General features: G+C 53.4%; 3 protein-coding genes across 4 annotated transcripts; 1 reads left to right on the top strand and 2 right to left on the bottom strand.

Annotated features, from left to right (window-relative positions):
- Positions 1-22232: 22232 nt before the first annotated feature.
- Positions 22233-30160, bottom strand: LOC133221869 (brother of CDO-like). The gene is made up of 4 exons (XM_061371083.1): positions 30101-30160; positions 22951-23280; positions 22568-22834; positions 22233-22416 (listed from the first exon to the last, which is right to left on the bottom strand). The coding sequence occupies exons 1-4, from the start codon at positions 30126-30128 to the stop codon at positions 22346-22348; spliced, it is 696 nt and encodes a 231-aa protein (XP_061227067.1). The 5' UTR covers positions 30129-30160; the 3' UTR covers positions 22233-22345.
- A 160-nt stretch (positions 30161-30320) lies between these two features.
- On the top strand, positions 30321-35891 carry LOC133221871 (tumor necrosis factor ligand superfamily member 10-like). 2 transcript variants are annotated; one of them, XM_061371085.1, is made up of 5 exons: positions 30321-30646; positions 33453-33599; positions 33872-33908; positions 34281-34388; positions 34641-35891. In XM_061371085.1, the coding sequence occupies exons 1-5, from the start codon at positions 30401-30403 to the stop codon at positions 35081-35083; spliced, it is 981 nt and encodes a 326-aa protein (XP_061227069.1). In that variant the 5' UTR covers positions 30321-30400; the 3' UTR covers positions 35084-35891. The 2 variants fall into 2 exon arrangements, with proteins under 2 accessions (XP_061227069.1, XP_061227070.1); XM_061371086.1 differs by lacking the exon at positions 33453-33599.
- Positions 35892-43562: 7671 nt separating this feature from the next.
- On the bottom strand, positions 43563-67798 carry LOC133221870 (H(+)/Cl(-) exchange transporter 5). The gene is made up of 13 exons (XM_061371084.1): positions 67775-67798; positions 65206-65355; positions 57259-57410; positions 55246-55345; positions 53166-53350; positions 52496-52618; positions 51834-52040; positions 50857-50937; positions 49211-49753; positions 48458-48644; positions 47002-47400; positions 44962-45178; positions 43563-43922 (listed from the first exon to the last, which is right to left on the bottom strand). The coding sequence occupies exons 2-13, from the start codon at positions 65336-65338 to the stop codon at positions 43832-43834; spliced, it is 2418 nt and encodes an 805-aa protein (XP_061227068.1). The 5' UTR covers positions 65339-65355; positions 67775-67798; the 3' UTR covers positions 43563-43831.
- Between the last annotated feature and the right edge of the window lie 1404 nt (positions 67799-69202).

The following is a 69202-nucleotide window of genomic DNA, read 5'->3' as shown; positions in this document are numbered from 1 at the left end:
TGCTTTCCCCCCAGTGCTCGCCTCTGCCCGCTCCAGCTTTTCCCTTGTGTCAGTAACAGAAGCCTGCGGAGCGACCTCTTTCCTTGCAGCACTTCCCAGCTGCTGCGCTTGCAGTCCTGCTGGCTCTTGGCAGCACATGTTGGCCAAGTAGGAAAAGCGCATCCCGATGCAATGAAACAGTGTGTGATGCAGTGGTTCCCATGTCAGCTGGCTTTTGAAGCCCGGTGCATGCTGCAGCCTGGTGCAGCAAATTGGAGGAATAAAGTGCGAGGCTTAGAGTTGCTAAGGCCAGAGATAAGGGCCGAGAGACTGTGATTCTCCTGCTCCTCCTGCGCACGCAAGCACTGGAGCGATGCAGTGAGAAGCTGGCAGTGTTTCCAGAAGCAGAACTGTAAATGGGCAGCACATGAGTGACTCCGCTCAATCCCCCACTTCCCCATCCTGCAGCGTTTGACCAACCGAGTGCGGTGGGTCTTGCAGCTGCCCCGAGCCATGGCCTTGTGTCCCCAGGGCTGCAGCAGAGGAAGGACAGGGAGGTGGGCCTGAGGCTGCAGATGTACTTGTGCAGGAATGCGCACACAGCTCTTGGTTTGTGTTTGGGGTTGGGAAATCACCTTGCACTCCTGGACACCCTGTGTGCGTCTGGCGGGCAAAGCTCCATAGTGCAACTGGAGCAAGCAGAGAACAACTTGATCTTGCTGGAAACCAGCTCTAAAGACTGTGTCTGGGAAGCTGTAGCATGAGCAAGCGCATGGCCTCTGCTTCCCTCCCTGACCTCATGTGCCCGGCTATTTCCTCCCTCGGGGTCTGTGGCTGTGAAGGCAGAGACAGAATGCATCGACAGAAGGTCCCACAAGTCAGAAAGGGAAGTCATGGGGAGGGGCCTGGAGCAGATTCTCTTGACTGACTAATGCTAAGTAACATGAAGCCCACCTTGACTTCTCATGAAGCCACAGAGCTGAGGTGGAGTTTAACTGTGAGAGGGTGAACATTTACAGAGTATTTGTTCCATTAAAGTTGGTGTTTGTGTAGGGACCTCAGGTGTTACCTCAGCTGAATCCACACAGATGGGCTTTTGAGGGAGATTCACATTAAGACATCAGGGACAATTTCTCCCCTGTGAGGGTGCTGAGGCGCTGGCACAGGGTGCCCAGAGAAGCTCTGGCTGCCCCATCCCTGGCAGTGTTCAAGGCCAGGTTGGACACAGGGGCTTGGAGCAAGCTGCTCTAGGGGAAGGTGTCCTTGCCTGTGGCAGGGGCTTGGAAGTGAAGGAGCTGTAAGGTTCCTCCCATCCCAAACCAGGCTGGTAGTTCGGTAACACTGCTGAGCTAAGTGAATGACTGTATAGATTCATAGAATCCTAGAACAGTTAGAGTTGGAAAGGACCTTAAGAGGTCCTTAAGTGATTTAGATTAGACATTAGGCACAACTTCTTCCCTGTGAGGGTGCAGAAGCGCTGGCACAGGGCTTCCAGAGAAGCTGTGGCTGCCCCATCCACTGCCCCAGCCAGGTTCAAGGCCAGTTTGGACACAGGGGCTTGGAGCAAGCTGCTCCAGTGGAAGGGGTCCCTGCCCGTGGCAGGGGCTTGGAACTGAAGGAGCTGTAAGGTTCCTCCCATCCCGAACCAGGCTGAGATTCCATGATTCATGAATCAATATCTTGTTGAGGAGAGGATGCTCTCAAAGGGAGGATTGAAGGGGAACTCCCAGGCTTTTCCAGAGCACACAGAGCATCTCCCAGTCTGAAATATAGGTAATATTGGACCAAGACCATAGAGCCAAAGGGAGGCTGAGCAACGCTGATGGGCTGCAGGCAAGGCTTGTCCAGGCAGACATCCACTCTCCATGCTGCTGTCTTGCTTCCATCCCTGACTGGTTTTGGAGATGGATGAGCTGTGCCCAGTGGAAGGCTCCCATCTCCATCACCCTCTGCATCCAGCTTGTCTTTACCCATCCCGTGAATTGCAGGGTGCATCCCAAGTTTGCAGGGCCTTGCTGGAAACCCAGGAGTTACTTGGCCTTTCCTTTATTTCCAGATTCCTCTCCCAAGTGGAAGGAGATGAAGATGCAGTGTGTCAGCCAGAGCACATCAGTCACGGACACCGTGGTAACTCACTGGCATTAGCTGCATTGTGGTTTAAGCCCAGCTGGTAACTCAGCACCACAAAGCTTCTCACTTATCCCCCCTTCCCCAACCTCCCTGTCTGGAGCTGCTGTGGAAAGAAGGACAAGAGCCAAGGCTTAGATGTGCCCATGGCAGCAATGTCACCTGCACCAATTGAGGACCCTGGAGAGGCTGAGCTTCAGGGAGAGCCCAGCACAGCCCCTCTTGTCCCAGCATCAGCCAAGGATAGAGAAGACATGGTGTCTCCCATGTCTGGAGACCATCAAGAGGTTCCAGAGGAGCTGATTTCCTTTTAACGGTTCATGTAACGGTCTTAGCAATATGCTGTAATCATAGATCCAGAGCCAGCACTATCCAGTCATACCCAGGGATGTTCAAAGGTCCTTCATTGTGGACAGTCTTGGCACCTGGCAAATGGCTTATTTTCAGGCTCTTCCAAGCCCTCAAAGACCTCCAGTTATTTCATACCCTAGACAAGATACTCGTTTGGATTAATTGAGCTTTGTGTTTGAACACTTGGTATCCACTTAGTCCTATAAAATTTAACAATCTAGCAGTCCAGTGAACACATTTTTCTTTAGTTTCAGTAGCAATTAGCAAATCATCAACATACAGTAGCAAAGTTCCTGTCTGAGTGGGTGTATTTCAGGATTCTAGTTCTTGAGCTGATTCATATCCAAATATCATCGGGCTATTTTTGAATCCTTGAGGTAATACTGACCAAGTTAACTGGGTTTTTCTTCCCATATTGGGGTTCTCCCATTCAAAAGCAAACAAATTCTGTCTTTCTTTGGCTAAGGACAGACAGAAAGATGCGCCCTTTAAGTCCAAGATGGTAAACCATTTTTGGTTATTGTTCAATTTGGTTAACAAAGCATAGGCATTAGCTACTACTGGATGAATATCCTCCACAATTTGGTTGACTGCTCTTAATCTTGAGCTAACCTATAATTTTTTCATCAGGTTTCTCTACTGGTAAGATAGGGGTGTTATATTCTGATTCACATTCAATTAACAATCCATATTCTAAAAATTTATAGATGATTTCTTTGATTCCCTTCTGATACTCTAATATTAACAGGTATTGTTTTATCCAAACTGGGTGGGTCCCCCTTTTTATTTCTACTTTAACAGGCAAAGCATTTTTCACCTCACCTGGAACTTCAGATGCCCATTCTCCTGGATATACCTGATTAAAGACTTCTTCTATTTCAGGGAGGTCCTCTCTTTTGCTTTCCTGTTGAATTAAACTCAGGACTTCAATTAATAGTTCATCCTTAATTCAATTCCATTTCTCCTTCCTTAAGCATTATAGTCACTTCCAAATGTTCTAGTAAATCTTACCCTAGTAAAGATTTTGGAGAATTCGGCCAGTCTGAAAAAATATGCATTCCTATTTGTTTTCCCAATTTGTATTCTAAAAGTTTCAGAAAGATCACTTTTTCTTGGCAGCCAGTAGCTCCCACAACTGTAACAAATGCTTTTCCCGATGGAGTCAAACTCTGATTTAGCATCGAATAGTTTGCTCCTGTATCCACTAAAATTTCCACCTCCTTTCCTCTGGTTCCTAGGTTTAATTTAACCAGTAAATTCGCTGGGGTAGATTCCCCAGGTCCCCATCAGTCTAGTTCCTATTCAGTCATTGGAGCCACCTGGGGATTCCTTTTAGGTCAATCTTGCTTCCAATGTCCAAATCCCCTACAGTACGCCCACTGACCTAGTCCCACAGGAAAAGAATTTACTCCTCCACCCCTGCCTGACATTCTTCTTCTACCTCTGCCTCATACTCTCATGTTAGTCCCTCTACCAGTTTCTGCTTGTCCCAAAGCTGCCACTGTAGCCGTGGCTATGGAACCACCCAGCTTTTTCTTCTCCACCTGTTCCCGATCTCTATACACTCTCCATGCTTCTTCTATCAACTTTCCTGGTTCACAATTATCTGGTTCTTTAAAATTCTGAAGCTTCTTTCTAATATCTTCTGATGATTGCCCTGAAAATGAATTGGTTATCTGGTGTTTCCCGTCCTCTGAGGAGGGATCTAATATAGTGAACTTTCACGTTGCTTCTCTCAACCTGTCCAAAAACTCAGGTGGTGTTTTGACTTGCCCTTGTTTTATGACAAACAGGCCTGACCAATTTATTGGTTTGGGAATTGCATTTTCCAGTCCAAATTTTATCCAATTTTGATGTATTCTCAGAGTGGCATAATCTGTAGGCTCATCATAATCCCAGTCTCGTTTTGTGGTGGGAATATGGTCTTCCACTCTGACTGCTAATGCTCCTGCAGTAACGTGAGCATTCACACGAGTGCAGGCAGTTTTTAACACCAGCTGTTTTTCCATTTCAGTTAGTGCATCCAGCATTACATCTATATCTCCCCAGTCAGGATCTTGGCTTTTAACAATCCACTGAAACCTTTTTGCCACTCCTATTGGATCATCTCGACAGTCTTTCACAGCTAACTTCCAAGCATCTAAAGGTCCCATTGAAAAATTCACCTTTATTCTTGTCTGACCCTCCGGTCCCATTGCCTGTCTTAAAGGTGCCTGTGTTACTGGTCCTGTTGTACTACGAATGCGTGCAGCAATTGAGGGCAACATTTTCAGGTTCTTCAGCTCTGTTGTCAGCAACAGCAAACTCCTCCTCCTCATTAGCATCAGAAGGATTCGCGGCAGGGGTTGCTCCTCATGGAGGTCCCGGTGATAGATAATCCTCCACCCTATCTTCCTCATTACTCTTTTTTCTTAACTTTAAACATCTTTCTCCAATATTACAGGCTGAATAACATCTCTCCACTTTAGGCCCCTGTTTTTCCCTGTCCTTTTCCAAAACTAAAATTAAGGGATCCAGAGGAGCTACATTAATCCCGCATTCTCTCTGCCACTCCAGGTGGTTTCTTAACGTGAAAAATGTATCTGCATACATTACTTCATTCCATGTCTCTGGGTCCCAATTAGGATCAGACACAAGGGCACGGACTTGTGGCCCCACTGTCCCTGTGCCTTATTTATTCCTCCCCCCTTTTTGGGGGGGGGGTTGTTTTTTAGTGGGTTTTTTTGTGGTTTTTTTTCTTTTTTGTTTTGGTTTTTTTTCCAAGTCACACACCTTACTCTGCAGCAGCTACAAATGCCTGCCTCTGCAACAGCACTTCTGCTTTAACCCTTTCTAACTCAGAATGTAAATCTGCTCCTTTAAGTTTCTATCTTATCTCACAATGTGCTCCACAGTTCCTGCACCCACCCCGGTCGCTTCACAGGAGCAGCCACAGCCTGAGGCTCTTTCTTATGAAACATAACAATCGTATATTACACAAAAAATTCAACATGATCCTGACAACAAAAATACGCACAACAGCATCTCTTGATGCAGCTATGTGCCCCACTGACCAAGCCCTGTCCCTCAACACACACACACATGCAAGGGATCCCGCAAGCACACTCCACACAACTACGATACTTAAAACACAATCAAAATCCTGACAATCATTAATAACACACTTGAACATACAGTACAGCATTCATCATATCATATTTCAATGCCAAAATCGTTATCGTGATAATCCAAGAAATTAGGTCAAATACCAGCAAGTCACAGAGTTCCAGACAAATACTAATACCAAAATCGTTACCGTGATAATTTGCAAAACATGGTCAAACACCGATGAGACACAAACAGATCCAGATGTATACCAATCGGGTACTAGCAGCCAGGTATATGTCTTCCTAAGAAAATCTTACGTTTTGATTTAAAGAAAGCCTCAGACAGAAGGTTAACCCAATCCAGACAGACAGATTCCCTCACAGGACATCTCCTGCGATTTACGGAATAATAACCAGAAAACAATATTCACAAAAGAATACCTTTTCAATGATGGTCCTTGTCTGCTCCTGCAGTGATCGGAGTGAGTCAAGGGGTCCCACTAGGAAAAATTCCCGAGGGCGCTAGGAAGCCCTGTCCTCAGAGGGTCCTCCTGCAGCTGAGCAGAGAGTGTCCGATCTGGGTCACCAAATTGGTTCATAGAACTCGTTAAGAACTCATCAACAAAGTTTAACTTGAAAAGCAGGTATTCTTTATTGCAGCGCTGGGAGACACATCTCCTCCTAATGTGTCCTGTCCAAGCATCAAACAGACCGTGATTATATTGTTGCTTAACATACATATTCATTACATTTCCGGTAAACGTCATACATATTCATTAGTTTTCTGAGAACTATTTCACATAATTGCACACCCATTTTCACATATGCAGTGGATAAACACTTACACCAGGTTAATTGGTTCAGTAACACATAAGTGAATGATTTCTTCCTGTCCTTCTACTTACCAGTTAACTGAGCTACAGCACATCCTGAACATCCGCTAGTTTTAGATACTCTTTATCTATGTGTCCTCTTCTGCTTACAATTAATATTGTATGAAGATCATAAGGTTCTAAACTGTGTCAGCTACAACAATTTATCTTATACAAGGATCCTTATTATGTTCTTTGGTTGGGCTTTTTAGGTTTGGAAAGTTCTGCTGTTATGTCAGCAACCACTAGTCCGGTTCTGGCTGATTCTTGTGAAATACTTACCTAAGATACTTTCCACTGCTGTTGTTACAAAGCCACCAAGCCTAACGTTACTTAGAACTCAATTTACTTATTTAAAAAGGATTATATTTCATTTTATACTTGCTTGTCTCGGTTTACCACTTCTTTGGGCAACCTGTGGCAATGCTCCTACCTTTCAAAGCAGAATCTCCTTCTGCTATCCCCCACCACTCTTTTTTGGCCGTACTAGCAGTTATGCTCTTGATCGGTGCTGCAAGGGGTTGCTCCTCCCTTGTGGTGCCTTTTGCCTCGTTAGCCCCCTGCAGCGCTATGAAGTGGTTCTGGGTGGGGACACTGAGGTCTGGAGGAAACTCCTTGCTCATATTTGTTCGCTTCCTCCTCTTACTGTGTTTTTTCTGGCACCAAGTCACCACCTCCCTGGATTAAGGTCCTCTTTCCTTTCTGATTGTGCTAGGGGAGACACTTGCAGTCCCTCCACAGCTTGGGCTTGGAGACAGCAGCTCAGCTCTCTCTCAGCTTTCCTAATGTCTCTTTTCTCTTGTCTGCCAACAAGACTGGTCACTACTGGTGGCCCCAGGGCTTTGTATTGTGGCAAGTGTTGCATAATTTCTTCATAGAATCGTAGAATCACAGAACCAGATCATTGATGATCTAGATGAGAGAGTCAAGTGCCCTCTCAGTAAGTTTGTGGACAACACCAAGTTGAGTGGGAGTGTTGATCTGCTATAGGCAGGAAGCTCTGCAGAGGGATCTGGACAGGCTGGATCAATGGGCTGTGGCCAGTGGTATGAGGATCAGCAAGGCACAGTCCCGTGTCCTGAACTTGGCTGGGAGCATCCTGGCCTGTATCAGCACCGGTGTGGCCAGCAGGAGCAGAGCAATGATTGCCCCCCTGTACTGGGCCGCGTCTCGAGCCCTGTGTTCAGACCTGGGCTCCTGCTACAGGAGAGTCGTTGAGGTGCTGCAGCGGGGCCAGAGAAGGGCAACGGAGCTGGTGAAGGGCCTGGAGCACAGGTGTGATGAGGAACGGCTGAGGGAACTGAGGGGGCTTAGTCTGGAGAAGAGAAGGCTGGGGCGGGGAACTTATTGCTCTCTACAGCTACCTGAGAGGAGGCTGGAGCCAGGAGTTTCCTGCTCTCCTCTCCCAGGGAATAAGGGATAGAAAAGGAGAAATGGCCTCAAGGTGAGGAGGGGAGGTATAGACTGGAGCTTAGGAAGCATTTCTTCAGGTGTAGTCAGGCACCGGAACAGGCTGTCCAGGGCAGTGCTGGAGTTGCCTTTCCTGGAAGTGTTCACATGCTGTGTAGACCAGGCCCTGAGTGCCATGGGTCAGTGGTGACCTTGGCACTGCTGGGGAACACTGGGACTTGATGATCTGAAAGGTCTTCTCCAACCTGGTTGACTCTGACTGCCTGCAGCAGCCCTGGTGTGCCAGTGGTCACTGACACTATGGTGCCACCATCACAAAGCCTCGCTGGTCACTGTGGAGATGCCGCAGTGGTTCTGTGGTGGAACCAGTCACGGGCGTGGGCATCTCCATGGCGACCGCCAGGGCTTTGTGACACGGTGTTGAGCGTGGGGTAGATGAGGAGCAGAGCCCTGGAGTACCTCAGTGCAGAGGAGCAGCCTCCCTCAGGAGGCAGCAATCCCCTGGAAGCCCCCGGCAGTTCAGCGTCCCAGGACGTGGAAGATGCCCGTGGGTAAAGAGGCGAACGCCCGTTCCCAGCCCGCTGAGGGCAGGCCCAGCGAGCAGAGAAGGCGGCAGGTGAGGGCCGGGGGCAGGAGGGAGAGGCCGGTGGTGGGACGGGGCCGCTCGGAGCTGCCTCGGTGACAGCGCCAGGCTTGCCCGCACTGCACGGGCCGCTGTGCCAAGGCAGCCGCCTCCATCACAGACCTTTTCCTCCTCCTGCCCGCAGGTATCCCACAGGCAGCCCGAGGAAGCGCCGCAGGGCAGCCGGAGCCAGGCCTCATCCCGCCATGGGATCACGCTGCCGCGGGTGCCCTACCCAGAGCGGTTTCGGCCTGTGGTCAGCCAGCAGGCACAGGTAGGGAGCCCCAGGGAGACGGGGCCAAACGTCTTCCCGACCCCGGGAGATGCTGACGGGCGGGCGGGAGGTGCAGGAGGGAGCAAGCTGAGCCCCCCGTGCGTGCCCCGCAGGCTGCCCGGGCATGCCGGGGGTGCTCTGGGCAGTGGCCGTGGGCTGCGGGTGGCCAGCCCTCTCCCGAGCCGGCTCTGGGAGCAGGTGGCAGCTGCCTGCAGGACTGAGCCCTGCCCTGGGGCTGGCAGGGGAGCCCAACTGCCTGAGCTCAGCCAGCTGGGACACGGGCACAGGGGACACCGTCACACAGCCTCTGCTCGCCTTCTTTTGCAGATGGGCAGCCTGGGGCACCGAGTGGTGCAGCCCAGCACCAGGGGGTCGAGGCAGGAGCAGACCCTCCATCTGTCACCATTGGTGACAATGGCACCCCGGCCGCCACCTCGCTCAGAGAGAGCAGTCGGCAGCTCCTGCAGGCAGCCACCTGTAACAGCAGCAGCCTCTGCAGCTTCTGGCCGTGGGAGCAGCACAAGCAGCAACCAACGGCAGCTTCTCAAAACTGCTGCCCAGCTGCGCCATGTCCCCAGTTACAGCAGCAGAGATGCACGGTCCAAAGCCTCTGCCCCCACAACTAAGAGCTCAGGCAGCACGAACACAGTGCAGCACAGGTACAGCACTGCGAGCCAGGGACCCCGGCAGCAGCCAGTGGCACGGCAGGACCCAGCACACAGCAGGGCTGCAGGGACACAAGCAAGAGCAGCCACTGTCCGTGCAGCCAACAGCAAGGCCCCAGCCACTCAGCACACACTCAGGAGCGCTGGGCGAGTGGCAGAGCACCTGCCAGCAGCAGGCAGCAAGGACAGCCACAAGAGCAAGTCGCCGGTGCTGCACCAGAAGGTGTTTCCTCAGCGTCTGCCCCCACAGCCCCACATCAAGACTTCAGAGCAGCCAAAAAGCAGAGGCCTGCCCAGAGCTCCTGAGAAGCACCGAGCACCTCACCCTCCTATTGCACCGGCACGAGGTTCCCGTCGCTCTGGCAAGCAGAAGGCAGCAGCACAGGGACAGAGACAGGCACCTGCCCTGCAGACCACCAAAGCAAAGGATGCAGCTTTGGAGGCCACAGCCATGAGCAAAAAGAGGAAGCCACTTGTGCAGCCTGTGGTTGTCGTCGAGAGAACCAACCAGCAGCAAGTGGAACACCAGGATGTGGCCCAAAGTGTGGATGTGGCGATGGCAGCATCGTCCCATGCACATTCTGAGCACATTGAGACTCCTGTGGCTGAAGGCCCTGAGGCACAGCCCAGCAAACCCCGCCTTGTCCCATCAGCAAGTGAGCCTGGAAAAGATGTAGTGTCTCCCATGTCAGGAGACCATCAAGAACAGGACAGGAGAGCCATTGTCTCCTCAGAAGCACACAAGGTGAAAGTGGCAGCTTCATTGCCCGACATCCCTGTGGAAGACGCTGGAACACCCCATCTTGCTCCTGGAGCAGACGATGAAGGAGAAGCAGCAGCTCCTCTCCTGGTACAGGACTCTCAGCACCAGGTGAGCACCACGCATGTGGCCGGCACCAGGGATCCTGAGGTGCTGGAAGCAGCCCCAAATCCCAAAGCGCGTGTGCCAGGGACATTGCTGGTGCTCCCTGTGTCATCCCACTGACATTCCCTCCCTCCCCTGCCTGTGCTCTTGCTCTCCCATCCGGCACCGCTCCTCTGGAGCAAAGGCACTGAAGGAGAGCAGCCCGTGAGGGAACTCCCCAGTGAGCAGCCCCCAGCAGCAGCCCCAGAGCCCATGTGACGGGCCAATGCACCACCCAGCCCTGGCGCTGGTTATAGGGCAGCAGGGGAGAAGGCAGCCCATGGCACAGCACCCACACAGCTACGTGCAGCCCTGAGAGAGACAGGGCTGGGGAGAGCTGTCAGCTCCTGATGTTCTGCTGTGTGTTTACAGGAGGAGCCAGCGGCCTTCCCTGAGGAGAAGGATGAGGAGGCGAAGGAGGAGTTGGAATGTGTTAGTGACAAAGAGCTATCCCAAGGGGAAGCCGTCACCATGTACAACATCTGCGTCAGCCCTTTGGAGCCAGAGCTCTTCCAGGACCCCCGAGCAGACATCCAGGTGGAATCCAGGATCCGCAGCAACGTGGGCACAGATGCGACATCAGAGGCAGCTGGAGACGTGCAGAGAGTGTCTCCTGCCCTGGCTGCTCCCACGGAAACCGAGCTGGCATCTCCTCCCCAGCAGGAGGTAGAAGCAGAGGCACGGAGAAAGCCATTTGCCCTGCTCAGCCCTACTGCGTCTGAGCTGATACGATCAGAAAGAGCCATGAGCTTCATGAGAGGCATCCCGCCCAAGGCTTTGTCTCTCGTCCTCGAAATCGACAAGCAGCCTCTGGAACAGCAGGACATTGATGAAAACCTTGTGCGTATACCAATGGCAGCAACAAGGCCTGCAGCAGTTGAGGACACCGAGTCTCCTGCGGCTGCAGAGCTTCAGGCAGAGCCCAGCACAGCCCCTCTTGTCCCAGCAGCACATGAGGCTGGAGAAGACATGGTGTCCACTGTGTCTAGAGAACATCAAGAAGTGCCTGTAACAGTAGTTGTCTCCCCAGCTGATGAGGAAAAGAAGCATCACGCACCTCTCGCTGCCGTGGCAAAGGAGAAGGCGGCACCGGCACGAGCTTCCCATGCCTTTAGCGAACAGGAGGAAGATGAGAGTGCCCGGAGGTTAATATTTGCTATGCTCCGCATCCTACCCTCTGTTTTGGCTTCAGAGGAAGAAGCCAGAGACTTCGCAAAGGAAGCCATTCACAGGATTTTTGCTGTGAGGGAGGAAACTATCCAGCAACGTCTGGAAGGGCAGAACATGGCTGAGAGAGAGACACCAGCACAGGCCAGGCACCTGTGCACAGATAGACAGGGACCAGGACAGAACAGGACACCAGGATCAGTACCAAGCTTGAGCCAGCTACCACCACAGGCCCAGAGACAGGCCCCAAAAAGGAGCTCAGCTGTCTACAGCGCTCTGCAGCTTATGTTCGGGCACAAAGAGAGGGAAGCACCTGAAGAGCATCAAGGAGAGTCCAGCAAAACCTTTACCTCCGCGCCATTCTACTGGGATGAACCGGCAGCAGCTCAGGACACCAAGGAGAAGACAACTACATCCTCGACTCGACTGGCACCCAGGCCAGGCTGGTGGCACCGTTGGCGCAAGATGGACAGTGCCAGGTCCTCCACTACCTGGGAGAGGACTGAAAGCTGTGAGTGGCAAACCCCCATGAAAACGCAAAACTGGCAGCATCTAACGCGACTTTCCCTGCTACACGTCCATCCCCATTCCTCCACCTATATTGGGGAACCCCCCGACCCAAACGAAGGATTTCATGACATCAGTCATATACATGTCCAAGAGCAACAAGTATCCCGCTTCAGAAGGACGCTGAAGGCTCTGCGCAGGGCTTTCCGCTGCTCCTGCATCAACCCAAAAGTGGAGGAGTAGAGCCCCACTGCCACCTCCAGACCCCAGGGAGCTGCGCTGAGTACATCGTGCCCCAGCCTGTGCTCGCTGTGGACACCTTCTCAGGCCAATAAACCAGATTGCTTTCCCCCCAGTGCTCGCCTCTGCCCGCTCCAGCTTTTCCCTTGTGTCAGTAACAGAAGCCTGCGGAGCGACCTCTTTCCTTGCAGCACTTCCCAGCTGCTGCGCTTGCAGTCCTGCTGGCTCTTGGCAGCACATGTTGGCCAAGTAGGAAAAGCGCATCCCGATGCAATGAAACAGTGTGTGATGCAGTGGTTCCCATGTCAGCTGGCTTTTGAAGCCCGGTGCATGCTGCAGCCTGGTGCAGCAGATTGGAGGAATAAAGTGCGAGGCTTAGAGTTGCTAAGGCCAGAGATAAGGGCCGAGAGACTGTGATTCTCCTGCTCCTCCTGCGCACGCAAGCACTGGAGCGATGCAGTGAGAAGCTGGCAGTGTTTCCAGAAGCAGAACTGTAAATGGGCAGCACATGAGTGACTCCGCTCAATCCCCCACTTCCCCATCCTGCAGCGTTTGACCAACCGAGTGCGGTGGGTCTTGCAGCTGCCCCGAGCCATGGCCTTGTGTCCCCAGGGCTGCAGCAGAGGAAGGACAGGGAGGTGGGCCTGAGGCTGCAGATGTACTTGTGCAGGAATGCGCACACAGCTCTTGGTTTGTGTTTGGGGTTGGGAAATCACCTTGCACTCCTGGACACCCTGTGTGCGTCTGGCGGGCAAAGCTCCATAGTGCAACTGGAGCAAGCAGAGAACAACTTGATCTTGCTGGAAACCAGCTCTGACTGTGTCTGGGAAGCTGTAGCATGAGCAAGCGCATGGCCTCTGCTTCCCTCCCTGACCTCATGTGCCCGGCTATTTCCTCACTCGGGGTCTGCTGCTGTGAAGGCAGAGAGAGAATGCATCGACAGAAGGCCCCACCAGTCAGAAAGGGAAGTCATGGGGAGGGGCCTGGAGCAGCTTCTCTTGACTGACTAATGCTAAGTAACATGAAGCCCACCTTGACTTCTCATGAAGCCACAGAGCTGAGGTGGAGTTTAACTGTGAGAGGGTGAACATTTACAGAGTATTTGTTCCATTAAAGTTGGTGTTTGTGTAGGGACCTCAGGTGTTACCTCAGCTGAATCCACACAGATGGGCTTTTGAGGGAGATTCACATTAAGACATCAGGGACAATTTCTCCCCTGTGAGGGTGCTGAGGCGCTGGCACAGGGTGCCCAGAGAAGCTGTGGCTGCCCCATCCCTGGCAGTGTTCAAGGCCAGGTTGGACACAGGGGCTTGGAGCAAGCTGCTCTAGGGGAAGGTGTCCTTGCCTGTGGCAGGGGCTTGGAAGTGAAGGAGCTGTAAGGTTCCTCCCATCCCAAACCAGGCTGGTAGTTCGGTAACACTGCTGAGCTAAGTGAATGACTGTATAGATTCATAGAATCCTAGAACAGTTAGAGTTGGAAAGGACCTTAAGAGGTCCTTAAGTGATTTAGATTAGACATTAGGCACAAGTTCTTCCCTGTGAGGGTGCAGAAGCGCTGGCACAGGGCTTCCAGAGAAGCTGTGGCTGCCCCATCCACTGCCCCATCCGGGGTTCAAGGCCAGTTTGGACACAGGGGCTTGGAGCAAGCTGCTCCAGTGGAAGGGGACCCTGCCCGTGGCAGGGGCTTGGAACTGAAGGAGCTGTAAGGTTCCTCCCATCCCGAACCAGGCTGAGATTCCATGATTCATGAATCAATATCTTGTTGAGGAGAGGATGCTCTCAAAGGGAGGATTGAAGGGGAACTCCCAGGCTTTTCCAGAGCACACAGAGCATCTCCCAGTCTGAAATATAGGTAATATTGGACCAAGACCATAGAGCCAAAGGGAGGCTGAGCAACGCTGATGGGCTGCAGGCAAGGCTTGTCCAGGCAGACATCCACTCTCCATGCTGCTGTCTTGCTTCCATCCCTGACTGGTTTTGGAAATGGTTGAGCTGTGCCCAGTGGAAGGCTCCCATCTCCATCACCCTCTGCATCCAGCTTGTCTTTACCCATCCCGTGAATTGCAGGGTGCATCCCAAGTTTGCAGGGCCTTGCTGGAAACCCAGGAGTTACTTGGCCTTTCCTTTATTTCCAGATTCCTCTCCCAAGTGGAAGGAGATGAAGATGCAGTGTGTCAGCCAGAGCACATGAGTCACGGACACCGTGGTAACTCACTGGCATTAGCTGCATCGTGGTTTAAGCCCAGCTGGTAACTCAGCACCACAAAGCTGCTCGCTTACCCCCCCTTCCCCAACCTCCCTCCAGGCAAGATGTGGGGGGATTAGAATTGAAATAATTCTCCTCGGATTGACGTAAGAAGAGTCCCATCACTAAAGTGTAATATAGAACCACTTCTACTGCTACTATCCCATGGATTGAGATAACAGTCCCATAGCTAAAGTATAATATACAACTACTTCTACTAGTACTAATAATAGTAACAATTATGATGACAAGAGAGAATATGAAACTGTAAGGGCAAAGGAAAAAGCAATAGCCAGCAGTGATGCACTATAGAGTTGCTCAGCTCCCCCTGCCCTAGCTGCAGCCTGACCCTTTGGGGTGACTCCCCACAGTTTCTATACCGGGTATGACGTGCTATAGGATGGAATACCCCTTTGGCTAGTTTAGGTAAGGTGTTCTGTCTCTGCTTCTTCCCGGCTTCTTGTGCCCCTCCTCACTGACATAGCATGAGAGTGAAAACTCCAATGCTACACACCGTCTCTCCTGCCCTGAAAGACTGTGATGACAGATGGAGCCTGACATCGTGGACTGAATGAACTCAGTGAGCTTTATAGGGATGGTCCATGGACTAAGGAATGATATTTGTCTCTTTGTATGTGTATATATATTGAGATAAAGAGCAATGGTGTATTGAAAAATGTGGGAACTGAGCATGTCATGAATGGTATGGAATAAGGGTGGATGCTGTCCTAGGTTCAGCTGTAATAGTTATTTTTCTCCTTCCCAGTATCTGGTGCAGTGCTGCGTCTCGGCTTCAGTCTGAGAACAGAGCTGATAATACACAGATGGTTCAGTTGTTGCTTATCCTGATCAAGGACTTTTCAGTCTCATACTCTGCCTTCAATGAAGACCATGTTAGAAGTTTAGAAGGCTCTGGAGGAGGTCAACATCACTCATGTCCACCTGGGCTTACTCCTAGTGACATTCAGAATGCATTTGTTGAAGCTGCTCTTGGCCAGGAGCACCATGTTGCCCAGGGCAGTGTTGAGGAAGGACGAGGGGAGATCACAGTATCACAGTATGTTAGAGATTGGAAGGGACCTCAAAAGATCATCTAGTCCAATCCCCCTGCCGGAGCAGGAACACCTAGATAAGGTTACACAGGAACGTGTCCAGGCGGGTTTTGAATGTCTCCAGAGGAGACTCCACAACCTCCCTGGGCAGCCTGTTCCAATGTTCTGTCACCCTCACTGAGAAGAAGTTTCTTCTCAAGTTTAAGTGGAACCTCTTGTGTTCCAGTTTGCACCCATTGCCCCTTGTCCTATCATTGTTTGCCACTGAGAAGAACCTGGCTCCATCTTCATGACACTCCCCCTTTATATATTTATATGCACTAATAAGGTCACCCCTCAATCTCCTCTTCTCCAAACTATAGAGACCCAGCTCCCTCAGTCTTTCCTCATAAGGGAGAAGCTCCACTCCCTTAATCATCTTAGTTGCCCTGCGCTGGACTCTCTCCAGCAGGTCCCTGTCCTTCTTAAACTGAGGGGCCCAGAACTGGACACAATATTCCAGATGAGGTCTCACCAGGGCTGAGTAGAGGGGAAGATCTGAGGAAGAGTCCTGTATCTCAGAGATGGAATCATCCAAGGTTGTATCACTTTCTCCTCATTTCACACAGATACTTCTCTGTGTGTTCCCATCTTGAAAATGACCCCATCCTCTACCCAATCCCACTTACAGGCTGGTTCTTGCCTCTCCACCCACTCGCTCGACCTGTGCCAGCACCTCACCACCCTCACAGGGAAGAACTACTTCCTAAAATATAACCTAGTGTCCTGGGTTTAGCAGCAGCAGTCATTTTTCTCTTTCGTGGTAGCTGGTGCAGTGCTGTGTTTTGACTTTCAGCTGGGAACAGAGCTGAAAAACAATGATGTTTTGGTTTGGCCAAGGACTTTGTGGGCCTCATGCTCTGCCAGGGAGGAGGGAAGCTGGGAGGAAGCAGGGACAGGACACCTGACCCAAACTGACCAAAGAGGTATTCCATACCACAGCACGTCATGCCCAGGAGGTAACTGGGGAGGGACCCGGAAGGGGCTAGAAGGGACTGCAGGGTTGGAGGAGGTATCGGTCGGTGCTTGGTCGGTCTGAGGGGGGCAAGTTATCGGTTGCCTGGTGATGGGGTGTTGTATTCTCTTCCCTTGTTATTTCCTTTATCATTACTATTATTGGTGGTAGCAGTAGTGATTTGTGTTATACCTTAGTTACTAAACTGTTCTTATCTCAGCCCATGGGAGTTGCGTTTCTTTTTGATTCTCCTCTCTGTTCCCCCAGGAGTAGGGGGAGGGCAAGAAGGGGGGGAGTGGGTAACAAGCTGTCTGGGTTTAAACCACGACACCTAGGAAGGAGGAGAACATCCTTCCAGCCACACAGTGCTGGCCTGGGAGTTGCCATCTTGCTGCACCCCTACGGCAGGACCAGGACCAGGGATTTGGCAAACCCAGCGATCTCCACCCATCAGCCAGAATATAATGAGTTTCCTTCACCGAGCTACAAACCCCATGACATGACTCTCAGAGAGCTCCAAGTCCCCAGTGCAACAGGCCAGAGCTGCATCCATCCCATTTTGGGTTATCCGATTGCAAAGGGGAAGTGATAAACAGTACCACAGGGAGACAACCTGTGTAAGCAGAGACAAGGGGAGACGATGCCAAAGCCCCAGAATCTCCAGTCACCAAGTGATGGGCCGGCCGCCAGGAACTAACAAGTGGAGCTTTGGAGAGGACAAACCTGGAGTCTGCAAGGAATAAGACAGGGGAAAAGCAGGAGGGAGACGAGGAGTCTGGATATTTGAGGGGGTCACTCTGTGAAACTTAACAAATGGATGGGGGAACGGGTAGCGAGGAGGAGGAGGGTACAAGGGGCCGATTGGGTGTAAGCCGCACTTGTCTGGTTGAGCTGTGACCACCGCGTGTGAGCCTGCCCCAGTTTCTTACTAAATCCTTTCTTAACAACATGTGTCACCTCCTCTCTACCCCATGTGGGATGTGCTCAAGGACTAGGTACCAGTGACGGATGAGCACCAGTGTGAGCAACTGAGGGGAGCAGCCCTGAAGGTTTTAGTGCAGAAAACACCCAGAAAACATCTGCTAAACCGGCAGCAGATGTCTGCAGTCCTGGGAGCAGAAGCATCCCTGAGGACTGCAGCTGGGTACCAAGAACCTGGAACAGCCCAAGGTACCCTCGATAACGACAGAATCAAGAAACAGCAATCACAGATGTATCATCTGGAAAGGGGAAAACTAGTCAAAAAAGGTGGAAAACAGGCTGGGAAAGCAGGAAGCAGCAGAAGGTATTGGCCACTTCAGCTGGAGGGAGAGTGAAACAGCCTGGGAAAGCAAAATTGGTCTGACAAAACCAGGAAAGAACATGATCTATGGGCAAAACAGAAACATCTGCTACAAACAGTGGTGTCCAACGCCCTCTCTCGTCGCTATGGTATAAAAGAATTACGTTCTACCCCAAATGGAGCCTCTCCCTGCAGGAATTACTCTACATCCCCATCAAGGGATGCCTACCTGATTCCAGATTCCCAGCACGCATCATTCATGCTGGGAGACTTTGTCCAGCATCAAGTGGCCTCACTCCTGGGAGCAGTTTGATGAGCACTATACCAGTTACATTTCAAACAACACATATATATAGGAATTCATGTAAGAAATTGATACACATACTGCTAAAATTGATAAGTCACAGATAAACATACTTCTGATATTGATATATAGATACGCAGATACTTGCTGCTTAGGAAGTGGTAATTTCAGTAGTAGCGTGAACTGTATAAACACACTTGCTTTTCTGGAAGTAATTTTGTAGTAATTTGAAAGAAATACTTGCTTTACCAGTAGCAATTTGTTTTCTTGGCATACTCGAGCAGGCCAAAGCGCTTGTGCTGCTCAGGACGGGTGCTTGGTCAGGTCCTGTCTACCCTCTACAGCAAAATGACTGAAGTGCCCAGCCTGATGCTAACAGCTCTGCTATTCTAGCGCAGGGCTCCTTAAGCTGCCAAGGCTTCCAGGAAAGGGGAAGAGGCACACGATGAGGAAGGACACCAGGGCACAAGCAGGAGGACATGGAGGAGCTGGATGCTGCAACATCTCTTCCACAGGCACATCCTGGCGCATCTGACATGCTCCAACATACAGAAGCAGCAACCTATTTGCTCAGGACACACTGAAATTCTCATATATTTCCTACCTTTCCAAAGGCTATTTTTCCCCACCAGATTTAGCTGTTAGATGCACAAAGGTATTTCCTGCAGCCTAGAGGAGGCTTTTCTGACTCCAGAAACAGCCACTCTGCATAAACCTGCATAAACCCAAGGGCCACCAGGTGAAACCTGAAGCTAAGACCTCCCCTGAAAAGCCCCCACAGGGTAAGCCCAGAGGCAGTTCTGACCTTGTCTCACCCGGGTGGCATAATCTGCGTTGTCCAGCTGCCCCTGGGACTACTGGCCGTGCCAGGGCGGCTGCATGCCAAATCCCAGTGACCCAGGGCACTGATACCAGTTAAAAATACCCTCACCTGACTTTGGAGCAAGGTTGTGGGTTGGTTTTAAAGCCAACTCAGCCCCTGAACTGCAACTGCCACAGGAGAAGCTGGGCTGCTTGGCAAGGGAGGGGACGGGGATGCAGGAGAGCTGGATATCAGTGGAAATACAGCATTCCCGAGGTCTGCCCATCAAAGCCCAGCAGCGGGGAGCACATCCCTGCACTGCCACAGCCTTTGGGTACCCCTGAGGGGTCATTTCCCACCCTTGAAGATCACAATGTTATCAATGGGGATAACACACACACTTTTATTAGTAGCAGCAAACCTTAAAACACCAAAACATCTCCAAAATGATTCACAGGCAACTCTGAAAGGTTCAATGAAGTATTTTCTGTAACCATGTGCCTGCATACCTGTTTGCTCCGAAGAGAGGGAAACCCACTGCTCCTCAGGCCAGGAAAGCCTTTTGCTGCAGAAGAAGCAGACACAAGCAACAGAAACATCACCCTGTGCCACTCTCCATTAGCTGACAGTGCCTTGGAGCAAGATGTCGCCAGGCCACCAGCTGTCCTGGCAGAGATGTGACCAACCAGTAACTAGACCAAGGCACTCAAAATGCCTGCACCCCGCAGTGGGGCTGGGTCAGTGAGGTGCTGGACCTGGAGCTGACCCATTGGAATGAACGACGGGTGTGAACACCTGAGCCCCACGATCAGTCCAGGCACTTTGTGACGTTCAGCACTCCTGGGGAAGCGTCCAATTTTCTCCAATAATTTCCACTATAAGAACAAATGACAGCCTCCTCACAAGCAAACCCCAGAAGGGCTTTGCAGAAGCAGCATGGCAAAGGGAAGCAACAGGAGAGGGCTGGACCAGTGCTGCCCTGGCCAAACCAAACCAGATCAATCCTCCCACCAGCTCCCGTCACCCACAGGAGTGCAGGAGGGAAGGACAAGCTCACATCAGCACAAGTACAACACAGGTGGCAGTTGCTTGGAAGAGGAGAGGATGTCCCAGATATGGCCATAATCCAGGGCCGGAAGACAGAGGAGCTGGGCTGGGGAACATCCCTGCATCTGCCCTCCAGGCACACCACTGTTCTAACACACCTGCGTGGCGAGTTTTGCTTTCTGAAACAACTTTGTTGCTCTATCCCCCGCCACTTTCACACACCTCCTGGACTCCCCAGTCACATGACATCAAAATCCTGCCCTTCTCCCTCCTTCCAAGGACCAAGCTGAGTAGAATGCCCGTGCTCCCAGCCCCTGATCCATCCTGGCAAGTCCCAGGCACAGAATAGAGCTGCACCCCGGGAGGCCAAGGTGAGGGGCCCAAGCCCTGAGGAGACAGGGCTGGCACTGCAGCACACACCAGCACTCCCGGGACCAGTTGTCTGTCCAGTGGGGATGGTGCCTCCTTCCAGCACCATCAGCCCACTCACAAGCACTCAGCCCACACGGCTTCTGGAGGAAGCCAGGCGAGGTCTGGAGCTCTGGAGTGCAACAGCCACATCCAGCCCTGCCAGCGATGTGCACGGTGCCAGGGGAGGAGCAGGACAGCACAGGAACAGCCCTATCTGGGGTTTTACACAAAAATATTCGTGGGGTTCAGCCCTTCAGCAATTCAAAGGTGAGCCCAGAAGAGGTTGGGCAGCATCGGTTGTCCAGTGCCCTGCAGGCAGCACCCACCATCAGCAGAAGGCAGCAAGGGCACAGCTCTTCAAGCTCTCTACCTGCAAAGAGAAGAGACATCTCCATCCAAGGCATCTCCTGGGTGTGGATCCATTCACTCAGACCCCATTGGTGACTTCCCAGCACTGCAGTGCTGGCACTGGCAGTGCTGGGAAGGTCGGGGCTTGTACTCTACTCCAAATTCCAGGAGCTACCTTGGCCAGCTTATCTCCAGGAGAAGTTACCTATGACCTGGCTGCACAAGACAACTGAGAGCTCTGATTTTCAACTAGCCACAGTGTGGTTTTCCATCCTTAGGGGATCACACCCTTGTCCTCACTCTCAGCCCGAGTTTGTTGTGGACATCCCGCTGCAGAAAATGCACAACAAGAATTAAAAAGCCAGCACTGATGGAGAGCAGATGATGGAGCAAGGGGTGATGGGCTGGGAGCAGCTCGGAGATTCCCCCATGCCAGGGGTGCTAAGCGCCTGCTTTGCCAGAAGTAACCTGTGGCATGAGGCTTTGGGCGGGGCAATCAAGGATATTTCCAGAGCAATTCCCAGTGGGGACTAAACAGGGAAGACAGCAAATCCTTAGAGCCTCTGGAGAGTGGAGAGCAAGCCCTCAGCTGCTTCTTGCTCCTGTGAGGAGCAGCTGGCAAAGAACCCCGAGCAATCGCACGTGTCCATCTCACTCAGCTCCAGCTCACAATAAATTCAGGCTTGTAGCTATGGCTGGAGGAGCAGGACCAGCCCCAAAGAGGGCTGGAGGCATCTTACCTACAGCCTCTGTGACACTAGTGGCTCCTTGACCTGCACCACACAAAGAGACCTGCGGACAAACCAGTCACCATCAAACACCAAAGAGATGCTGCTGGGACAAAGTGTGGCAAAGTTCAGCTGGGAAACCTGAAGCCAGGTGCCCCAGTGCAGGGCAAGCTTTGGGTTCTGGGGGAAACCACCCTGCCCATCCCCACTCTGGGTGAGCAGGTAGGGCGGGAGCATCACAGGGATGCCAGGAATAGGAGCACAGAAGGGGGATCCCAACACCTATCCACTGCCTGGAGGATTTTTCCAGGAAGAACCTGGCAGCTCTGTGCAGCAGCAAAACACATGCCTAAGTCACCCAGGAGAACTCCTGCTGCTGTTTTGAACTGACAGATCCCAATCTTGGGCTTGTATTCCTCTTTCTGTTTTCCTCTCCAAGTCGGCAAGCTGAGAATTAAAACCCTCACTTTGCCAGGGCGTGGGGACGGGCTGGAAAACTTGGCTCTCCAGCTCCGAAAAAAAGGAGGAAAAGCAAAACAAGTGAAGAGGAAGCAGGCTGCCCTTCTGTGGGCAGGAAACCAACACTGACCACAGGGGGGCTCGGTGCTCTCACCCTATACGACTGTGTGACGTCACCCAGCACCCAGGGGGAAGGTTGGTCCCTGGGGGACTGAGCCAGGTAAGGAAAGGGAAGTATAATCAGGTGTTTTCCTAACAAGCTTCCCTGAGAGCAGGGATGCAAGGGAAGGGAACAGAGAACACCACAACCTCCTTGGATCGGGGATGCCCTGCTTGCAATGACAGCAGTGACAGGCTCCCTAGTCCCAGTATGACCATGTCACCTCAGCCAGCACAGAGCCTCATCCCACATCCCTCCTCGCATGCAGCACCCCCTGCAGTGGCCAAAATGCCAGGGCAAGAGCTAGGCTCAGCACTCACCTGCCAGCGACCCCACAACAACGCACGCCAGCATCATGGGCAGCACCACATTCGCTGCATCTGCAGAGAAGAGAATCCACAGTGTCTGCACCCAGACCAAATTTAACGCCCCCACACTCCCTCCAAGCAAAAATCTGCCACCAAAACTTGGTGGTTTGGAGCCATTTCCCCAGTTTCTTTTCCTGGGCACCGAGAGGAAACCCACACTCACTCTGGACGTGGAGCAGAAAGGAGGTTTCATTCTGGCTGACTTCGTTGTGGACTACGCAAGTGTAGTAGCCGCTGTCATTCATCAAGGCTCTCAGGATGCACAGGGTGGTGTTCTCAAGCTGGATACGGTCACTCCCCAGCAACAACACTCCATTTTTCTTCCACCAGTAAGAGTCTGCCTTTCCTTCCAGGACGTTGCAAACCAGTTTGGTGTTGTCTCCTGCCTTCACTGATGAGTTGCCCACAATTTCTGGCTTGGAAAGCGGTTCTAGGAGAGAGGGAGTGACTGTCAGTGTTCAAACCCACAGTTCCCGAGGTCCCAGACCCAGAGCACCTGCAAGCTCTCTGGCTGTGGAGAAGGGAGGTTCCTATCTCATCGCTCACCCACAACGTGCAGCTGGAACCAGCTCGTGGCCTCCAGCTCGGACCTGAAGCGGTAGAGCCGGTCATCCCCCCGCTGCAGCACCATCTGCAGCGAGAAGTCTGTTCTGTTGAACCTCACATGGTTCTCGTAAGGGTGAGAGGTGGTGCTGGCTCCATCGAAAGCATAACTGAGGATGGCTCCTTCCTGCTGGGCAGTTTTGTATTCCCAGATGACAGCTCTGCCACTCTGCAGCGGTGGAACCGTCAGATGCACAGTGCAGCCCATGGCCGAGACGAGTCTCCCTGATGCCGGCCTAAGGTCAGCGGAGTAGCAGGGAGCAAGCGTGCGGCCTGCAGGAGAAAGGAGACATTAGTGCACAGCTCCTGAGGGGCAGCTCCTGCCAGCCAGCAGCGCTGAGGACTTGAGGATGTCACAAAAGCATGGAACAGGCTGGGTTCAGAGAGACCTTAAAGCTTCTCCAGTTCCAACCCCTGCCACGAGCAGGGACCCCTTCCACTGGAGCAGCTTGCTCCAACCCCCTGTGTCCAATCTGGCCTTGAGCACTGCCAGGGATGGGGCAGCCACAGCTTCTCTGGGCACCCTGTGCCAGTGCCTCAGCACCCTCACAGGGAAGAGCTTCTGCCTAAGAGCTCATCTCAGTCTCCCCTCGGGCAAGTTCAAGCCATTCCCCTTGGCCTGTCCCTACAGGCCCTTGTCCCAAGCCCCTCTCCAGCTTTCCTGCAGCCCCTTTAGGCACTGGAGCTGCTCTAAGGTCTCCCCTTCAGGAGCCTTCTCTTCTCCAGGCTGCCCCAGCCCAGCTCTCTCAGCCTGGCTCCAGAGCAGAGCTGCTCCAGCCCTCACAGCAGCTCCATGGCCTCCTCTGGGCTCACTCCAGCAGCTCCACGTCCCTCTGGTGTTGCCGCTCCCAGAGCTGGATCAGAACTGCAGTAGGGGGACTCCCCAGGGCACAGCAGAGGGGACAATCCCCTCTGGTAAAGTTATTCCTTGCTTTAAGGAGTGCCATGGAAAAGCAGGAGGCCCCAGTGGGCCACCGGCTCCCAGCTCCCACTCAGGAGCCGTTTTTCTCGCTCCAACCACAGAAAGCGCACAACCCCGGGTGTGACGGAGCCGAAGGAGCTCATAAACCCCTTCCATTGGCGTCGCTGACAAGAACACATGCCCGGAGCCGGGGAAGGCCCCAGGCCGCCTCCCGACCTTCCTTTAAGAGCTTCTGTCCGGAGAAAAGCAGCGTTAATGAGCGCCCTGTTCCTGGAATCGCATTCGCTTCTCACAGCGGGCGCCGGAGAAGCTGCCGGGACCCGCTGCTCCCCTCTCCGCTGCGCCCCGCAGCGGTGCTGGATCCTCGGGCGTGAGGTCCGGAGGCCCCCGGCGCAGGGACTTGCCTGTGATGGCCTGGCCGGCGGCCGCGCTGCAGGGGCAGCCGAGGAGGAGAAGGAGGAGAAGGTGGAGGACGGGGCCGGGCAGGGGCAGCATCAGCAGGGTCGGAGCGGGGCACCCGGAGTCCCGGAGCTCCCCCGCCGGTCCCGTGGCCGGCCCGCCCCGCCCCGCGATACCGGGAGCTGCCGGGCCCGGGAGCGGCGGCTCCTCCCAACGGCAGCGAAAGGAGGGGGAGCCGCGGGTCTGGGGTCTGGCGGCTGCCTCCCGGCCTCTCCTCCTCTCTCCTCTCCTTTCCTTCCAGTCCCTGCTCTTCTCTTCTGCTCTTTTCTCTCCTTACCCTCCTCCTCCTCCCTCTCTCCTCCTCCTCTTCTTCTCCGTGAGAAAGGAGATCACCTTTAGAAAAATTTAACTGGGGACAAAGTCAGTGGAGCAAAGGCTTATTCACAACACTGGGTGCGCGACTTCATATCCTGCATGCACACTTGCAAGCACAGAGTCGAAGTTTCATACAGTCAAGCCTTCTACATATTCATAGGAGTTTCAGGAAGACAAATCCCACCTCCCGATGGCTGATGCAATCTTCATTCTTCTGTCTGTATCCAGGAGGGTCCTTTAAGAGCTAGTTGATAATGGCCTGTAGTCTTCTTTGATATTAAGTTTTGATCTGCTTAACCCCGTGCATGTGCCTAAAGCCCTTACCATATAACTTGTTCTGTTACTTCCAGATTAGATGTTGGTTCGATCAAGCATGACTGCCATATATCCTATGTCCAACATTAAAATTCCCTTGTTCCTGTTTGTTTCACAGTTTCAGGAACTTACAGTCTTCTCATCCACCTACGCAATTGTGCTTAAGCAGGATACAATGCAAAAACAAAAAGCAAGCTTTTGCTGAAGCAAACTATTTGTTTATCACATTCTCTCTTCTTCTCCTCTACCTTTTTTGTCCTCTCGTCCTCTTCTTCCTCCTCCCTGTCCTCTCTTCTTTCTCCCTCTCTCCTCCCCTCCCTTCTGCTCTCCCTCCTCAGAACAACAAAACCCAAAGGCAACCCCTCCATCTGTCCCAGCTCTTTGTCATGGTGCAGATCCCCCGTGCGAGGTCCAACAGGGACTGGAGGAGCAGCATCACCACATTCCCCTTCCCCATGGGCCCTCAGCAGCACTGGGAGGAGGAGGAGGAGAAGGCAGGTGAAAGATGGCAATGGCAATGAATGGGGGGTTGATAATTTGCTGGAGCAGCTGGAGGCAGGCGATGCAGGAGCAACCTGCTGTTCCTGCACAACAGTCATCCCATAAAGCACAAGGGAGTAGGGATTTTCTTGCCCTTCCCACATTATTTCCATCCCTGTAGCAGCTTTGGAGGGCACCGAAGGGTGTCTGCACCAACACAAGCTGTTCTGCCACAGCAAAACTCTGCATGGTGCTTTGTATGGTCTCATGTCTGGGGAAACCAATCCTGGAGAACAGATAGATAGATTAGATAGATAGATAGATAGATAGATAGATAGATAGATAGATAGATATATGATAGATAGATTAAATAGATGGATAAGACAGATAAATAAAACCTAAGCCAAGACACACTGGTTTGAGCACCCCCATGCAGAGGACCTTCCTGATGAAGGCAGGTTCAGACACCACTTCAGCTTCTATTCCTAGCCCCAGACAACTTCAGGAATGCAACAAGCTCAACACCCGCCATGACTGGGTCCCCTTGGGCCTTGCCTGATGCCTTCGGGTGGTGCTGGTGTTGGGGGGACCTTCCAGTGTCCTCCCAGGTACTCCTGGAACTGGGTATGTTGCTCTCACTGGAGATGCACAAAGCTGCTGCACACACCAGACGTGCACAAACTGACCACAGAACGAGCACCAGCTAAAGCACAGCCTCAGCAGAAACACAGCACTGAAAAAACCTGCTGCAGAACACAGGGGTCCTGAGAGAGGCCCAGGATCCTGGGGTACTCCCGATGCTGTACGTGGCCGTGTTTTCCTCTTTCAACAGCTCTTCATCCCTGTCATGTCCCAACTCATCCTCCTGGTTCAAGCCTAAGTGCTGGCCTGGAGTGATGCAGGGAGGAGAGGGGTGGCCTGACCCAGTGTGGGCAGAGGAAGATCCCCAAGAAGACATCACAATCTCCAGGAAGACACCAAGATCCCCCCCAGAACCATCATGATTTTCAAGAAGACGTAACGATTTCCGAGAAGACATCATCATCTACAGGAAGAGATCACGGTCTCCAAGAAGGCATCAGGTCTCAAGTGGAGGAGCTTGGCCAGTGTGCGTGCACAGGCAGGGAGACCAGGGAACAGTCCCACTACAGGGAGTGAGAAGATCAGTTGTTGTCACCGGAGAGCAGAAGGGTTGGGATATAGAATCACAGAATCACGGAACAGCTTGGGTTGGAGTGTACCTTCAGAGCTCATCTAGTCCAATCACCTGCAGTGAGCAGGGACATCATCTAAATGAGGGAGCCCAGCCCAGAGAAGGGGCTCACAGGAACAATCTGGCCATTCCTCCCCACTGGATCCTGGGGACACGGTGCAATCCGGCATCGTGTCCCACTGACCAGCTCAGGGAGCAGCCCTGGGACAGACACATCTTTGGGATGCAGGGGTGGGTCCTGTGGCTGATCCATGCTGTGTGAGGAGAAGCAGGGGTTTGGGACTGGTTGAGCTTTAAGGTCCTTTCCAGTACAAACCAGGCTGGCATTCTGTGATTCTCCTGGATGAACAAACACCAGGACACTCTGAGCTGAACGTCTCCCTGCCAGTGACCCGAAGCACTTGGAACCCACACAGAGCACAGCCGGCGGGGGGGGGAAGAGGGCGGAGAGAGGCAGCGAGGGCTTTCTGAGCGGCAGTGACTCCACATCCCGGGGGGCTGATCACGCAGCCACCACGTGTTGGAAAGCATCAGCCGCTCAGTAAACCAGGGCAGGCTGCGGGCTGCCTTAAAGGCACAGCTCCGGGAAGCTGAGATCTGGCACTAGAGCTCTGTCCCGGAGGTGGAGAAGGGCCTGGCTCCAGAGGGTCCAGCCTGGACCAGACCCAGCACGTCCCCTGTCACCGCTGTGAACCACGGGACAATAAATACGGTCAAATCACAGCCTCCCTTCCTGAGGCAAAGCTGAAGCGGATGCAAGGGACGGGCTGCAAACTCCCAGACACACAATTCACACCCCCCAGCCCAGCCCCTTGCTGACAGCACGGGCAGAACCCCGCAAACCCTTCCCCTGAGCTTGCTCCGCACCAGTGTTCGGGAAACCCGGGCCCAGGCTGGGTGAGCCAGCGCTGCCAGGGCACAGACCTGGAAACACTGGAAGTGAAACCAGCTCCTGGGCCGGAGCAGGAGGGTTTGGTTTTCCCAGCTGGCTCCCTCCCAGGTTTCTGCTCACAGCTTGGCTCCAGTGCTGCCCCGACTCACAGCCTGGCTGCTGGGTGAACCTCCCAGCAGGCACCAATAGCAGCTCCAGCCTACCACGTTCTTGCAGCTCCCCTCTGCTCCCCAGCACAGCCCATGCGTGTCCCTGCCCCACCCCCTGCAGCAGCACATCCACAATAGTATCACAGAACCACAGACTGGTTTGTGTTGGGAGGGACCTTACAGCTCATCCAGTTCCGAGCCCTGCCACGGGCAGGGACCCCTTCCACTAGAGCAGCTTGCTCCAAGCCCCTGTGTCCAACACTGGCCTTGAGCACTGCCAGGGATGGGGCAGACACAGCTTCTCTGGGCACCCTGTGCCAGTGCCTCAGCACCCTCACAGGGAAGAGCTTCTGCTTAAGAGCTCAGCTCAGTCTCCCCTCTGGCAGTTTGAAGCCATTCCCCTTTGTCCTGTCACTACCTGCCCTTGTATTGCTCCAAATCAGACACAAGAGGAGGCAGGACCTGCTTGAGCCTTTGGTATGCTGTTCATTGCACACAGGCAGCTTGGAGAATGGGGCCCTCACATGTAGGGATGGGTAGGGGACCAGCTCTCAGCCCCCATAGTTCTCCAAGTGTCACCTTCTGGGGAAGGACCCCCAAATAGCTTCATCCTCCTCCTCATCTGCCTTGTGCTCCGACTGTGGTGAGGAGCTTGGCAGTGCTGCAGGGACAAAAGCACCACCTGCAAGGAAGGGCAGGGATGTGTAAGCACAAAAGCAGGACTGGAAAGATGGTGGAGAGGTTTGCTTTAGTGCTCCTGACCTGGCAACTGAGGAAAAGGACAATTCTATCCCCCTACCCATGCCCAAAGCAATTAGGAACCTGAAGGGGACTTGCTGCTTCCTCCCAGCCTCACAAAGACAGCAGTAAAAAGATAATCTGGACATGGACCTGTTCTTCCCTTTTAATTTTTGCCAGGAATAGTTGCCTCCTTCTGCACCCTGGGGCTCCATACGGGAAACAGATCTGCACAAAGCCGGGGGGGCACCAGGATTCCATGGAAGAGGCAGTGCTGGCCCTGGCATGCAGGATGTGGAGTGGTATGAGTTCCTATTTGAAAAGAAAATTTAAAAGCCCTGCACTGAGTAAGAGCACTGGTAAAGTAAGGCACTGACATAGCTGCATATTCCGACCATCTCTCCCTGTTCCCCAGGTCAGGGTCCCTGGATAACAGACACTCTGCAAGACCCAGCTCAGAAAGAGCAGTCTTAATCCTGCCCCAGTGTTATGACTGAAATACCCCAGAGGGTTTTAAGGACCAAAGCTGGGCCTAGCAGGGGTTTGGTTCACAGCATGGCCGACAGAAAGCAGCTCCCTCCTCTGGGCTGGGGCATCCGCATTTTCCACACTCCATCCCAGGAGAGGAGGGAGCAGTTCTGGAGGGGAGGGAGTCTTGTGGGTTTTATCAACAGCTCATTTCCTTGCAGAGGCAAAAGCACTACAAGGCACAGACTCACCTGACTGCAGAGCAGGTATCTCTCCAGCCTTTATGTTTGCTTTCCAAACAACTCGGTGTTTCTGTTCCGGAGTGACTGCATGCTCTGCAGGACAAAGCGGTGTGGGGTCAGCAGGCAGGCAGGACAGTTGCCCTGCTCCCAGCAGGGCTGGATTCTTCAGCCCAGAACCCCTCCATGTGCTGGGCCGCATCGCCAGAGCATGAGCAGCAGGTTGAGGGAGGGGATTCTGCCCCTCTGCTGTGCTCTGGGGAGTCCCCCTACTGCAGTTCTGATCCAGCTCTGGGAGCAGCAACACCAGAGGGACGTGGAGCTGCTGGAGTGAGCCCAGAGGAGGCCATGGAGCTGCTGCGAGGGCTGGAGCAGCTCTGCTCTGGAGCTAGGCTGAGAGAGCTGGGCTGGGGCAGCCTGGAGAAGAGAAGGCTCCTGAAGGGGACACCTTAGAGCAGCTCCAGTGCCTAAAGGGGCTGCAGGGAACCTGGAGAGGGGCTTGGGACAAGGGCCTGTAGGGACAGGCCAAGGGGAATGGCTTGAACCTGCCCGAGGGGAGACTGAGCTGAGCTCTTAGGCAGAAGCTCTTCCCTGTGAGGGTGCTGAGGCGCTGGCACAGGGTGCCCAGAGAAGCTGTGGCTGCCCCATCCCTGGCAGTGCTCAAGGCCAGGTTGGACACAGGGGCCTGGAGCAAGCTGCTCCAGTGGAAGGGGTCCCTGCCCGTGGCAGGGGTTGGAGCTGGAGGAGCTTTAAATTTCTTTCCAACCCAAACCAATCCACGATTCTCTGGTTCTGTATCCCCTCGGGCAAGCCCTGGGATGATGCTCAGCAGCAGTTGCCCCCTTCCGGCAACCCTTTACTTATCGGCGCTCCCAGGGGCGCCCAACCGAGTCTCGGCCAGACCTGCTGCCCCGCAGGGCCGCGCGCCCATCACCGTGTCGTGTCCTGCCGTGTCTTGTGTTGTGTTGTGTTTCGTGCCGTGCCGTGCCGCGTCCGCCCAGCCCCGGCGGGGTCCCGCTGCCTGGAGCCGTGTACCCGCCCGCCAAGGACCGCCCCCACAGCTCCCGATGCCCCGGGAGGTGTCTGCGGTGAGGCCCCGCCCCGTGACCACCCCTGTCCCGCCCCTCCACGGTCCGTCCCGCTGCCGCCGCCGCTGCCGCCGTCCGTGCGGCCCCGTTGGAGCGGAGAGGCCAGGGCCGGCCGATGGCCCCGCACCAGCCCAGCGCCGGGCAGTACCTGCGCTCCGACAGCGGCGGCTCGGAGGCCCCGATGCTGGCGGACGGCTCCGGCTCCGGTCCCGGCCCCGGTCCGGGCCTCAGTCCCGGTGCGCCGCGGCGGCGGCGGCGGTGCGGGCCGCTCTGGGGCAGCGTGGCCGTCATGGCCATCCTCGCCCTGCAGATCGCCTGCACCACCGGCCTCTTCGTCTACTTCACCATGGCCATCTCCAAGGTGAGCCCGTCGGCGGGGGCTTTCTCCGGCCTCCCGCACACCTCTGCGAGCCGTTCCGGTGCGCAGGGTCCCGGGACCGGCGAGGAGCTGCACCCCGGGGAGCCCCGGGGGTTGTGGGAAGGGCTCTGCCCGTCCCCGCCCTGCGCCATTGCCCCGCCAGATGTGGAGCCGAGGGGGCGGACAGCTCTGCCCTGGGCGCCGTCTGGAGCCAGATGTGGAGAGAAGGAGCCTTTGTCCTGGCTGCGGCCGGAGCTGAGGGTCCGCCCGGGCAGGGGGCCCTGTGCTGGGGTCCCATCAGAGCACGCAGCCCCGGGGGGGAGGGGGTGGGGGGGATGCTCTGAGCTCCAGCCCCTTCCCCCATCCCCTCCATTCCCATCCCACCCCGCTCTGGAGCTCCAAATCCTCCTCACCCCCTTTGGGAGGTGCTGGAAGGGGCCTAGCTGCCCCCCCCCATACCAGCAGCCTTCAGGTGCTTGCACCAGCTCAGTCACCCCAAATAACTGTGCTGGGACCCACCCATTCCCAGCGTCACTTGTGCCAAAGTCGGATGTGAGGGGCCTGATCTGTTCACAGTCTGAACCAGGCCCCCAGCCATCAGGAGCACCCAGGAGAGGAAAATGCCAAAGGGAAGAGACCTTTGCTCCAGGGAGAGGGAATCCCAGGGATGCCAGGATACTCCATCTCTTCAGATGGACTGCTCAGCAAGAGAGGTGTCCTGCTGTGCTCAGGTTTGCTTAAAACCACAGCAGTGAGCAGGGAAAACAAGGGAAAAGTCCAGCCCCTGGCTGCTGTCTGGTGCCCAATGGAGCATCCTCTGGAGCAGCTTCAGCCCCTGTTGAGGCTTTGTTTCCATCCCTGGATCCTGCTGTGAGGGATTTGCATGAAAGGGGCTGGGGAGAGCAGGGGACTGTGGGCAGATGGAGCCATGGGAAGCAGTGGGCAGAAGAGAAAGCCACTTAAGTTGACCTCTTTGGGCTAATCTCAGAGGCTGGCCACTGCATCCCCACGTGGGATCAGTGCTGGAGTCAGAGCTCAGCATCTCCAGGGTCACTGAATCTCAGCACAACCACCTTGCCCTCTCCCCCTCCCCCAAGTACCTCCAGTGCTCCCAGTTTTACAAACCATTCCCACTTTTTCTGTAATTTAAACACCCCATTCAGTGCAAGGGTCCCAGGTGGTAGAGACCCTGCAAAGACAGAGATGCTGGTGAGATGGGCAGCCTATCACAGCAAGCTTTAGTCAAGCACTTAGTGTCATCAGTCAGTGCCAGGCCTTTGTTAGGACATGGAGGGACAAGACATGTGGCTGCCATCCCCACACTGGGGACGCGCCACCACCTTACCTGGGGACCTGCCTTACCGGGCCTGGGAGGAGGAGGAGGAAGAGGACAGGGAGGAGGGCTCTCCCCAGCTGTGTGGGCACACACCATAATCAGTGCTCCTGGTAGCAGAGGAGCTGTGGGCGCTGGCGCTGCCCAAGCATGCTTTCCTGCTGTGGAGTGCCATGGGAGCAGCTCCGTCACTTGGGGATTTACCACCTTGGCAGGCACTGTGTGTCCTGCCCCTCGGGCAGGCAGGGCTTTGCCAGGGATAAAGCCTGAGATAAAGGCAGGGCCACACTCTCCTTTCCCCAACGTGAGCCACACTGGTTCCCTAAACCCAGCACCACAGCCTCTGTGCTCCTGGTGGGTCCAGCCGGTGCTAGGAGGGATGGTTGGTCCAAAATTCCTCCTAAAAACCCAGCCCTTTTCATCTGACCTCACACAGTCTTTCTGCTGGCAGTTAAGTCTGTTGATCCCAGAGGAGCACATCCTGGTACGAGGGAAAGTGGGTACCCAAAAGGTCTGGTGGGCGCTCAGAGCACTCAGAGACATGGGGAAGCGCAGGGTGCTGGAAGTAGCTGAGCCTCAGGTGACGATGTGGCCAATCCTGGGGACTCCTGGGTTCTGTCCTAGGATCTGGGAATGAGCCAGGGAACAGAGGTAGGATGGTCAAGTGCCAGTGTTCATCCCCAGTTCCTGATTTCGGGACAGCCCTCTCTCATCTGCCTGTTTCCCCACACCCTAAACAGCAGCACCCACAGCAGCCACTGTGCCTGTCCCCAGTGTGATGCCAGGGCTGAAGAAGAGCTGGGGCAGGCCCAGGACAGCCTCGGAAGGGGCCCCCATTACGTGGAGGGAAAGTTCCCAGCCCAAGCCGGAGGCCAGCACAGGCTAGAAAGGGTCTGAGATGTGCTGATGCAGCACTGAGTGCGTGGGGTCCCATCTCCGGCTGCAGCTGGAGGGACGGAGCTGCCTGGAGCTTGTTTTGCAACCCTGGTGTAGCTCCACAGCGGGAAGCACGAGGAGCACGGATGAGGCTGCGTCCTTTCCCCAGAGATGCGAGCACCTCAGGCTGGGCTTTACTGTTTCAGAAGCCTCATTCCCTCAGTCCAGGAGAGGAAGAGGTGAAGGAGGTGGAGACCAGGGAATTTGGGTCCCTTTTCTTTACCTGGTGCTTACCTTCTCCCTGCGCGTGGCCTGGAACTCAGTGAAATGGGCTGTTGCATTTCCCAGAGAGCTGGGATGAGCAAGACCCGCTTCTGCCAGGGATCACGGGAGGACAAGATGAGATTTAACCCATGCATGTCAGACTCCAGACAGAACTACCCAGCCTCCTGCCCCCTGCCTCCCTCGCAGCGCAGGAGACACAGCCAGTGGCTGCATCCTGGCAGAACACCAGCTCCAGGATCAGGGCAGCTCTGGGCTGTTCCCCACCCGTGGTGTGGCTCAGGCTGATGTGGGGGTGTCGGGGTGTTTCTGTTCCAGCTCAAAGCCCAGGCGCCAGGCAATGTGGAGGAGCTGCGGTGCCTGCAGGTCATCAACCAGCAGCAGGAGGGCTCCAGCCTGGAGGAGCTCATCAGCAACCAGTCCTGCCTCAAGCTGGCCAACACCATCAAGGCCTATGTGGCCACCGTGAGTCTGGGCCTGCCAGCTTTGGGGACCAGGGAAGGGTGGGAGGCAATGCCTCAGTTTCCTCACCAGAGGGGTGGCAGAAGGCGCTGGCAAGGATGGTTGCAGAGGAAGGTGGTGGAGTTGAGATGGACACCACTGAGGAGTTGGTGGAGCCCAGAGACAGCAGGAAAGACAAAGTCGTGGAGGCTTGGAAGCAAGAAGGGGTTCTGGAACATGGGAAGCACCCATCTCAGCTCTAACCGTGGGTCTGTGTCTCTTCTCTGTTGGTCCAGGTGACGGAGAACATGATCCGCAGGAGCGTGGTGAAGGGTGAGTCCCTCCTGGCCCAGCACCAGGGGGAGCAGATGGGGCAAAGCATTGACAGCCTCCTTGCTGGGACTGGGTTGCTGGCCACGGTGCTGTGAGAGCAGGGATGGTCCCACTGGGAGGATGAAGGACACCCGTCATGGGGAATGGGGTGGAGGGATAGCCACATACCTCTGTCCAGAGCCCAGGGAACCTGGGGCAGCACAGACATGTTGGGTAATGATTGACTAGGCATTTCCACCCCAAAATAACCTTCCTCCTTGACGGATCAGTGGGGCATTTCCCTGCTTGCTCAGGAAGGACCTGCTCTGCTGGCATGGGGCTCAGTGTCCCCATGCTCCCTGTCCTCTACAGCCTGTGTCCCTTTCCTCGCAGAGGCCCAGAGGAGCTACTTCAACACCTCGGAGGGGCAGGTTCCTTCCAAAACCAGCGGCAAACCCTCGGCACATCTCACCCTGCGCCCACAGAGCCTGGCCCAGGACGGTGAGCTGGAGACCCCACTGGGCACCGGCGGGTTCTGAGATGGGAACGGGGGAAAGATCTCGCCCAAGGGGCAGGGGACCAGGACGGGAGGATGTGGGAGGTATCTCCTGTCAGGTCCAAGACCCCCTTCTCCACCCCTCCAAGCTGGATGACTGTGGGAGAGAGTTAGAGCCACCCCCTTGCTTCCTCCTGACCCCAGTGGGTGCTCCCCAGAGCATCCCACTGCCCTTGGTGACTCCCCCTTCTCCCCAGGGAACTCCCGGCGCTTCGGGAACCTCTCTCAGTCATGCCGCCACGCCATCGCACACTGGGAGGACAGCACCATCCACTCCCACCTGCAGAACATCACATACCAGGACGGCCGCCTGCGGGTCAACCAGGCTGGCAAGTACTATGTGTACTCCCAGATCTACTTCCGCTACCCCAGCGACGTGGCTGGCTCCCAGGGCTCTGTCCCGCAGCTGGTGCAGTGCATCAACTGGAAGACATCCTACAGCCAGCCCATCCTCCTGCTCAAAGGGGTGGGCACTAAGTGCTGGGCACCCGAGGCGGACTACGGGCTCCACGCACTCTACCAGGGGGGGCTTTTTGAGCTGAAGGCCGGGGATGAGCTCTTTGTCTCCGTCTCCTCCTTGGCCATCGACTACAACGATGCAGCAGCCAGTTACTTCGGGGCTTTCCGGCTCGACCTGTGACAGCCGCCTTCTCCTCGCTCCTTCCCGCTGCTCCTGCCCAGCCATGGTCCTGCAGGGCCCCAAGGAAGCAGCAGCTGAACAGCCAGGGAGGAGGGGGCCTGGTGCAGCACCCTTCCCTGAGTGGTTGTCCCAAGGGAGGAGCTAGCAGAGGGCACAGGGGAGGCTGCCCACAGGAACCTGCTGTGCTTGGTACCATCCAGCTGGGAGGAAGCCCATGAGCCAGGAGACATGGACAAGGTGGGACATCTCCCTGGCTTCCATCCGAGCAAACAGCCAGGTAGCACCAAACCTGCTGCAGGAGAGGCACCAGGGGCAGGTCTGCAACCACAAGACAAAGTGTCCCCGTGGCAGGATGAGCCTCTGAGTCTCTGCACATCTGGCAGGGGCAGCCCAGCCAGGCTGCAGGTGCTCAGGGACAGGAGCCCGTCGTGAGCGCAGGGCTGGAACCCAGGCACAGCAGCAGGGACAGGGCAGGTCCAGCATCAGCTTCTGGAGAGGTGTGAAGGAGTTTAGTTTGGGATCATCGGAAACATGGAGCGATTCCAGCAGCCGGTGTCAGCGGAGGTCAAAGAGCAGGACCATGAAGCTGGAGCAGTCACCAACCCGAACAACCACACGTGACTGCATGGCCCCCTCCAGCCCAAGAACCTGCCATCACACCTCCCCTTCACTCCTGACCAAGCAACTCCCTCTTCCTGGGGGTTCCTGGTCCTCCCTGGCAGTGGTTAACCTGCCGGGTTTGAACTCATGGGTGAGCCTGGCCATAGCAGCACAGGACCAGGGAGGAATGAGGGCAGGGCCTTGGTGCTGAAGAGGTGGGCTCAAGCAGGGCAGAGCGTCATCGAGCTCCCACAGATGCTTAGGTGAACATAGCCCTTTCTGTAACTCCCTGTATACTCTGTATCGTGTGAGGACTGGTGGAGCGCATGGACTGGGTGGCAGCACGGGCTCTGCGCAGGGTGCCAGCAGCCCGCATGGCAGCACAGCTGCGGGGACTCCCAGTGCTGCTTCAATAAAGCTTCTACTCCAGTGCTGGTCCTCACCTCTTAGCAGGGGCACCGCAGGTACCAGCCCTGCGCTCTGAGCTGCCGTGATGCAAAGCATCTGATGGGAGGCCTGGGCTGGTTCCCACACTTGGCCAGCACCCAGCAGCCCCCCCCAGGTCCTGGGCAGCCCCCTTGGGACCTGGACAGCCCCTGGCTGCAGCCCAGCTTTACCTGCTCCCTCTGTCCTGACTCATGCCCCAGCCCAGCTGTGGGCTGCAAGAGGTAGAGGGGCAGCTTCCCCAGGTTCCTGTAGCATCCCACAGCCTCCCACTGCTTCCCACCTGTGCCACCAGAGCAGCCTGGGTGAAGCCAGAGCTCCTGGGACTTGTGGTAGCCCCAAGGAATGGCATCGTGTGGTTCTCAGGAGCTCTGGCCCAGGCGCTGCAGATGGAGCCCAGATGAGGGCTCCAGGCAATAACAGGGTCCTGCCTCGTCTTGCATATGGAGCAATTCCAAGGGCTCCACTTTTGACTCTCCTGGTGGATGCCTGGGGCATTCCCAGTGGGACATGCTCCCACTTCCAACTGCTCCCACTTCCGAGCCTGGTATCTTTATCTCCTCTGGGACCAGGGGCAGCACCACCAGCCCCTCTCCCAAGAGCTGAGCCTGGCCCCGCTCCTCCTCCTCCCCTTCTCCCGTCAACTCTCCAGGACTACACCTCATCCTGGGGTACCCTGGTGCTGCTCCTCTCAATGATTTGGGGTTGCCAAGCCCAGCCCAAGGCACGGTCAAACCCAAGGCTTCCAAGGTGGGCTGTTCCCCATCTCACCCTTGCCTGGCAGGGACTGCTCCTCACTCCCACTATCCATCCCACAGCTTTCCAGCCTTGGGTCCCAGCTCTTTGCATCCTTTGTTGGGGCTGGGAACCAGTGCCAGCTCTCATCCCCCCCACATCCGCAGACCCTGCCCATTGCTGCTCACCAGGCTCTGCCTCCTGCTCCAGTGAGGCCAGTACAGAAAGCTCCCCGAGGGACTTGGCCCTGTGACCCTGCACACAAGCTGCTGGACCAGCCCCAAGCCCATGGGCAGCTTTCCCAGCTCATCCCAAGCCTCGCAGTTGGAGAGCGCCAGGAGCACCAGCCTGCCCTTTGCAAAAGGGGGGGCAGGGCTGCAAACCCTTCCAAAACCACCTCTGAAATGCTCCCTTCCTCTGCCACCTCTTATTTCTCCTGCTGCTTTCTCAACCACCCTGGTGCCCAACAACAGGAATCTGGCTTCCCACCCTGAAACCTCTCCGCGGGGAGCACTGAGCTCAGCCCAGCGCCCGCATCCCGATCCCTTTGGGATCAGCCCAACCCTGAGCTGCCGCGCGTGGGGCTGCAGGGACCAGAGCGGGAGGCTCCGAGTGGAGCTGGCGGCGGTGCAGGTGCCGCAGCGCTGCTGGAGCCGGGGCTGCCGGGCTCGGTGCCAGCCCCGCTTTCCCGGAAAGGGAGAGGACGCCGTGGGCGGATGCTCCTGGGGAGGACGGAGCTCCAGGAGCACCAGGGCCAGCAGCAGCCGGGCCAAGCGCAGTGAGCACCGCATGGCACCGGAAGGGGCAATGGGGTGCAGGAGGGGAGGCGCTGCTGGGGGGTGCAGCCTGGCCCCAGCCTCGAGGGTGCTCCCGAGGTCCCAGCTCGGCAGCTTCTCCGGCTCTGCTGTTCCAGGCTCTGCCCAGCAGTGGGGAGGGGGCTGCAGCCCCCCCAGCCCCAGCGCCGTGGGCACCTTGAGGAGGCTCCTGCAGAGCCCCGAGGGCATGAACAGGAGGGGAAAGGCAAAAGCTCACCAGGGCAAACCCAGCCCCTGGCCGGGGGCTCCAGCTGCACAGCCCAGGCAAAGGGAGGTTCTAGAGGCAAAGCCTGTTCCGGGAGAGTCACAGGGCCCTGGGTTCCTCATCTGTGCTGGCAGAGCCCCCCGCACTTCCCAACCTTAACAAGGAGGAGCCAAACAAGAAACTGGGAAGAGCAGAACAAGCCCAGGAATTTAGCGCACATTTAACGTGTGCTGAGCTGGAAGACAAGTTTCAGTTTCACAAACTGGTTTGAAGCTTAACAAGCAGCAGCAAGAGCCGCTGGAGCCACAGCCCGTGCAGACTGGCACATCCCACCCGGCGCCTCTGCCTTCATTCCCACTCCTCCAGCGCCTGGTGAGGCTGCCTCAGCCCTCACTTGTACCACAGTGGGTCCTGGCTCCTCTAAGCCTGACCTTAATGCAAAGTCTTGAAGACTGGACACCACCAAGCCGATGGGCACATGTGCAGCATCCTTGGAACTGGGCAGTAACCAGGAGAACAACCTGGCTCGTGCCCTTCTCCAAGCCAAGAGCTTGCTGATGCAGTGTCACACAAAGGTTTTCTTTCAGGCATGGGCAGGCTCTACTCAAGCTACTCACCAGAAGACCTGGCTACTCATGAAATGTCTGTGCCTGAGTTTCACTGCTTGTACAAGATGTTGGTAATTGTCAATGGCCCAGGACCCACTGTCCAGGCCTCGCTGTAGGAGCCTGTGGCAGCAGCACTCAATGCAGAACACGCCTGCCCACCATGGCATGAGCAAGCAGGGCTTCCCAAACCACACAGACACCTCCAGGACAGGACCTCAAAGTGCTCACTGGTGTGGAATTTACACCAAAAAGCCTGCGTGTGAAGCCATTCCCTTCACAAACAGGGGTGTCCGCTTACAAAACTACTCCCATAGCACGAAAGCACCTTTTCCTGTGCCAAGCTTAAAACCACATGGAAGCAAAAGAGAAGTCACCTGGAAGCAAAAGCTGCTCATCCCCCTGCCTGGTGACAGCACAGAAACCTCCCCGCCCTTTCCTCCTGCTTTAAAACACCAAGGGGTGAGGGGAATGCTGCAGCACTATTTTCACATTGACCTTATTCCTTATTGCTTCATCACGTTAATTCGATCCAGACACATGCAGCTTCCTTGTAGTCGCTGCCAAAGAACTGTCTTATCTTTGCTGCCCCGAGGTTGTGCTTTCAGTTCGGCACAGACCAATGCCAAGGGCGTTCCCAGCAGTGACTGCATCGCCCTTTGTCTCACGGCAAAGTCTGCGGCTCAGATCTGGTCTCCCCCCTCCTGTTGCTGTTAACCAGTTCGTTACTACGTCCAAGCCTTCCGTTCCCCTCCAAACAACATCTCATTTCACTTTCAAGTCCCAAGCCCAGAACACATTCACAGTGGGAAGGAGGAAGTCCACATGGAAAACATGTCAGCACCCCAGGAAATCACTTATTGGGACATTGTAAATACAGAGCACAAAGAAACCCAGCCCAGAGCTCTGCCCCTCTGCCTGCCCTGGGGCACCTTGGGGCATCCTCCAAATGAACTGAACCTGAGAAGGAGGAAGACAAAGCAGAAACCCCTTTCCTTCAGCAGGAGAGATTCAAGCAGCTGTGGGAGGCAGGATGCTCCACAAACCAAGAGGATAACATCAGTGCTCCCACAGCAGGAGTGAGCAGGAACCTCAGCGCAGCCACAGGCAGGAGGAGGCCAGCTCAGCCATCCCATTCTACCCATGCCATTCTCTGGACCCGTACTGCTCACAGAGCCTTCCCACAGGCTTGCATCCCCACAGGAATTGGTGCCAAGGTCCCACTGAGGCCCCTCAGGAAAAACACTGCCTTGAAGGTGGTTTCTTTCCCCTCCAGTGAATCACCTTTTGCTGCTCAGAGCCCCTGGCTGCTGGAGCAGGAAGCTGATGCCAGCAGCTTGGCCCTTCCTCCTCTCCCTCCACAGACATGTAACCAGCTCTCACTGGCACGATCCCTGGATCCCCAGCCAGCACCGACAGCTCCTGGGCTCTGCCCTTGGGACCAGCAAGCTGGACACAAAGGAAGAACTGAGCGAGCTCCATCCAGGTTTATGAAGCATATGCAGTTTTCCCCTTGATTTCCCACAGTGCAACAAACTGGAGATACCAGGAACAAGTAATTCCACTTACCTACTGCCTGGAGCATCCTGACAGCTCTGTGGAACCTGGTCCTGAGCCACATAGGAACACCACTCATGGACACCCCCATATGTGAAGGGAATGGCTTGAACCTGCCCGAGGGGAGACTGAGCTGAGCTCTTAGGCAGAAGCTCTTCCCTGTGAGGGTGCTGAGGCGCTGGCACAGGGTGCCCAGAGAAGCTGTGGCTGCCCCATCCCTGGCAGTGTTCACGGCCAGGTTGGACACAGGGGCTTGGAGCAAGCTGCTCCAGTGGAAGGGGTCCCTGCCTGTGGCAGGGGATGGGGCTGGATGAGCTTTAAGGTCTCTTCAACCCACTCTGTGGCTCTATGCATCTGCTGCCTTAGTATGGCAGAGTAGAAAGGGACAGCATCAGGCTCCATTAATCACTGTGTTTCATTAAGGCTCGGTGGCTGAGAGCTCCTCCAGGGGCAGGCAGAGGAGGCCAGAGCCCACTGGCCCCGTAGCTCCGTAGTGTCCCACCTAGTCCATATTCATCCTGCTCCTCACACCCCAGCACCAGGCTGGGAAAGCACCAAGTCAACCACCTCAGCTCACATCCTGCCCTTTGGAAGTGCGACAGCCAGAGCCCTCCCCAGGAGGGTCCCAGTCACATATGAATAGGTTATAATCACACAAACAATACAACAATCATCAATATCATGTTTTAAGACCTTTCTGGCAGGTCCCTCCCTTTTCTGGGTGAGGAGCAGGGTGCCCCACAGCCACCTCCTCCCATGGAACATCACCCCTGGAGTGGGGTGTAAGACCCTGAAGGCTTTACTGCAGCTGAAAAGGGATTTGGGAGAGCCTCAACCTCAGTCTTCTCTCTGGTGCTCAGCACAGCGCTGCAGGCAGCAGCTCTTCCTTAGCTCAGATCACCACATGCTTGGTGTCATTTACTAAAACACACGGATGGGCTCCAGCGCGGGGTTGTATAACCAGCCCGTTGCTGAAGGGAAACCCCAGGGCTCCTCCTGGAGTCGCTCCGAAGATAATGCAATGGGAAAGCAAGAGCTGAATAGGGAAAAAACCCTTCCCACCCATTTCTCCATTGGTTAGAGCCGTGAGTATGGGCTCTCCCTGCACAGAATTCTGCAGGAAAGAGCTGAACTTGTTTTCATAGGAATTAAAGGAATCCCGCAAAGCAGAGCTCAACCAGGCAGGAGGATCTGTACCCCCCGGCTCCCTGGGGGAGCACCATTCCCAGTGCAGGAGCCCCACATTCCAGGCACTGGCAGCACTGCTGTGGGTAACACGGTCACGGTGAGGATGATTTTGCTCCAAGTGTCCCTGCACAGATAACTACAGCTTAGACCCAACCAGGTCTGGAGCTGAACTGAGCCTTTCCCTTCCCACAAACACAGATTATGTCACTGGGGTCAGCAGGCTTTCATATACAGGCAAGCAGCTCCAAGCTCCTATTTCCACTTTGCCACTGCACACCAGATCTCCAACTGTCCATCCACAGGGAAGTTACCACGTGAAAGAGAATCAGGAGTGAAGAGATCTGTGCAAGCCAGAGGCAAAGAAAGGTCTCTGGCATGGTGGAGCTGGGAGCTTGCCTGCTGGCAGCTGCTTCCTGCCCCGAGCTCCCATTCCCAGATGGCAGAGCAGCTGTGATCCCCTTCCAACAGCCTGCTCCCTGCCCTCCCGCTTCCCTGGAGCATTTGGGATAACCCACCAGCCAGCCGGGAGGCTCCAGCCCACTCACAGCTTTCCCTTTTTGCACCTCTTATCCTTACCCTCACCCCAGGCTGCAGCAACCTTCCTGCAAGGAGAGGGATGGGCTCGTATGTGGTGTGGATCTAACTGAAGCAGGGACCATGTTTTCAAGTGGAAGCCTCCTGTGTATTGTAAGAGAGGCAGAAAAGCAAAGCTCTGTCTGGTATTCCAAGTGTGCCACAGGGAAGAGAAGCCTGCATGAGGAGCCTGCATGCACAGGACAGGAATTTCCTGGAGGGAACCCCCAGGAACTGGGAGAAGGGGAGCAACCCTCTCCAAACAGGACAAAGAAAGGCATTTAAAGGCAACGTTTCTCCTGCTGGAAGCAGAACAGGAGCATTTCAAATTGTGAGTGACTTACCAACACATCACAGTCTTTGTTTCAACTCAGCATCAGCTCCTGCTGTACAGAACACCATAGACAAAGTCGAGGAGTTTATTTTCTAGGCAAAAGGGGCCTGATCCATTGGTAACCTTGTTTTGATTCAGCTTTAAGGTAGACAAGAATTCAGAACCTCAGAGCCAGGTAAAGCAGTGGCAGCAGGTACTCACTGCTGGAAAATGATCTGGCTTCAGCTCCATGCAGATAGAGATAAGGAACTTGCTTATATTTCAGCGAGTTTAAGAGCAAACTTCCGAACAACTCTATCCAGGAGCCCTGCTCCCACATGGAATGGGTTTACCATGGGCAGCAGCAGCCTCGCATGGACCACCCATCAGAGATTTGTCCATCAGGAAGCAGAGTCAGAGCCCCCACTCCCTAACTCTGGGCCATCACTCACCGGCTGGCTCCTCTCTGCAGCCACAGTGGTGAAGCAGGGCGAGGGGAAGTTCTGCGGAGCCTCAGCCATGGACCATAGACCACCACCTCCTAGAGACTGAAGCCATGATGAACATCATCCACCTCCAAAACCATTCACATACTTTCAGAATTACAGTAAATGGTCACAATTTTATTAACAGGAAAATAATTTGGTAGGATTTGGGACAGGGACTTGAAGGACACAGAGGTGGAACGAGGCTGAGGGGTTTATTGCTCAGGAAGGGTTTATTGCATAGCTGTTGGCAAAAGGAGAGATCCCGAGCAGTGCACGTATGTGAAGTGGCAGTGCTCCCAATCCTGGAGCTGGGACCTGGAGGAGCAGGGAACAGCAAAAGTGTCCATTTCCATGTAAACATCCCAGGCACTGGGGTCCCAGGAGAAAGTCTCCAGCCCCAAACCCCTGCTGACTATGGGAGAGATCACTGTGTGGTATCAAACATGATCGGAACACTGGGAAGTGCAAAGGGCAATAACGTAGGACTTGGCCTTTCCCATTCTAAAAGTAAAAGGAAAATAAAGGAGAAGGAATCCTCAGGCATGTATCTAAGCCCAGGATCACGGTGAGAACACAGCTGTTACCTCCTGCCTCCTCCTCAGGACTCTCCTGGCAAGGCAGCCGCAGAGGCACTGAATACATTCACAGATTCATCAAAAGCAGCTTCATCCCAACCAACCTAGGCCCGGGAGATCTGCTCTTGGGGGTTTGGGCTTGTGGGGCTCTTACCTTCACTCAGCAGAACACCCTCAGCCAGCCAATGATTCCCCGCCCTGCCAGTTTTGACTGTTCCTGTTGTTCCCAAGCGGCTAATTGGGAATCCACCACCCCTGAGTTACAACCACATCCTTCTGCCACCACCTGAGTGCTGTGTGCAAAATCCTCCTCCTACAAAGCTTCTGAAGGAACAGAGCTTGTCTTTTCCTCCCCATGTCCAAATAAAGTAAGAGATCCAATTCTATAGCATTTTGCTTTTACTCCTTCATGGAATCTTTCCAATGCAACTTCACAAAAGCAACGTAATGAAAGTATCTTTTTTCTTCTAAAAAGAAGATTCTGTTCCACAGATTATGTAGTGCAATCGGTATCTGGTAGAAAAAAAAAGTATCTTCTTCAGCTCCTTTGAAGAAAACTTGGAAAACAGTTCCATGTTTTCAATAAAAATAGGGAAGTGTATCCAGGATGGTCCTTTTGTGTTGAACACACAATACCTCCTTGTCTGCCTTTAGTTGAAGAGTATCGAATCTGGGTCCTGGTTGGCCAGTTGTGCAATGTGCTTCAGAACGTCCTTCTTAGTGATGATCCCAAGGAGCTTCCTGAAAAAGGGAACCACAGTTTCAGGGCACCAGCATGCACAGAAAGCATCCTGCCTCTCACAGGCTTCACACTTTAATGCCTTGCAGGAGCTGAAGTACCTTTGTGGGACACTCTGCACAATGTAGAGTGCTCACAAGCCCCAGCAGAAACTGTCAGTGATTTACACTTAGGAGGTTATGACCAAAAGACAAATATTAATCATTACTAACACCCACCTCTGCTGAAAAGATCAACCTGAATGTTTAGTGCTGCAAGAAACCCGGGGGGGGGGGGGAGCGGGGCTTGGGACAAGGGCCTGCAGGGACAGGCCAAGGGGAATGGCTTTAACCTGCCAGAGGGGAGACTGAGATGAGCTCTTAGGCAGGAGCTCTTCCCTGTGAGGGGGCTGAGGTGCTGGCACAGGGTGCCCAGAGAAGCTGTGGCTGCCCCATCCCTGGCAGTGTTCAAGGCCAGGTTGGACATAGGGGCTTGGAGCAGCCTGCTCTAGAGGAAGGGGTCCCTGCCCATGGCAGGGGTTGGAGCTGGATGAGCTTTAAGGTCCCTTCCAGCACAAACTGGTCTGATCCTATAATTTTAATTCCTAGTGATCTCAGCAACTGTGCTTTCAGAAAGGTGCATGCCAGGAGGGAGGGAATTAGGCAGAATGTCTGCAGGTCCAAGTACCCCCCCAGCAGGGAACAGGGAGAGGATCCCTGCCAGTGCCATGCTTCAGAGAACAGCAGATCCCTCCATTTCCATCTCTGCCTTCACTCCTTCCCCCTCAGAAAACACTGTTTCTGAGCAGCATCAAAGTGAATTCCAGTAGTTGCATGATACCTATGAGCAGATCTGAGAGGAGGCTGTGAGCCCTCTCCATCAGTTTGACAGATTCATCACTGCATGGAGCTGGGTCCTCACCTTACAGGCTTTATGTTACTGCTTCAGTGTTCTCACAAGTGCTTTGCTCCAGAGCTGCTTCCCCTGGTGCTCAGAGCCCTCTGCTCACTGAAGGAGAGGAGGCAATCCCCAAGCCCAGGGCCCTGCCTGCAGCATGCTTACCCGTTATGAGTCACCAGGCACTGGCGCAATCCCAGCTTGCGGAATATATCCACCACGATTTCCATGGGCGTTTGGTCTGTCACTGTGAAGGGACTGAGGTCCAGGATGCTCCTAAGTTTCAGCATGGAGGGGGCGCTTGGAGGCAGCGGGGGAGAGTGGTCAGTGAAATAAACAACTGAAGTGCTCACAATCCCATCCTGCTTTTTCCGGGCATTTTCTGGAAGAAGGAACATTTGATTAAGTATTATCCCTCCCTTTCTTTTCCAAACCAAAGAGCACATACCCTTTCATCTCTGCCTTAAAAGTCTATTCCTTCCCTTCACCTGAGCTGCTTCTCCAGGCAACCAGGGACTCAAGGAGGGTGTGACACGTTTCTCGTGTTTTGCTCTGGCCATGTAAAGGCAAGTTCTGGAGATCTTTAACTTCCCAATTTTAAGAGGAGGTAGATAAAATGCTTTGTACTTTATCACTCACTGATTTGGGTCCTGTGCAGAGCAACTTCACAAGTATTTTTAAGCACTTATATGTACTGGCACAGGCTCCATGCCCATGATAGTGTCAGGAATAAAACCGGGTTCAGTACATGCACTCACTCAGGTATTTACATAGTGCATTACTCTCGGGCTGCACAGGCAGTCCAGGCTTCAATCTGGTATTTACATTCAAGGCTTCCTGGGAAGGGGCTGGCCTGGCAGCCCCAGCACCAGAGCTGGGTGAAATCCCCTCCTGTGGCACACAGCAGTGCTTATCTCTGGGGGGAGGATTACTCTTAATAAGTCCCTGGAGATTCAGAATAACACAAATGCAAGAATTCATGGCTATCCCACAGAGCAGCCTCTCAGAAGGAAGGCAATGTGCATGATAAAAGAGGGGAGACTGAGCTGAGCTCTTAGGCAGAAGCTCTTCCCTGTGAGGGTGCTGAGGCGCTGGCACAGGGTGCCCAGAGAAGCTGTGGCTGCCCCATCCCTGGCAGTGCTCAAGGCCAGGTTGGACACAGGGGCTTGGAGCAAGCTGCTCTAGTGGAAGGTGTCCCTGCTCATGGCAGGGGGTTGAAACTGGATAAGCTTTAAGGTAAGCACCATCCTACTCCTTGCTCTGGCATCCCGATCAGAGAGGGATATGTGGCTTCAGCTGGATCCATCCTTTCCTCCAGCTCACCATGGGGCTCACATGAACTCTGCTAGGTGCAGGTGTAGGAGGTGAGGAGCTCACCCAGGCTCAGCATGGCTGCTCGGAGCTGCACACACACCACAGGAATTCAACTGGCACTACAGCACAGGGCTTGGCACCCCGATGCCCAGCCTCCACTCCAGTGCAGGAGTGCTAGATGCCTGTACAGCACTCAACCCTAACACACAGATTTCTCCTGCTGCACCACCAGAAGCCACATGGCCTCACCCAGGCCAATGAGAGACAACATGACCAGAATTTCCACTCAGGTCTCATGATGAGAAACAGCACTTGAAGGTTTCTAAGAAACTTGAGATCAAGAGGAGCCTAAACGTGCCCTAAACTGTACCATGGGAAAGTTGTTTCCAAAGGAGGTCAACACACATCTGAGTGATGCCAGGACAGTGCTTAGCAAGCCCTGCCAACACCATGCACTACTCAACCACCAAGTGAAACAAGTGAAAGACCAGGCTGGCTAGCGGTGAAGAGAGGTATTTACAGGTTGGAGAGCACCACCTCAGAAGTGACCCAATACTCAGTGCCTGGACCAACCAGACTTTTTCTTAATGAAATAAACATTAACAGCTAAGAAAGCTTTCCACAGTCCAGTCATCCACCGTCAGGAAGGCTTAGTTCCTGCTGGCGAGAAGTCCCCCCCTTCATGCCCTAAGGTTCATGAATTCAACAGAGCCATGCTGATTGCACCAAGAAGTCATCCTGTCCTTCACACTCACTGCGTGCAGACCCCATGCTGCTTGGGGATGCAAACACCATTGCTACTGGATGCCTAAACTCCTCAAGTAAATTACAGCTGGTGCCATTTAAGGCCTCTGATGGCATCATTCATCTACACAGTATCTTTCCTCTTACCGATTGAAATGATGAGGTCTCTTCTGAGAACAAACCCAACAAGCCTCTGGGACTCGCGGGACACCACCACCGGATAGCCACTATATGTGGTTTCACTGATGATGCTCTCCACGTCCTCCACGGTCATGCTGTCCTGAGTGATGACAGTCAGAGGAGGATCATTCCTCCGCGGCCTCATTACGTCCATTGCGAGTGTCTTGTGTGAGAACTCCTCCTTGGCCTCCAGGAAAGGGTACCCATTGAGGCGGATGTGGGCATCGTAAATGCCTTCCCGCCCAGTGGCATCAGCCACCCACTTGCTGGTCATGGCTGCTGCCATCAGTGGAACGATGTATTCCAGTCCACCAGTGAGCTCAAACATAATGACCACCAGTGACACTGTCATTCGGGTCACGCCACCTGCAAACACAACAGGAGATGACAGAGGACATGAGCAGGCAGTTCTGGGGGGTTCCAGGCAGCAGAGCTGCATCTGCCAACCCTTCTAGAGAAGGTCTTGTACTGCTGGACTCCTGCATCACATTCAGCATTGCAGGGGACACCAAACACGAGCAGAACACAGTACTGAAACCTCCCATCCCATCCAGAACATGATGCCATGGGCTGGCTCACAAGGGTTTGCTACCTGGTTTTGATGGGTTTCCCTTCAACTTAGAAGGAACCTTAAAAGATGACTGACTAACCTTCTCTCAGGTGACTTAGCTAGCTGAAAAACAGCCTGGCCATGCAGTTTTGCTCCAATACCATCTCCTAAAGGGACACACACCCTTTAGTGCTGTGCAGTGGTAAGAAGAGTTAATGAAGAAGAATATTTATTTTCATCAATTACATGTAAACAAGGTGTTTCCCCTTTAAAAAGGCCAAAGATGAGGTTTGGTGGCATGCTTTTACTATTCCTGACATGAGAGTTTCTTCTGATACTCTTGAGTCCTTAAATCCCTTAAGAGTTAAGCACATTATTCCACAGAGGAAGGATTGGGAAATACAGTGAAACTGAAGTTTAGCCACATGCACTCAACTTCTCACATCCAGCCAAGAGGAAGAAGTGTTACCAAAACCCAGAGTGCTTGAAAGAAGAGTTGCTTCACAAGAGTTAAGGCCAGAACAGGAAGTAAAATGAATTAAAAGCCCACAGGAAAACCTGAGGTCGCTAGGCAGCCTCCCTTGTTCTGCTGCATGGTCAGGAGCTCCCCACTGAGACCTGCCACGTCCAATGACATGCTGGTGCTGGCAAGAGAAGGCCTTGAATGCTGCCAGGGATGGGGCATTCACAACTTCCTTGGGCAGCCTGTTCCAGTGCTTCTACAACATCATGCATTCTACAACAAGGGCTCCTGTTCTGGAGATGAAGCCAGATTCTATGGACTGTGAGAACAGCAGCATTTCACTCCTACATGTCTCCACATGGTCAACCAAGCCCAAAGCACAGCTTGGACTTCATGGACTCCTTGCTCACCCAGACACGCTGCAGCCCCAACCATTGCATAGAGGCCCGGAGTGATGCAGTCAGCTCCTTGGCTGCACCAGCCACTGAAGATGGCCCAGTCATGGTGGTAGTAGGCCAGCTGCTCCATGGCCACACCAAGCAGCCTGCCTGCAATGGCACCCACTGCCATGCTGGGGATGAAGAGACCCGAGGGCACCTGCAGAAACACCATCGGTCAAGGCCTCGCTCCCCACACATTGCAAAGGAATGTTCAAAACCAGTTGTTCCAGTGAGAGAAGTTCAAAACAGGGCTCAGTTAGAGGTTACACTACAGGTCACTCCACCTGCTGAACCCCACTGCTGGAAAGCTCAGACCCTGGCCAGCTCAGGAGGCTGCCACCAAGCAAGATCAAAACCATCTGAGCAAGGAACAGCTATAAGCAAGCATTTACAAATAAAGACATCAATTGCATTGCCATCAGCTATTGCATATATATTAGAAAGGCTTAAAGTTGGACAATGTAGCAGCATTCTGCATCTGGAAAAGGGGACATGAACCCTTGAGACACCAGTTCAGTGACAACAACATCTGTACCTCACACCCACTCAAGCTAAAGGGTTTCTACTGCCCTCAGCTACAAGCAACAGAACAAATAATTAGAGTCTATCACTCTGTCCCCTTCTTAACCGAGCCTGGGGAGGAAAACGTGTTTATTGAGCAAATAAAACTAAGACCTGGGGTTTCAGCAGCACAATGTGAGCTCATTTACAGGCAATTCTTACCTTCATGCCAAAGGTGAAGATGGTGATGAAGACCTTCATTATAAGGGCCAAAGCCAGCTGCCACATGGCAGTGTAAACTCCTGGGCCAGCAGCTCGGTCTGGCAGGTCATCCCCTTTGGTGCTGTTGAAATCATTCACATACTCACAGAGCTTGGACGAGTCCAGAATCCCACAGTCATTAAAGAGCTCAGAGATCAGCTCACTGGTGCTCATCCTGGTGTACTCATTAGGGAAGGCCAGCACAGCTGTGATGGCTGTCACTACAAACACCTCCAGCACAGGGTATTTGCCGAGCTTGGTCGTCTTGCGCCGCCTGCACCAAGCAATGTTGCTGCGAATGAAGAAAGCCCCCCAAAGCCCCCCAAATATGCCCAGAAGGATGAAGGGCACAAGCTCCAGAAGATGCCATGGCATGTGAAACTCCACATAGAAGAGAACCAGGCGGCTGTTCCCAAAGGGGTTGATGGAGCGCAGGGTGAATGCCGCAACCAGAGCAGCGAAGAAGGAGCGCCACAGTGTCTTGAGAGGAAAGTAGTAACTGACCTAAGAGGAGAAACAAGGCAGAGTCAGTCACTTCAACACTTGCTGCTCCACCGACCACTGCCCAGTAACAAAATCACCACTGCATGAAGCAGAAGCAAGGATCAAGATCAATGTATGCTAGGTACAGTCCTCTCCTCTCCAGCCAAGCACCCCAGGCTTGATTGTGGCCTGCTCAGTTCCAGTGAGCAACAGTGAACAACTGCCCTCTATGACTTCTGACAAGGGTCTGTAGGGACAGGACAAGAGGAATGGCTTTAACCTGACAGAAGGGAAACTGAGAAGAGCTCCTGGGAAGCTCTTCCCTGTGAGGGTGCTGAGGCACTGGCACAGGGTGCCCAGAGAAGCTGTGGCTGCCCCATCCCTGGCAGTGTTCTAGCCAGGTTGCTCCAAGCAACCTGCTCTAGTGGAAGGTGTCCCTGCCCATGGCTTTTGGAACTGGAGGAGCTTTAAGGTCCTTTTCAACCCTTCTATCCCTGGAGGTAACTTACTCAGATAATAAAAACTGTTACAAATCAGCTGTGAGTTGAATCAGAGAACTTTCTGTCCTGCATGCTCTGCAAGGTCCAGATGTTCTAAACAACAGTGCTTGGCATAGCTGCCATCACAACTGTGCTCAGCTGAGCAAAACCATCCCACTCCTCCTCTAAGCCCTGAAGCAAACAGCAGTGACACATTTCACATCTGGATCTGAAGGACAAGGACTGGAAGCTCCTTGGGAAGAAAAGGGGTTCAATGAGCCAGGTAAGTTTGTTCCCAAGGTACCCTGGGACAGAGCTCTCAGGACCGGGTGGGCGCATGGCAAACATGAGGGAGGCTGTAGCTGCGAGCAGTCAGTGGTGCTGGGCACAGGCAGACCATGGGAAACCAATGGGTTTAGAGCAAAGCTTCGAATAGACATTATCCAACAAGTTCTCCAGTATTCCCAAGAATTACCTGAAACCCCAATGAGCTTTTAGATTGATTGGCCTTGTAAACACACCACCGAGCAGTACTCAGGAGGCTCTCCTACGCCTCAGCAGTTATGGGCGGGATTTTTAACTCAGCAGGGTCAGTCCTTGCAATCAAACAGCTCGCCAAGGGCCACCAGAAAATGCTGCTGTTACCTCTTCCAGGCTGAAGAGCACTCCTCCGATCGGGGCACCAAACGCTACCGACACTCCAGCAGCTGCAGCTGCTGATAAAACCTGTGGGAGAAACCAAAAGGCATTTTCAAACACCCCCAACCTTCGTGTCTGTCTTTAACTTTGCAGTTTTCATCTCCAGCGAGTGCTCAGTCAGCCAAGTCTGGCCTGTTTTACAGACAGCAGGGCAATAGTGGAGTGAGCCAGCTCCTCAGGGAGAAGAGCTGCAGGGAACTACACACCCACTGGTGTTGGCATTTCAACACGCCCACCCAAATCAGTAGAAGCGCCATCATGGCAAGTACCTTTTCCTACTTCAGCTGGTTTCACACTTTTACCTTAGATAAAGCCCCAGTAAAGCAGCATGGCAGCAATTCCACCTTGGAACACTGACTTCTCCCATGTTTGCTGTCTCACATTCAAAGCATTTCTCATGCAGTGTAACTAGAGGAGCTGGGGGCCACCCAAAACCAGTCCATTGGGTGCATTCCATTGTTTGGCTTAGCAGAAGGTAAACTGGCCAATGTGGTACTGTACATCCCACATGAACTGTTCTCCACTGACTCATGTGAAGCACTGTGAGGAAACACTCCAAAGCTTCACATTAGATGTTAGCATAGTTCTTACACCATGCTCATCACTGAGTCCCTGAAAGCAAAGCTCTTCATTCTATTCCTACAGCCAAGTCCAGGTCTCTCAAAAACTCCCAAACCAGTTTCTGGAGCTGCATGGCCAACCAACAAGCATTGCAGAGGTGGAGGTTAGTGCAGTGAATGCTTCCATCACAAACAAGATGACAACCTGCACTGCTGTGCTGTCCCTTCCTAACCACAATGGCTTTTGCTGCAAGGAAGTGTCACACTGAGGCACACCAAGAACATGCCAAAAGAGAACAACTTATACCCGAGGCAAAGCTCCAGCCCCAGCAGTCTCCCCATACCAGAGGCATTCCCCTGTACCTCTCTGCGCTTGGCTTCGTTCTTCCTGTACTTGGTGAACAGATGACACAAGATGTTCCCACAGCAGCAGGCGACATGCACCAGGGGCCCCTCCTTGCCCAGGCTCAGCCCAGAGGACACAGCCAGCACTAAGGTGATGGTTTTGATGATCAGCGTCCACTTCCCCAGGTAGCCTCTAATGATGAAACCACTTAAGATAGTTTTGATCTGGAAGTCAAGCACACAAAGCTCTACAGGCTTTCAGTCAAGCCCTAGGCAGAGCTCCTGTTTTACTGGGTGCTCCCAATCCTGCTCACAGCTTTCCCCGTCACCCCAGCTATCAAAAATAACATAGTCAGCACAAATACCCCACCATGCAAGGGCTCAAACAGCCACTTCATTCCTTCCTTCAGGGCTACTGACCCTGCTGAAGAAAAATCTGGTGTTTGTAGCCTTTACACAGTGTGCTTTCATTCGTGTCTCCCACACCAAATGCTGACACATTTGAGCTCTTAAAGGGACTGCGTGAAGACCTAAGTATTAGGCATGTTTCACAATAGTCTGGGAAAATAAAATGTATTATTTCTAAAGTGCAAGAAATGATTATTCCACAGCAGGGATGTGGAATCTTTTGGTGGTGGCTCCCCAGCCCACTTAAAAACTCCCTCCTCATCCTCACTCACCTCGGGGATCCCTGAGCCACAGGCATAAGGAGCAAAGCCCTTCACAAGCAGCACAGCAAGGAGGGAGAACAGCAAGGCCCAGACAACGTACATGAAGTAGTTGAGAATATATGCAAAAGCCCCCTGGAACGCAGAGAAAGGAACCCAAATGAGATCATTTCAGCTGAGATCACGTCGAGCCTCTTCACTGAAGCAAGTACAGAAATAGCAGGTAACGCCACATAAAGTTATCAGCCCAAAACAGAAAGAACTACAGCAACTGTGAGGTTCCAAGGACAAGTCATGTTCCTTGGTTATCGGAGTATGAACCAATCCTATACCCAAAGACCATTATTTAAAACAGGAAACTAGATGCACAAATAGCTTGGCACCAGGGTAAGGCCTGTCCCAGTCAGGCAGGTGGCTCCCTGGATACAGCTGCCAGAAACGCAAGACCTGAGCTCACCTTGCATTCCTCTGAGTGAAACAAATGAACCCACTCATAGAATCATGAATAATTTAGGTTGAAGGGACATTTAAAGTTCAAAGCCAGGCTGGGTGAGGCTTGAAGCAACCTTCTCTAGTGGAAGGTGTCCCTGCCTGTGGCAGGGGGTTGGAACTGGATGAGCTGTAAGGTCCCTTCCAACCCACCCAGTCTGGGACTCTAAAACCAGCTGTAGACACACATCACCTCTCCATGGCCCAGGATGAGCTGGGACCAGCTCTTCCACTCAGGACACTTGTCTCTGTCTGTAAAGGTTGTGTTGGATTTCCAGCAGCAGTGCTCATGGTTAAACCAGAAGCCTGCTAAACACACTCCTTCCTTCAGATCTGTCATCCAATGGGCAGAGATGTCAATCAGCCCCGCCAAGGAACCTGGTTTGAAGGAAGAAAGGAAAAAGAAGTGTAATAATCCCCTTGCTGAGACTCACACATCTGAAGGTTTCAGTCTGGCCTGCTACATTTTCACTCACATCCCAGCATGTAGAGCAGCACTGGTATTTCTGCCTCCAGTCACTTTGTATTCTATAGAGAGCTAAATGGGGAGATTTGCTAAAGGATCTATACACATTGAAATGAGGTCAGGAAGCAAAACATGGCCAATAATATTTTAAAGGCTGAAACACTACAAACTGCATCGAGAAGCTGTGGCTGCCCCATCCCTGGCAGTGTTCAAGGCCAGGGTGGACAGGGCTTGGAGCAAGCTGCGCTAGTGGAAGGTGTCCCTGCATGGGGCAGAGAGTTGAAACTGGGTAGGTTTGGGCCCCTTCAAACCAAACCAGGCTGGGATTCTGTGATCACCAGAAATCACTTCTGCCCAATGGCACTGAAAAAGCACTTGATTAATACAGCACAATGAGTGGGCTGAGGGGGATATGGGGCACTTCTGGAGTATGTGTCATCAGCCTCCAAAGTACTTAACAATACTAAAGGTGTGACAGGAATAGCTTTGAACTGGGAGAAAACATTTCTAGCCCATTTAAATAAAATTAAAACCAGGGGAAAGCTGTAAGCATGCCAAGTGAAAGCCAGGCAGCAGAGAGCCGGTAACTCAGATTTGAGTTTCTTGTTCTTATGTTAAGAACAACTCCTACAGTCCCCACAAGTAAGTGCTGTCATTGGCTCTGCTCTCAGCTGTAACACCAGCTCAGCACTGAGGCCAGAAGCAGAGACCTCTGCTCCACGTGAACAAGTCCTGGCACAAGCTCCAGAGGTGGCAATAAACAGTCAGCAGATATTCGAGTTAATGGGACACCGGCTTCTGCTCTAAACATTAACAGCAGCTTTCATCTACTCCTGGGGCCGGGAGCTGGGCTGCTCCCTCTCAGGAAGGCCCGTCTCCAGCTGAGGTGCTCCTCCAGCACAAGGGGCAAAGGTTATGCTGAAGCTGTTCAGAAGGTCTCAGCCAGTCAAGCTCTGAAAGAAGCCTGACTGCAGATACCCCCTCTCACTTTATATCCAAATAGAGTGGCAGGGGAGGGGGAAAGAAGAAAATCTTCCTAGCACCCTTGGCATTACCCTCTCCAGGTCCAGTGAAGAGCCTTCAAAGACCCCCTCCACAGTGTGACACCCAGCACTTTTATAAGCTCTGCTTTGATGGATTACACAAGAGGAATGTGGACCTTCTCAAGGGAGTCAGAGCAAGATCAGAGAGCTGGAGCACCTCTGCTACTGAGACAGTTGGGCTTGTTCAGCCTGGAGAAGAGAAGGCTCTGGCGAGACCTTAGAGCAGCCTCCATTGCCTAAAGGGGCTACAAGGAACCTGGAGAGGAGCTTTGGACAAGGGCCTGTAGGGACAGGCCAAGGGGAATGGCTTGAACCTGCCGGAGGGGAGACTGAGATGAGCTCTTAGGCAGAAGCTCTTCCCTGTGAGGGTGCTGAGGTGCTGGCACAGGGTGCCCAGAGAAGCTGTGGCTGCTCCGTCCCTGTCAGTGTTCAACGTCAGGTTGGATGAGGCTTGGAGCAAGCTGCTCTAGTGGAAGGTGTCTCTGCTTATGGCAGGAGTTGGAACTGAATGGACTTTAAGCTCCCTTCCAACTTAAACCATTCTATGGTTCTATGATTCTAATTCTCCATAAATCAAAGCATTTAAAAGTAATTCTTCATAAATAGCAAAGCTGTGGCAGAGGAATCAGTATCAGCTAGCCCCTCGCACAGCCCATGCTCCAGGGATGAGGTCTCCTGCTCCAACAACCTGCTGGGGTTTGTGGGAGGAATCGATGCTGCAGCTCAGAACCAGGACTTAACTTTAAACCGAGGTTTGCTCTTACCTGCCAACAGCCCAATGAGAAGCATCAACAGCCAGCCAGAGAAGGCATCACTCACGCTGTGTATCAGTGCCCATGTGGACTCTTTGCTTCTACTGGTGATCTAGGAAAGGTTCCAAAAAGAAACAACAATCCACTAAGACACTGACACACTTTGGTGTAAATGCTCTAAAGCTACATGGTGATTCACAGACCACAGTGTGTTATTCTATGCCACAGGCCAACTTGGACACTGAAGAAACTTTGTGCCTCATGGATACTCATACCACTGAGATTGATACTGGTACCATGAGAGCACACAGAAGCTGCCATCAGCACTTCAGACTCTCCAGCTACAGCCTTCGTATCTGTAACACAAACAAGAGTTGCCCTGAGCAGAGGAGGCTCTGTGAAGTGCTGCTCAGCTGAACACAAGGCAAGTGGTAGGTTTAATGCCAACACAGAGGAATGGTGGCACTGGGCAGTGGGACTCTGACCCGTCCAAGGTGCCCTGGAAGGGCGAGCTCCCCGGTCTGCCTGCACCCAGCAGGGCCGGCAGAAGCCTGTCAGTCTCACTCCTCTTGACAGGTGGACAAAAGGGTGACAGAACTGCTACTGTGCACCCATCAGCCCTCTGCCTCTCCCAGGGGAAGCATTCCAGGACACCACTATATTCCCAGACAAAAAGGCACATTGATGCAGCCAACTACCACTCAGTAAGTGAGGAATAAAGAAAGTAAGAATCCTTTCTGCCTGAATTCTCTGGATTTTTCCTCTTTCAAATGCCATGCTGCTGGTGAGTGGAACTGCTACTGAATGGAGGCTTGGTGGGGTGGATGCCAAAGCTATTTCCTTTATATTTCATTGAGCCAACACTACACTTTGACCAGCAGAAACTTCTGCCTTGACCTGATTTCAACTTCTTTTGAGGAAGACAGAAGCTGTCTTGTCGTTCAGGCAGATAGGAAATAGGTCATCTTGTTCCATCATGGGCATCACACATGCATGTGAGCATATGTGCATGTGTGTGAGAGGTCTTTTGGCTCTGTACTCTTCACTCAGAGGTGGGAATAGGTTTTTGGGTAGGAGGCAGTGGGAACATTGGAGTCTCTAAATTGGAACTGCATTCGCTCAAGTTCAGGCATTACACTGTATTGTGTGCACTCCCAGTGAGCAGGGACGGTGCCCAGTTTGTGCACTGTCACTAGGACACAGGTTGGTTTGTGAGGCTCAGGGGAAAAGAAGAATCATGAAAGAATATTCTGGAAAGCACCTAGACCAGTTGAGCTCAGTCATCACCCCCCCGCCAAGGTCTGCCAGCAAGGGCATGGAGGATCAGGAGCACCGTGGGGACACCAGTGCTTTATGTCAAGCGTTCCCTGCTTTCTAAGCGGATCCCTTGAATTGCAGAAAGTGGTGAAGTCCTGGGAAGAACTGCACTTAGCCTGAGAGACTTAAAGCCTCAAAGAATGCACGTCATCTTCTCAAACATGCAGCACAAACAAACCCAACAGGAGGAGCATCATTCACAGTGCAATGGTGTGAGCAGAAGAGTGACCTGTTTCTTCATCAGTAAACAGAACCACAGTGCTTAGATCCTTCCACTGTAAACCAAGGAAGAGCAATGTGATTCTTCCAGAATACTGCAAATAACCATGCAGCTTCCCTGAGCATCTCTCTCAGGGACTGACACTCCCTGACAGCAAAGCTCTGCAGGCTTTGCTATGGTCCAGTCTCAAACAAGTCCGCTGTGGCCTAAGGAAACGTGCCATTAAGGCATTTAAGATGTGTATTAGAAATCCACCACAGCTTTTCAATAAATCCAGGCCTCCAGAAGTAGCAACTGATAAACTGCAACATGCCATGTCCCTGGTGCCCAGATTAAAGCTCCTGTGGAGAGGATCTCCATGCCCATCCAAAGGGCAATCCCAGGTCTCTCTCCTAAGTGCCTCCCTAGGCCGCAGTCAGAACACAGATCAGCTCCAGCAGGCTCATCATCCTGCCATCAGTGCCACAAGGAGTAGGATGAGATTTTACCTCTCTGTGTCTGTCCCGATCCCTGGACTTCTCTCGCACCCAGTCTATAGTGTTAAAATCTTCATAGGTGCCCACACCAGGAAGAGGTTCCTCCAGGAAATCCATCATTGTGCTTGTACCATTCATCCCTCCTCCATTGTACGAGGAAAACCCTGGTGGGGAAGAAGAGGGAAAACTGAGCATTTCTTAGTTTTCCCCCTTTTAAGGAAAAGAACAACACCAAAACACTGACTTAGGGGAAAACCCACAGATTTAAGGTCCCCTCCAACCCAAACCAGACAGGGATTCTATGATTCACTTACAAATAATGAGGTGCCTCTGGTGGGGGGGTCTTTGAGGCTTTGCTCAGTGTGGGTGACGAGTTTCTACCAAGCCCAGCAATTGCAGAAGACAACACTGAGTCTACCTTGAGTAGGGCAAGATGAATGATCACCTCCCCAGCCCTCACCTCCCAAAGCCAAGCAGCCCAGCCAGGAGTTTATCTAAAGATAAAAAGATAGAGCTGTCCTAAAAACCAGCCTCTATAAAGCAGTGTTAAACCTCCCTAACTCCCTTGAGCAGTATTTTCTGCAAGATGAGATCAGGGTCATTCCTTGCTCAGTCTTCTGGAATAACTGCCCAGACAAGCAAATTTCAGCTGTCCTGGGAACACGCTCCCTGCTCAGAGCTGCCACAGAGCAACATGGATCAGAGCCCGAGGGCACAGACTCTGCACAGCACCACAGGTCACCCACCACCCCAATCCACAGCACTGGAAGTCCCACAGGTACTGTCTGCACAATCCCATCCATAACACAACCACAGCTGAGGGCTCTCAGGACAAGGCCATGTGCAGAAGGGACGTTTGGGCCTGACTTCCAGGCTGGGGACCAGGCACTGTTTGGTACCAACTCTATTCAGCCCAGGCTGTGGTCCCCAGAGCCCTGAGGTCTCCAGCCACACACAGCACATTCAGAGCAGAGGATAAGGTGCCCGTCTGACAGCACATCATGAGGAAACATCCTTTTTCTTTTTCCAGGAGCAACACTCAACTGTAACATGGCTGACAGACATAAATATTTATCAAGATTACATTTCCTGCCTCAGCTTGTTGCAAATCAAGGATCCTACGATAACCTCCTTTGAAAAATGGAAGAAAACAAGCCTCAGAAAGCCTTGCCGAAACGCAATCAAGATGAATGTACAGCTCCTAAGGTACAGAGATCTGAGTCATTTAGTGCCTAGAGACAGCAAGTTAAGCACAACCCTGTTAGGGGAGTACAGCTCATTCCTTCAGCACAGATTTGTCAGTATTTTGATCACCTCTTCTCCCTAAAACGGGTTAATGCTCCACTTCAGAGAGTCTGTCTGGCTCAGGGAGAGAAACAGGCAGTGCTTGTTAAAGTCACAGCATCTGCCATTTTAACCCAGCAAGCCCATGGGGTTTAGGAGCTGTCCTGCATGGAAAGAGGACAGCCCGGTGAGGAGCCTGCACGCCTGCTCAAGCAGACCTGGGAAAGGAAAGGGTTTGCAGGCAAAAGGGAGATGGGCAGCAAACCACCCACCATTACCCATTACACAGCAGAAACCCCAGAGCCCCCCCAGCTGCAAGCCCTCCATCACCCACCACCACCCCTTCACCCAGGGAGCTGCAGAGCAGCTCCGGAGGCACCAACGGCTCCGGCTGCCCACACACGGACATGCTCCCCTTTGGCTCACATCCCTCCTCCTCCATGCCTGCAGCCTCCTCACCGTGGCTCAGCCGCTGCTCCCGCGGGAGCGCCGTTGGCAGCGCGGCCGCTGTCCCATGGGGCAAGGGCCGCGGGAGCTCCTGTGTCTCACGGCAGCACCCTGATGCACAGAGGAGCCGGCAGCGGTGCGGGGCCCTCCCCACACGCCGGGCCTGGCGTCACACCGGCCGTCACATGGGTCAGCCCTGCACCTTGCTGAAGGGCAGGATTGAGGCGGCACAGCCACATCGTCCCTCGCCGGCAGGCACCGGGCAGCTCCTACGTCCAGATGGCGATTCCTGGTAAGCCCAGCGCGGAGGCTGCACCCCGGAGCTGTGAGCGGAGCTGCTCACAGCACTGGGGATGTTTTACCTGGGGCAATATATCCTTGGGACAAAACCCAGCCTGTTTGCTGTGCTGTACAGACTGCACACAGCCCAAAGCTGACTGCACCAGGGAACTGGGACAAGGGGGAATGGCTTGAACCTGCCCGAGGGGAGCCTGAGATGAGCTCTTAGGCAGAAGCTCTTCCCTGTGAGGGTGCTGAGGCGCTGGCACAGGGTGCCCAGAGAAGCTGTGGCTGCCCCATCCCTGGCAGTGCTCAAGGCCAGGTTGGACACAGGGGCTTGGAGCAAGCTGCTCTAGTGGAAGGTTTCTCTGCTTGTGGCAGGGGTTGGAGCTGGAGGAGCTATGATTAAGCCACTGCAACCTGGCCCTTCACCACCTCACCCAAAGCCTGCCTACAGAGTGACACCCAGTACACACATCACCCCCAGATGCTGCTGCTGCATCAGCCTGGGATATGCCCTGCTCCACACACATCTGCAAAGGTCTGGAGCAAGCCAAACTTCAGCTTGACTGTCTGTAGATTCCTGACACTGGAATCTACACAGTCACAGAGGCACTGAAAAACCCTTTCTTTGCCCATCGAGCTGCTCTTCTGCTTGCTATGAGCCAGCAGCCACGATCTCTGCTCAGCGGGCAGGCAGGTACTGAATCTTTCTTCCACCCTCTCACACAGGCAGTAGCTTTCCCCAAACCCTCCAGGGCCCCAGGAGCACTCCTTATCTTGCTGTCCCATGGAGGTAAGAGCTCAAAGGAGATGGTGATTAAGTTCTTCGGGATGCAATTCACTAGTGATAGCTTGTCATTCACCCATTGTCTGGCGAGCCTGAAACACTACACCCTGCAAACTTTGACTCTGGTCTGCCCAGATGCCCAGCCAGAGGCTGATGCCAGCCCTGGGTCTCTGGCCAGAGGTCAAGGAGGAAGGCGGGAGAAGAAAAAAAAAACAGGTGAAATACTCCCAGCACAGGGATCAGAGGTGGTCCATTAGCACTTCTGATGTGTGGGTGAATCAGTCTCACCTGCCCAAGGGGCAGCACGGCAATGAAATTCCCTGGCCAGCAAACCCTGGCCTTTGGAGACCTTTGGAGAACAGCAGCTAGATGGCATTGAGAAGCATGCTGCAGCTCTACTCTGGAGCCAGGCTGAGAGAGCTGGGCTGGGTCAGCCTGGAGAAGAGAATGCTCCTGAAGGGGAGACCTTAGAGCAGCTCCAGTGCCTAAAGGGGCTGCAGGGAACCTGGAGAGGGGCTTGGGACAAGGGCCTGTAGGGACAGGCCAAGGGGAATGGCTTGAACCTGACAGAGGGGAGATTGAGATGAGCTCTTCCCTGTGAGGGTGTTGAGGCACTGGCACAGGGTGCCCAGAAAAGCTGCGGCTGCCTCATTCCTGGCAGTGTTCAAGGCCAGGGTGGACAAGGCTTGGAGCAAGCTGCTCTAGTGGAAGAGGGTTGAAGCTGGAGGATCTTTAAGGTCCTTTCCAACTGAAACCAGGCTGGGATTCTGTGATTCTTTGAATACTGCATCTAGCTCCACCACCTGCCTCCACTTGCACTGCACAGAGCAAGTGTGTCCAGAGAACTGGTGGATAAACTCAGAACTCCATGGGAAACCGAAGCTTTGTGAGCCCTGCTGCACTTGGGGTGTTATTTCTTGCTATTAAAATTCTCAGTTCTTGCCCTTAGAGCTTAAAGAGAAAAAACCTTAAATCCCACAGCAAAAAGTGGACCTTCCAGCCATGAAACATTTAAGCCTTCCTCTGAAAAGGGGGAACAACATCCTCCCTCTGCTCCCTGTGATCTAAAGCTCAGCAGAAGCTACCACAATGCTCAGGTACTACACCTCCTCAGCTCCAACAGACTTTGCTAAAGGAACCAGGACTTGTAAATCCTGTCTTTCTTAAAAAATACAATAAAACAAAACAAAAACCAACCAACCAAACAAACAAAAAACCAACAAAAACAGGGCTGCAGACAGAATGTACCTGACCCTGTATTTGGGCACCCTTGGAGCTGTGGACAGGATTTCCTTTAGCAGCTCTTAAGCAAATGAAACTTTTGGGGAGCAACAGGGAAAGTTTTCTCATATAAAAGCAACTGGCTAAAGACACAGGATGCTCAAGGCATAAATTTCTGGATTTGAAACAGGAGGAAAGCAACAGTGGAACTCCATTCACTTCTGCTTGTACTGACTATTCAGTGTGTTCAGAGGGGTCTGGACAAGTGGTGCCTGCTCTGATGAGAGCTTGGGCTGGTGTCCAGCATCTCCTCGGCTGCCTTTGTAGGACTGCAGTGGGACTACGAGAGAGCAAAGAAATTCAGTGTCCACGCAGAACAGGGGTAGAGACAAGTGTACATAGTGTCTGGCTCAGTCAGCATGTCTGACTTGGAAACTGAAGTGTCAGCAGATCATGCTCTGCAAGTCATTGCTCAATACCTGGAAAGGCAATAAGGAAAAGAGCTTTTTCTTTTTAAACCCCTTCAATCAACCAGCAGAAAAGATTTACTGCTGGAGAAATGCACCCTGAACATCACGTGTGGCGGTGGTCCCATCGCCGTGGCACAGCAGGGACATTATGCCAGTAAGATGAAACAACACCTGGGAGGAAGGACTGAATCCTCACCAAGTGTGCCACCTCCTCACCCCTTTGGCCAGGGTTAACAGCTGTGCTTTCACAGCAATTCTAAGACAGCACTGCCAAGACCCACCTGCAGTCTGGTGTAATGCCACAGCCTGGTGTAAATACCGCTTACTGCCTTGTGTAAAGGCACTCGCTGCCTGGTGTAATGCCACAATCTGGACTACAGGAAAACCAGAAAAGCAGTAGGGGCTGCTCCTTAAAAAGCCAATCTTGATTCCCAGGTACAACTTAACAGTGTGGAAATAAAATAATCCAGGAAAGCCTTGTTTGTTACCTTCTATTGACGGAATGCTGAAGTCTGAACCAGAGCAGGGAAGAGTGGGATCATGTGCTACTCACAGGGGTTCTCCATAGCCAGACACCACAGTGGCAGGTATTAAAAGCCACCATAGCCCAGTCTAAATCAAGTCTGAGTTACTCAGAGTATCTGCATTTCAGCTGAAGCTCTTGAACAGCTCTGGCCTTTGGGAAGCATATACCAGTTAGGCACAAAGATCCTACATGCACAAGCATCCCGTGCTGTGGGCAGCAGGCAAGGCTGGTGGTTCCCATGGGGGACCTGACCAGTGCAAGAGTGGTGTCACTCATCAGTCAAGGGCTCATAAGGAAACATGGAGGAGCACTGGCTGCCAAATGGACTCTGGATTTACAAACCTACCAAGCAGCAGGAGATGCTTCCTCTGGTTGCTTGACAAGATCCATAAGCTCCAGTTGTGGCTGTTTTTGAAGCCTGGGATGCCATCACTCTTGCAGGAGGGTGTGAATCTTGAAGAAAGTGGTAAGGCCAGGCTGGACAGGGCTTGGAGCAAGCTGCTCTAGTGGAAGGTGTCCCTGCCTGTGGCAGGTGGTTGGAACTGGATGAGTTTTAAGGTCCCTTCCAACCCAAACCAGGCTGGGATTCTGAGTTCTGATTCCAAAACACGTCCCTCACTCACATACCAGCAGGTCCCAGACAGGGGTCTACAGTCAACCCTACCATGGGAGAACTTCTGTTCCCTCCTCTCCAGCTCCAGTTGGGCCTGTGCCACCACATCTTCATGCTGCACACCTGGCACCCAACCACTTACCAGCAAACAGCTCCTGAAGTCACAGGAGAAGTTTGCAGAGTGAACTGAAACTGGTATCTGGGTGAGCAGCTCTTTCCACTTTTCATTTTCCTCTTTTATTTCATGTCAACCCTACTGTGGACTTGAGCATGTTGCCAAAAGTCAGAGCCTCCCACAGGGGAACTGCTCCTCTCTGCCACAAAGCTCAGGGCAGCCCCCAAAGTGCTGCCACCTCCAGCACTCCAAACCACACATGCCGGGTGGAACCCTTGCTTCTTCCATAGAAGTAGCCACAGGCCTTCAAACACCCTCACTGGAGATGAAAAAAAAGCATTTAAAAAAGGAGGGAAACAACCAAGTGCTGCTTCAAGGCAGCAGCAAAGTAAACACAGCTCCAGTTACCCAGTGCCGCCTCTAAGTTTGTTTCCTTACAAGAAGTTAAAGAATTCAGCTCCTTCTCTCTAAAGATTGAACATGAGCACGCATTCAGCTTCATAGAGCTGGGACCCCAATGGCTACAGTAAAGCAGATCTCACCAGCAGGTCAGACACCAGGAATTTACTATTCTGTTACCAACACCATAATATGATTATTTCATGTAAGCAGTTCTGCACACACTCATAAGTCTTAGATCCTCAGAAGTCAGTTCAGTCACAAGTTGTTATTCCAAGCTCTGTGCGAGGGGTTCTGAAGTGGACCCCAGACATGACCTGTTATAGACCAGGGCTTGGAGCAACCTGCTCTAGTGGGAGGTGTTCAGCCCATGGGGGCTGGAACTGGATGAGCTTTGAGGTCCCACCCGACACAAACCAGGCGGATTCCCAAAGCCAAACTGGAGTGAGCACCCTGCCCGGTACCTGCACTGCAGCTTACCCCACACACCAGCCACCCTCTGTCACGTTAGATGGAGCCCAGGGAACGCTGCACTCGGTGTGTCCACCTTGCACTTGTCCCCTCTGTGTGCACACAGACGCTCTTTAACCACAAACCAATGTTACCATTCAGTTACTGCAGCTGCTGAAAGCCACAGAGATTCTTCCCCCATGAGTGCCTGACAGCAGCAAGAGGGACTGAGCCAAGCAGAGAGAATCCCATCCTCCTTCCAGCACCCCCTGCAGCAGAATTGCTGGTTGTTTCAGCTACTGAGGTGCCATTCAAGGCAGCCTGCCTTCGCTTGCACTACTTAGGGGTAGACACATGGCTCAGAAGCCAAACAGAAGGATTTCTTTTTCATTTTTGCCCTGTAGTAAACAAGCTGGGGAAGGAGAGGACGAGAAGGTGTATGGAAGGTCATGGAGGACTGCTCTCTGCTGCCCAAATTGTGGTTTTGCTTTTAAACTAATTTACGATAACTCACTGAAGACAAAAGTCAGGCAGATTGTGCTTGTCTAGTGCCAAAGCTCAGGAAACCCAGCAGATTCATCTCTCCTCTGCTCATTTCACAGCCTCAGGCTCAAGCTGGATGTGTGGTGGAAGAGAAGGTGAGTGTCTCTGGCTGGGTACAAGCTCAGTACCAAACCCCTTTGTGCTGACACAGCTTGAGATTCTCTCCACAATAGACAACCCTTAAGATTACAGTAAAGCAGGAGGGAAGGGAAGCCTCTGCTTGTACCACACACCCCTAAGAACCACCCTGCACTGTCATCCTGCCCACCACACTCATGACCCCCTTGTGGCAGGGGCACCTCTTCTCTAGAACAGCTACTTTGGAAGCTTCAGAAAGGGCAAGCCAGAATCCCTAAAAGCAAAGCAGTGGCACAGGACACCCCACAAATGGCTAAGAGAGCAGTTTTCCCTTCTGAGAGGTTACTGGGGAAAGTTCTCAGAACCTTTCCGAGGACAACAGCTCGGCTGCTGGAGATGGACAAGCACTGCCTCCCCACCACAACAAAGTCACTCACATGCTTCTTGCAATGGCCATTTACTGTAAGATTTTCTGCTTTGCTTACAGCAGACACCTCCCAGCAGCCTCCACCATGAAGCAATGCTGGGAGCCAAACCTGACACTGAGCATGCATTCAGCTGCTCTGTACAAGTCTGCTCACAGATGCAACGCAGAGCAGAATCCTGAGAACCATCCACGCTGGTGCTGTGAATCCCAAGACCCAGCCCAGGCAGAGCCAGGGGGGCCATGTAGAAAATACTAACATCAAACCCCACCAAAAGCCCTTATGAAAAGCAGAAAGAAGAGGGATGTGTGAGTGTTACCTCCCATCTCCCTGTCTAGAGGTGGGTCGTCCTCTGCCATGGAGAAGTCCAGAGATGCTCCTGCTATTTCCAGCATATCTTCATCACTAGTGCTGCTCTGGAAACTCTCTCGTCGATAGCCCTTCTGATCCATGGCCAGAGCTTCCAACCCTGGGGCAAAGGGAAGTCTGTTAGAGCATAAGGATGAAGACTCATTTTCTGAGCCAACTGGGCTGATGCTTTGTCAAGAATTGCAGTGACACTGCCTGAAGTTAGACTGGAACCAGCAACTACTCAGCCATGAGACAGGCTTACTTCATGCTCTGAGACCCATAAACTGTGATCAACCATCCCAAAATCCACAGCCAGCCCATGCCTGAGCGGCCCATGGCTCCAGTGCACTGCTCTGTACCACCCACCACCACGGCCTGAGCTCTGGTGAGCCAAATAAGATCTATGATCCAATCATGATCTGACCCAAGAGCAGCCCAAATGTCTCATGTAATGTTTTTCTCTATAGAAGACCAATTATGTTTCTAAGTTCCTGATCTAAAGGAGCTATTTCCTTTTTGTCCTTTGTCTCTCCTTTGTATTTTCAAAGCCTGTGAATCAATTTCTATCTGCTGACTGCTGCCAAAGAGAGCAATTCAGAATCTCTAACAGCAAGTAAAAAGTGACCCAGGTCCTATGGAGCCAGGCTGAGAGAGCTGGGCTGGTTCAGTCTGGAGAAGAGAAGGCTCCTTAAGGGGAGACCTTAGAGCAGCTCCAGTGCCTGTAAAGGGGCTTTGGACAAGGACCCATAGGGACAGGACAAGGGGGAATGGCTTTAACCTGCCAGAGGGGAGACTGAGATGAGTTCTTAGGCAGAAGCTCTTCCCTGTGAGTGTGCCCAGAGAAGCTGTGTCTGCCCCATCCCTGGCAGTGTTCAAGGCCAGGCTGGATGGGGCTTGGAGCAACCTGCTCTAGTGGAAGGTGTCTGTGCCCACAGCAGGGGGCTGGAACTGGATGAGCTTTAAGGTCCCTTCAACCCAAACCAGGCTGGGATTCTATGGTTCTATGATTCTATGTTAGACAAGGCCAGTGACATCCGCTGAGGTATTTTTAAATCATCTCTACAACTGCTCTCAACAGGTTTCAGTGACACTTTGTTCACTGGTTTTGACCATTTCCGCTCCCATGGCACAGAACATTATCTGCTGCTGGAGCTCTGTGCAGAGCCCAGCACTGAGGGAGGGCCCTCACAGCAGAGGTGCAGCTGTGCCACACTCCTGAGGTGCCACACTCCCCTCTGTGTCCAGCTCCGAGATGGAGGCAAACCATGAGAACAACCCAAGCGAAGTATGGTCCTTAAACACTTGCACACGAAGCTGCAAGAGGAACCTGGAAATGTGCCGTTAGCTTCATAAACTACTTTAATTAAGCCCCTGGACCGGCTGCTGGATCCAGCCATTGCCAGGAGCTGCCCATTCCACGAGACCCATCATCTCTCCTTCCCTTATCCAGGAGGAAAAGAAATTACACCAGCACAAGCTCTGATAAACAGCAGTGAATTAAACTGGAGAAAAAATTAGGTCTCAGTCTTCAAACCAGCTCTTGCATCCTGGGAGTGAGAACCTTTTCACCTCAGTGAGATGGTTTGCTCTCACAAGCACACATATTATTTCAAGGGAATTAGAGAGGAACCAAATGTGCAGCTCAGCCCTATTTCAGGAAGGGGAGAAGCCAGCCATGCACAGCATGAACAACACACTCTGCAGAAAGCACTTCCTATTACAAGGAAAGAAGCCATCACAAACCAAGCCCTGGCATTGTCCCAAGAGATGCAGTGGTCTCCTCACTGAACCCTGCTCTACGGAACATGCTGGCACTTCACTTTTGAGCCCTCTTTACTCATGAAAGTGGTGCAGAATACACCAGTGAGGAATGTGCTGAGCTACCTGCAGGGACACGAGCTTCCAGCCCAGCAGGCAGAGAACTAAAGAACCTAAGTGCTGGTGTGTCACAGGGCTTGTCAGCAGCACAGCATCGGTTTGTAGGTATTTTCCAATAAAACTCTGTGTGTGTTTATGTGTATCTGTGGAAGGGAAGGTTTAAAATATGTCTGTAATCACGTAAGGGATGAACCCATAGCCCTGCAGCTGAGCCCCACAGCCAACAGAAAGCACAATGCTGCCTGCACCAGCACCCAGAATCCCCATCTCAGGCAAAGACTGAAGCAAGGTCGCATGCTGCTCCCCCAACCCATCCCCACGTTTGTTCTCATTCAGTTTTAATAACCAAACCCAAGCCAACAAGCAACCACCACCTTCCAGACCAGTAACACCCAGCACCACCCAGGACATGTGCAGCACAAGAAGGACACAAGGTGCTCATTCAGTGCTCACTACTCTCCGAGTCCTAAAGCTGGAGATGCAGGTTTAAATCCCTTTTTCTTACATGAACACTCCCTCTATGGGTGAGAAACACCTTTCCAGGATGAGCCATGTGCACCAACAAGAAAACCACACTGTTCTCAAGCTTATCTACATTATTCATTTACTGCAACACTTCATCAGGCAGTGACTGCTCCCTTTCTACCACGCGTACATACCAGGAGGCTCCCAGTGCACCCAGTGCTGGAGTGAGCCAGAAGCCATCCTTCTCCTCCTCCTCCTCCAGCAGCTCCCCTTCACCTCCTCTGGCTCCTTCAGCCCGTCCTGACTCTTCCCATTGCAGGCAAGCAAAGGGAAGCAGCGAAGCTGAACCCAGCACAGGGTCAGCCCCTCAACGCCTGGAAGTGACTCAGAGGACAGTGCTGGCACCCAGGAAGCTGAAGCACGCAGTGACACCCTCCAGAGCAAACCCAGTCCCGGCGGGTGCTACCTCCAGCCTGGAGTGCACCTCAGACAGCATCGGAAACTGCAGGGGCTTCTTCTCATTTCATGCTTCAACACTGCAAAATTAGATTGGTTTGGGATGAAGAGACCCTAAAGCTCGCTCCAGCAGCCCCATGTCCCTCTGGTGTTGCTGCTCCAGAGCTGGATGCACCACTGCAGGGGATTCCCTGCTGTCGGTGGGATTCTTGGCTCCAGCTCTCCAGACCAAAACACGACTTAGCGGGGTGCTGGGAGCAGCCGCCTCCCCGAGCCATGCAGGAGGAGCAAGCTACCACCTAGTGGCTATTGCACGAAGCAACCAAAGCCCACATCAGAAGACTGCCCCCACCACCACCCTCCAAGGTAAGCAGATCTTAGCTGAGCTTTGAGAGTTCAGGGCTCCTGTACCCCCCCCCCGCCTCCCGGCATGTCTTCACAGGGGCAGGCACTTCCCTCCGCACCGTTCCCAGATCCAACAGCAGGCAAAGGGGGACCACACAGCTGCACCACCAGCTGCACAGGGCCGCACAGGAGGATCCGAACGAAAAGCCTCGTGCACAATCACATGGCCAAAATGATCCCAATCTCCTTTCTGGCAAGTTAAAGCCATTCCCCTTGTCCTGTCCCTTCAGGCCCTTGTCCAAAGTCCCTCTCCATGTTTCTTGTAGCCCCTTTAGGCACTGGAGCTGCTCTAAGGTCTCCCTAGAGTCTTACTTGCACATGTTCACTTCCACTGTTCACCAACCTCTTCTAAAGAGCAGACAACATTTCCCCCCAGAGCATCCTTCCACTTCTCTTATTCCCCTTCTCTCCCCATAGATGACAGCTCCCTGGGGTGGCTGAGGGGGGCTTTGGGACTCCCCCAGCCCAGCAGCAGGGACCTGGAGAAGCTTTCCCCATGTCATGTTCACCCCACAGCTCCACACAGAACTTTGTCCTCGGTGACCACTGCAGCAAATGCAAAGATGGGCCAAACAGTTTGCATTAGGCAGGGAAATCCACCAGAATGAGCCAAGTATGGAGACTTGTACTGGTTTAGGGCTTGGTTGGTTGAGGGTGCTGAGGCGCTGGCACAGGGTGCCCAGGGAAGCTGTGGCTGCCCCATCCCTGGCAGTGCTCAAGGCCAGGTTGGACACAGGGGCCTAGAGCAAGCTGCTCCAGTG

Source organism: Neopsephotus bourkii, unplaced genomic scaffold (genome assembly GCF_033783945.1).
Source record: "Neopsephotus bourkii isolate Nb327-2 ecotype Australia unplaced genomic scaffold, CSIRO-AGI_Nbou_v1 NB_1570, whole genome shotgun sequence".
NCBI classification, from domain to species: domain Eukaryota; kingdom Metazoa; phylum Chordata; class Aves; order Psittaciformes; family Psittacidae; genus Neopsephotus; species Neopsephotus bourkii.
This window is presented reverse-complemented; position numbering and strand designations above follow the sequence as displayed.

Excerpts from the sequence above, each read along its gene's own strand:
- LOC133221870 (XM_061371084.1), bottom strand. The coding sequence starts at position 65,338 with ATGGATCAGAAGGGCTATCGACGAGAGAGTTTCCAGAGCAGCACTAGT. Across the intron at positions 57,411-65,205 it reads TCTAGACAGGGAGATGGGAG|GGTTTTCCTCGTACAATGGA; the intron begins GTAACACTCACA and ends CTTCCCCACCAG. Across the intron at positions 48,645-49,210 it reads TCTTCACCTTTGGCATGAAG|GTGCCCTCGGGTCTCTTCAT; the intron begins GTAAGAATTGCC and ends GTGTTTCTGCAG.
- LOC133221871 (XM_061371085.1), top strand. The coding sequence starts at position 30,401 with ATGGCCCCGCACCAGCCCAGCGCCGGGCAGTACCTGCGCTCCGACAGC. Across the intron at positions 33,600-33,871 it reads TCAAGGCCTATGTGGCCACC|GTGACGGAGAACATGATCCG; the intron begins GTGAGTCTGGGC and ends CTGTTGGTCCAG. Across the intron at positions 34,389-34,640 it reads ACAGAGCCTGGCCCAGGACG|GGAACTCCCGGCGCTTCGGG; the intron begins GTGAGCTGGAGA and ends CCTTCTCCCCAG.
- LOC133221869 (XM_061371083.1), bottom strand. The coding sequence starts at position 30,128 with ATGGGCGCGCGGCCCTGCGGGGCAGCAG. Across the intron at positions 22,835-22,950 it reads GTTCCAGCTGCACGTTGTGG|AACCGCTTTCCAAGCCAGAA; the intron begins GTGAGCGATGAG and ends CCTCTCTCCTAG. Across the intron at positions 22,417-22,567 it reads CTTTCTGCTCCACGTCCAGA|ATGCAGCGAATGTGGTGCTG; the intron begins GTGAGTGTGGGT and ends TCTTCTCTGCAG.